The 72,089-nt window shown below is 35.7% G+C and overlaps 1 long non-coding RNA gene across 2 annotated transcripts; it reads left to right on the top strand.

Annotated features, from left to right (window-relative positions):
• Positions 1 to 11,868: 11,868 nt before the first annotated feature.
• Positions 11,869 to 66,501, top strand: LOC134740118 (uncharacterized). 2 transcript variants are annotated; one of them, XR_010127356.1, is made up of 4 exons: positions 11,873 to 11,956; positions 21,892 to 21,991; positions 47,295 to 47,365; positions 66,389 to 66,501. It is a non-coding gene; the product is annotated as an uncharacterized LOC134740118 (long non-coding RNA). The 2 variants fall into 2 exon arrangements; XR_010127355.1 differs by lacking the exon at positions 21,892 to 21,991 and having other exon boundaries at positions 11,869 to 11,956.
• The last annotated feature ends 5,588 nt before the right edge of the window (positions 66,502 to 72,089 follow it).

Genomic DNA, 72,089 nt, shown 5'->3' with positions numbered 1-72,089 from the left:
GACAATGGGTTGTAAACTATAGGATTTAAGAGAGCATAGTGGTAGGCTTGTCTGGTTTTAGGACAGGTAAAATGGGGGAATTGTAAGGAGAGTTTATAGGCTTTAAAAAGGCCATGCTGTAGCAGGCTTCCGAGGTGATTGGGCGGTGTCAGTCTTCAGCTGCTAAGGTGAGAAGATCTTGGAAGGAGTCAGTCAGAGAGTCTTGGGCCAGAGTCCCAGGGGCTCTGGGAGTGGCTGCCAGTTCCAAAGGAGTGTTGTTGTTGTTTTTTTCTACCGGGAAAAAAAGGAGAAGAAAAAAGGAAAGGAAATTGGATTAATTCCTACAGTATTAAAAAAAAAGCTTTATAGGGAAGAGGAGCCAAGATGGCCGAATAGGAACAGCTCCGGTCTACAGCTCCCAGCGTGAGCGACACAGAAGACAGGTGATTTCTGCATTTCCATCTGAGGTACCGGGTTCATCTCACTAGGGAGTGCCAGACAGTGGGCGCAAGTCAGTGGGTGCGCACACTGTGCGCGAGCCGAAGAAGGGCAAGGCATTGCCTCACTCGGGATGTGCAAGGGGTCAGGGAGTTCCCTTTCCTAGTCAAAGAAAGGGGTGACAGACTGCACCTGGAATATCAGGTCACTCCCACCCGAATACTGCGCTTTTCCGACAGGCTTAAAAAACGGCGCACCAGGAGATTATATCCCGCACCTGGCTCAGAGGGTCCTACACCCACGGAGTCTCGCTGATGGCTACCACAGCAGTCTGAGATCAAACTGCAAGGAGGCAGCGAGGCTGGGGGAGGGGCATCCGCCATTGCCCAGGCTGGCTTAGGTAAACAAAGCAGCTGGGAGCTCCAACTGGGTGGAGCCCACCACAGCTCAAAGAGGCCTGCCTGCCTCTGTAGGCTCCACCTCTGGGGGCAGGGCACAGACAAACAAAAAGACAGCAGTAACCTCTGCAGACTTAAATGCCCCTGTCTGACAGCTTTGAAGAGAGCAGTGGTTCTCCCAGCACGCAGCTGGAGATCTGAGAACGGGCAGACTGCCTCCTCAACTGGGTCCCTGACCCCTGACCCCCAAGCAGCCTAACTGGGAGGCACCCCCCAGCAGGGGCAGACTGACACCTCACACGGCCAGGTACTCCAACAGACCTGCAGCTGAGCGTCCTGTCTGTTAGAAGGAAAACTAACAAACAGAAAGGATATCCACACCAAAAACCCATGTGTACATCACCATCATCAAGGACCAAAAGTAGATAAAATGACAAAGATGGGGAAAAAACAGAGCAGAAAAACTGGAAACTCTAAAAAGCAGAGCGCCTCTCCTCCTCCAAAGGAACGCAGTTCCTCACCAGTAACGGAACAAAGCTGGACGGAGAATGACTTTGACGAGTTGAGAGAAGAAGGCTTCAGACGATCAAATTACTCCGAGCTACGGGAGGATATTCAAACCAAAGGCAAAGAAGTTGAAAACTTTGAAAAAAATTTAGAAGAATGTATAACTAGAATAACCAATACAGAGAAGTGCTTAAAGAAGCTGATGGAGCTGAAAACCAAGGCTCGAGAACTACGTGAAGAATGCAGAAGCCTCAGGAGCCGATGCGATCAACTGGAAGAAAGGGTATCAGTGATGGAAGATGAAATGAATGAAATGAAGCGAGAAGGGAAGTTTAGAGAAAAAAGAATAAAAAGAAATGAGCAAAGCCTCCAAGAAATATGGGACTATGTGAAAAGACCAAATCTACGTCTGATTGGTGTACCTGAAAGTGACGGGGAGAATGGAACCAAGTTGGAAAACACTCTGCAGGATATTATCTAGGAGAACTTCCCCAATCTAGCAAGGCAGGCCAACATTCAGATTCAGGAAATACAGAGAATGCCACAAAGATACTCCTCGAGAAGAGCAACTCTAAGACACATAATTGTCAGATTCACCAAAGTTGAAATGAAGGAAAAAATGTTAAGGGCAGCCAGAGAGAAAGGTCGGGTTACCCTCAAAGGGAAGCCCGTCAGACTAACAGCGGATCTCTCGGCAGAAACCCTACAAGCCAGAAGAGAGTGGGGGCCAATATTCAACATTCTTAAAGAAAAGAATTTTCAACCCAGAATTTCATATCCAGCCAAACTAAGCTTCATAAGTGAAGGAGAAATAAAATACTTTACAGACAAGCAAATGCTGAGAGATTTTGTCACCACCAGGCCTGCCCTAAAAGAGCTCCTGAAGGAAGTGCTAAACATGGAAAGGCACAACCGGTACCAGCCACTGCAAAATCATGCCAAAATGTAAAGACCATGGAGACTAGGAAGAGACTGCATCAACTAACGAGCAAAATAACCAGCTAACATCATAATGACAGGATCAAATTCACACATAACAATATTAATTTTAAATGTAAATGGACTAAATGCTCCAATTAAAAGACACAGACTGGCAAATTGGATAAAGACTCAAGACCCATCAGTGTGCTGTATTCAGAAAGCCCATCTCACATGCAGAGACACACATAGGCTCAAAATAAAAGGATGGAGGAAGATCTACCAAGCAAATGGAAAGCAAAAAAAAGGCAGGGGTTGCAATCCTAGTCTCTGATAAAACAGACTTTAAACCAACAAAGATCAAAAGAGACAAAGAAGGCCATTACATAATGGTAAAGGGATCAATTCAACAAGAAGAGCTAACTATCCTAAATATATATGCACCCAATACAGGAGCACCCAGATTCATAAAGCAAGTACTGAGTGACCTACAAAGAGACTTAGACTCCCACACATTAATAATGGGAGACTTTAACACCTCACTGTCAACATTAGACAGATCAACGAGACAAAAAGTCAACAAGGATACCCAGGAATTGAACTCAGCTCTGCACCAAGTGGACCTAATAGACATCTGCAGAACTCTCCACCCCAAATCAACAGAATATACATTTATTTCAGCACCACACCACACCTATTCCAAAATTGACCACATACTTGGAAGTAAAGCTCTCCTCAATAAATGTAAAAGAACAGAAATTATAACCAACTATCTCTTAGATCACAGTGCAATCAAGCTAGAACTCAGGATTAAGAATCTCACTCAAAACCGCTCAACTACATAGAAACTGAACAACCTGCTCCTGAATGACTACTGGGTACATAACGAAATGAAGGCAGAAATAAAGATGTTCTTTGAGACCAACGAGAACCAAGACACAACATACCAGAATCTCTGGGATGCATTCAAAGCAGTGTGTAGAGGGAAATTTATAGCATTAATGCTCACAAGAGAAAGCAGGAAAGATCCAAAATTGACACCCTCACATCACAATTAAAAGAACCAGAAAAGCAAGAGCAAACACATTGAAAAGCTAGCAGAAGGCAAGAAATAACTAAAATCAGAGCAGAACTGAAGGAAATAGAGACACAAAAAACCCTTCAAAAAATTAATGAATCCAGGAACTGGTTTTTTGGAAGGAACAACAAAATTGATAGATGGCAAGAAGACTAATAAAGAAAAAAAGAGAGAAGAATCAAATAGATGCAATAAAAAATGATAAAGGGGATATCACCACCGATCCCACAGAAATACAAACTACCATCAGAGAATACTACAAACACCTCTACGCAAATAAACTAGAAAATCTAGAAGAAATGGATAAATTCCTCGACACATACACTCTCCCAAGACTAAACCAGGAAGAAGTTGAATCTCTGAATAGACCAATAACAGGAGCTGAAATTGTGGCAATAATCAATAGCTTACCAACCAAAAAAAGTCCAGGACCAGATGGATTCACAGCCGAATTCTACCAGAGGTACAAGGAGGAACTGGTACCATTCCTTCTGAAACTATTCCAATCAATAGAAAAAGAGGAAATCCTCCCTAACTCATTTTATGAAGCCAGCATCATCCTGATACCAAAGCCGGGTAGAGACACAACCAAAAAAAGAGAATTTTAGACCAATATCCTTGATGAACATTGATGCAAAAATCCTCAGTAAAATACTGGCAAACAGAATCCAGCAGCACATCAAAAAGCTTATCCACCATGATCAAGTGGGCTTCATCCGTGGGATGCAAGGCTGGTTCAATATACGCAAATCAGTAAATGTAATCCAGCATATAAACATAACCAAAGACAAAAACCACATGATTATCTCAGTAGATGCAGAAAAGGCCTTTGACAAAATTCAAAAACGCTTCATGCTAAAAACTCTCAATAAATTAGGTATGATGGGATGTATCTCAAAATAATAAGAGCTATCTATGACAAACCCACAGCCAATATCATACTGAATGGGCAAAAACTGGAAGCATTCCCTTTGAAAACTGCCACAAGACAGGGATGCCCTCTCTCACCACTCCTATTCAACATAGTGTTGGAAGTTCTGGCCAGGGCAATCAGGCAGGAGAAGGAAATAATGGGTATTCAGTTAGGAAAAGAGGAAGTCAAATTGTCCCTGTTTGCAGACGACTTGATTGTATATCTAGAAAACCCCATTGTCTCAGCCCAAAATCTCCTTAAGCTGATAAGCAACTTCAGCAAAGTCTCAGGATACAAAATCAATGTACAAAAATCACAAGCATTCTTATACACCAACAACAGACAAACAGAGAGCCAAATCATGAGTGAACTCCCATTCACAATTGCTACAAAGAGAATAAAATACCTAGGAATCCAACTTACAAGGGCCGTGAAGGACCTCTTCAAGGAGAACTACAAACCACTGCTCAAGGAAATAAAAGAGGATACAAACAAATGGAAGATCATTCCATGCTCATGGGTAGGAAGAATCAATATCATGAAAATGGCCATACTGCCCAAAGTAATTTACAGATTCAATGCCATCCCCATCAAGCTACCAATGACTTTCTTCACAGAATTGGAAAAAACTAGTTTAAAGTTCATGTGGAACCAAAAAAGAGCCCGCATTGCCAAGTCAATCCTAAGCCAAAAGAATAAAGCTGGAGGCATCACACTACCTGACTTCAAACTATACTACAAGGCTACAATAATCAAAACAGCATGGTACTGGTACCAAAACAGAGATATAGACCAATGGAACAGAACAGAGCCCTCAGAAATAACGCCGCATATCTACAACTATCTGATCTTTGACAAACCTGAGAAAAACAAGAAATGGGGAAAGGATTCCCTATTTAATAAATGGTGCTTGGAAAACTGGCTAGCCATATGTAGAAAGCTGAAACTGGATCCTTTCCTTACACCTTATACAAAAATCAATTCAAGATGGATTAAAGACTTAAATGTTAGACCTAAAACCATAAAAACCCTAGAAGAAAACCTAGGCATTACCATTCAGGACATAGGCATGGGCAAGTTCTTCTTGTCTAAAACACCAAAAGCAATGGCAACAAAAGCCAAAATTGACAAATGGGATCCAATTAAACTAAAGAGCTTCTGCACAGCAAAAGAAACTACCATCAGAGTGAACAGGCAACCTACAAAATGGGAGAAAATTTTCACAACCTACTCATCTGACAAAGGGCTAATATCCAGAATCTACAATGAACTCCAACAAATTTACAAGAAAAAAACAAACGACCCCATCAAAAACTGGGCGAAGGACATGAACAGACACTTCTCAAAAGAAGACATTTACGCACCCAAAAAACACATGAAAAAATGCTCACCATCACTGGCCGTCAGAGAAATGCAAATCAAAACCACAATGAGATACCATCTCACACCAGTTAGAATGGCAATCATTAAAAAGTCAGGAAACAACAGGTGCTGGAGAGGATGTGGAGAAATAGGAACACTTTTACACTGTTGGTGGGACTGTAAACTAGTTCAACCATTGTGGAAGTCAGTGTGGCGATTCCTCAGGGATCTAGCACTAGAAATACCATTTGACCCAGCCATCCCATTACTGGGTATATACCCAAAGGAGTATAAATCATGCTGCTATAAAGACACATGCACACGTATGTTTATTGCGGCATTATTCACAATAGCAAAGACTTGGAACCAAACCAAATGTCCAACAGTGATAGACTGGATTAAGAAAATGTGGCACATATACACCATGGAATACTATGCAGCCATAGAAAATAATGAGTTCATGTCCTTTGTAGGGACATGGATGAAATTGGAAATCATCATTCTCGGTAAACTATCGCAAGAACAAAAAACCAAACACCGCATATTCTCACTCATAGGTGGGAATTGAACAATGAGAACACATGGACACAGGAAGGGGAACATCACACTTCAGGGACTGTTGTGGGGTGGGGGGACGGGGGAGGGATAGCATTGGGAGATATACCTAATGCTAGATGACGAGTTAGTGGGTGCAGCGCACTAGCATGGCACATGTATACATATGTAACTAACCTGCACATTGCGCACATGTACCCTAAAATCTAAAGTATAATAATAATAATAATAATAATAATAATAAAACTTTATACACTGTAAAAAAAAGAGAGCATAGTGGTTACATTAACTACTATGTGGACTATAATACTGTCAACAAAGTAAGGATATTTTCTTCCCAATAGAGTGTTATGTACTTAAAATAGTTGTAAAATGTCTATCTATTAGTGGACTAGAGAAACAAGCAGAATAATGAGTATATTTTGCTACATTCTAATACAGAAGTAAAAGATAGGGCCATTTTTACCCGCTTGCAGCAATAAGCAGATATGCCTTAACTTCACTCTATGTCAATAAAATTATAAACTAGAGCTTAAAAGTAAACAAAGACACTTTGGGATTGGGCTAGTTTTTATGTGAGTAGTTAGGAAGATCATTGTTTTATAATCCTACTAAACTTGTATATGCAGATTATTTTAGGTTACCATTTTCTATTGATATCTTGGCTTGCTTTTCACATCAAAGGTATATTGTGATGTGATAAACTAAATAATGTTTCATCTATTCCAGAGTCTCAATGGGATAAAATGGTTAAATTTTTATTTTTCTTAAGAATGACCATAGAAATAATAATTTAATTCTTACTCTTTGCCCTCGTTTTTAAAATCACTGTAATTAGAAGACATAAAAATTTAGAATCCCACTGACGTGACTTATGCCATGGCACTTGAAAGGCCAAGTGGCTAGTTTAAAGGCAAAAGTAAACATGAAGTTTCAAATAATCATTATTTCAAATAACTTTTTTACATATTATATTATGATTAGTTTAGTAGATAAAGTTATTACCTTTTAATATTTTATAGCTCAATGGGCATAACAGACACATATTATAGAAAGTCTACTGATCAAAGCCTGACCAGTAGAATGGCTCTTGGTTTTTAAGAACTGAACTTTGTAGAACAAAATACATTTTGAACTTTTTCTTTACATCTTAACATGAGCTTGTCATTTATAAATAGTTTTAGTTGAGGGTTTGGGGTTGACATACATCATTTCAAATAATGAGATATAGATTCCTGCTGTTTATTAGGATATATCTGTAATTAAATCCTGTATTGGGAACTACTCTCCAGCCTCTATCAGTGGAGAAATTGCCTCCTAGAAATAGGTGGGGTTTTCCCGTAACTTTTAATTATCATGAGTCGGTAAAACTATCGCATTATATAAATTTAAGAAACTGTTTTTTTTCAGATATTATGAAAAAGTTTTAAAATTAGATGAATCATTTTTGATATTATTGTTGTTGTTCCCTTGAGATTCAAAGTTTTACCATGTGTTTTCTAGATGTATGCATTCTAATTTGAATTAAAAAAATCACATAATTAAGTTATTAGATAAGGCAGAGGTTCCTGAAATTAAATAGTTAATTGAATTTGAGGGGAAAAAAAGAATAGCAGAAGCCCCTGAGTATCCTGCATTTCCGAATTAGTGACATAGGACCAAAACAAATTCCATGGCAACACTCGTGTGTGGTAAATGCAATATAGATAAACCTATTTATGGATCCACTGGGAACACATCATAAAATGATGATCACTTAAAATTGGAATAATAAAATAAATCTCTGTTCCCTTTGGCAATGATTTCTACTAATAGCAGTTTACCCATGTGGCAATTTCCTGATTCAGCATTTACATATAAATAAACCCTGAGACTCTTACGGCAGTAATGACTTCTTTTTTTTTTTTTTCTGCGTTGATTTCTTTTGAGGCTATTGAAAAAAAAAAAAGCTTCTTTGCCATTGCCATCTTTCCTCCTCAACTAATTCCATTGAAACTTTAATATACATTTTTGTTCATTTTTGTTCACTTCCTTGCCCAGGCTGGAGTGCAGTGCCATGATCACAGCTCACTGCAGCCTCGACCTCCTGGGCTCAACTGATCCTCCCATCTCAGCCTCCCAAGTAACTGGGACCACAGGCTCGTGTCACTATGCCTGACTGGTACTTTTTGTAGAGACAGGGTTTTGCCATGTTGCCTGGGCTGGTCTTGAACTCCAGGCTTAAGCGATTTTCTTGCCTTGGCCTCCCAAAATGCTGGGATTACAGGTGTGAGCCACTGCGCCGGCCAATATAAATTTTTGAACAGACAAAATGGAAGCTACTTTCTAATTAGCTGAACAGGAATCAGAAACATAACTCTATTGTTTAGCAAAATGGGCAAGGGAATTGAAATATATCTCATTACAATAGCCAAAAAAAGGTAGCTAAACTCAGAACAGGTAATATTGTTATTAGAAAGCATGCAGTGGCTTTAGCCCCTTAAATAACATATAATAAACCCAGAGAAATTTCAGAAGAAAGTAAAGCATCTTACATTTTGGAGAGGATAAGAAACAGTGTAAAGTAATGATCTTCAGGAGAATAAAGTTTAGGAGTACACAAAAAAACTGAACTTTTTGTGTTTTTCTTAAGAAAAAAATGAGATTTTATAGCTATTTTTATAGTTTTAGGCAATAAGGATGCATAACAAGAGAAAATGACTTAAATTTTAAAATTAATTTAACTAAAGTTTCCAAGAGTGTGCATCGTTAGGCAAGATTCATTCATATGAATAGTTATCCATATATTATCTTTCACTGGATATGTTTCAATCTTGTTTTAGTTCTTGCCATGGTCATTTCTTAGACTATGCTTATTTCCTTCTAGTAATGCTTTTAAGTAATATATAAATAACAACGATTGTAAAATTTATTTTCTGTTAGTTTTTCTTAGCTTCCTCTTATGATCTTAGCTTGCTTTCCCCTACTTTTCATCATCTGGATTTCTATGAAGACTAAATCTTAAAACAAACACATCATTAAACAACTCGATGAAGGTAACTAATAAAATCTAAAATATTTAGTGCAATACTTTAATAATGCAGCTAAATCATTAGTCAATATTTCAAGTCACAATGGCATTATTTATTAAACATCTTGTTTAAAGACCAAAATAACATGCATGTAGGATTCAGTGTTTAATATGTATGAAAATAAATGTCAATATAGCAGTGATTATGTGGCTGTACTCAGTTATTTATTGAATTGATCAGTTTAGCAGAAGACCACACAACAGCAAAAGTGCAGTAATATTTTTTCATTCCTTCCCCTTTGGATATATTGGAGGTTCTAGCAGGATGTTCAGTCATAGCTGCACTATTTTAATGCCATGCCTGTATGCGTGTTTTTTACTTTCTTCTTAAAATAGTTTGGAACGTTTCTCAGCATTATGAAATGTCATCCAACACATCTACAAAGTGTGACAAACATCTGTGATTCCTCATGTCTCATACGTGCTAAGACTATATTTCCTATTTGGAGAAAGTGGTTCTCTGTGAAGCACTGGGATATTATAACATTACTGCTACATTATTTAAAATGGTTCATTATTCTTGCTTTGTTCGTGAGGGAACTGGAAACTTCAGTAATTAGACAAATACACCACTGATATTATCCTAGAACTGCATGTAAATGGCAGCCTGTTAATTTCATAAGGTGCTGAGGGGTATTCAGTTACTGATTGATGATAAAGACATTAAAGTTAGGTGAACTCAGATGCACGTAATAGCCTCCTCATGGCCTAATTTGGTTCTGATGTGGTATAGTGAAACACATTCATCTAATCTATTTAAAATATGTTAGCTGAAGTGCAGGGAAAGTAAAAAAAAAAAAGGAATGTACTTTTAGTGGCATACTTAACAATCTTACTCTAGTAAAATATATGTTTAATGTGAAATGACAGGCAATTAGGATAAAAACTGATTCTTGAACTAGATGTGAATGACCCAAGTTATAAAATACCTCAATTCACATCTCCTTTCTGGATTCCCTCCAAAACACTGAGAAGTGGCTGACCCATCATTTTGAACAGACATGTACATTACTCTTTAACTGAGGAGACGAAAATGTAAAACAAACCAAAGACAATACCTAAAAATATGAAATACTGAAAAGCTAAAATATTGGTTATTATAGCAAGTTTGTTAGTGAGAAATCAATTCACCACCAAAATAATAATCAGTTCCATAAATCTTTGTATAGACTGAGAAAATTTTCCTTTGACGCTATTGACTGATTTTTAAAACTGTAATCTGCATGGCCTCTAGACAAAAGAGTATTGAAGAAATCCTTAAATTATATCAACCATGATTTTTCATTGCTGCCAAACTGGCAGTCATTGATAGCTTCTCTAATTTCAAGCCTGTCAAACTCATTAAACAGCAACATGGCTGAATGCTTTTCCAAAGATCATACCACAATCTGTTTAAATTATAACCTATGATCTTTCTAAAAAATTTAGAACTTGAATATTAAATAAGATGAAAGCAGTTTACCTCTGATACACATAGTTTCTCTGCAACCATTTTGAGTTATGTGACAATTTCATAAATATTAGCCATGGAAATTAATATTTACACATGCAAATACTCACTATATTCACTAATGTTTTATTTATTTTTTATTTTTTGAGACACAGTCTCATTCTGTCACCCAGACTGGAGTACAGTGGTGCGATCATTGCTCACTGCAGCCTCAACTTGACAGGCTGAAGCAGTCCTCCCTCCTCAGCCTCCTGAGTAGCTGGGACTATAGGCATAGGACATCATACCTGGCTAATTTTAAAATTTTTTTGTAGAGACAGGTTCCCTCCATTTTCTCAGGGTGGTCTTGAACTCCTGTGCTCAAGCGATCTCTTGCCTTAGCCTCCAAAGATTTAAATTTTAACCACGAATGAGTGTGTGTATGTGTGTATATATATATATTCATACACACACACATATATATGCACAATATACTATATATACTGTGTGTATATGTGTGTATGTATACATAATTGTTTATATAATTCTAACATTTTTTCATATATTCCATTAAATTTTTATTAACTTGTAAAGTATGCTTGCAAATATCTCCTTAATAACAAAGTCATGTCTAACTGACTGGAAATTTGGCTACAAAAAGCAAACTTGAAGTCTCTAGCAAAGATTATTAGTTTTACCTAAATGGATTTTTTTAGCTTTATCAATATCGACTTTCCAAATTTACTACAATATCTATAGTAGCCTTTACAATGGGTGCTTAGACTTCAAATAAAAATAAAGAACCCTATTATATATGGGAATTTTTACATGAACATAGGCAATTCTGGCACAAAAGTACTTTGATCACTACTGAGCCATTACAACAAATATAAAAATTAATACCAGAAATTCTGCTATTGCCGTGGCTTTATTTCAGGGCTAGTAAAAGGCTTATCAAATGGAGTATTTCTTATGTTCTAAGATATCCATCATTTCCCACATTTTAACATCTGTGAAATGAGGCTTGATACAGTTAGGCTTTGTATCCCCACCCAAATCTCATCTTGAATTGTAATCCGCAGGTGTTGAGGGAGAGTCCTGGTGGGAGGTGATTGAATCATGAGGGCGGTTTTCCCCATGCTGTTCTCATAATAGTGAGTGAGTTCTCGTGAGATCTGATGGTTTTATAAGCGTCTGGCATTTCCTCTGCTTGCACTTCTCTCTCTCACTTGACGTCACCTAAGATGTGTCTGCTTCCCCTTCTGCCGTGATTGTACATTTCCTGAGGCCTTCCCAGCCATGTGGAATGGTGAGTCAATTAAACCTCTTTCCTTTATAAATTACCCAGTCTTGGGCAGTTCTTTATAGTAGTGTGAAAACAGACTAATACAAGGCTACATCTTCCAATTGACGGAGTATCCTTGATTAATTGGCAATAGATGTTTTTGTTTTGTTTTTAAGTGGCACATAAAAAATGTTGAAAATAGGCTGGCGCAGTGGCTCATTTCTGTAATCCCAGCACTTTGGGAGGCTGAGGCGGGCAGATAGCCTGAGGTCAGGAGTTCAAGACCAGCCTGGCCAACCATGGTCAACATGGTGAAACCCCACCTCTACTAAAAGTGCAAAAATTAGCTGGGCTCAATGGCACGCACCTGTGATCCCAGCTACTCAGGAGGCTGAGGCAAGAGAATTGCTTGAACCTGGGAGGCAGAGGTTGCAGTGAGCCGAGATTGCACCACTGCACTCCAGCCTGGGCGACAGAGTGATTCTCCATCTTAAAAAAATTTGTTTGAAAATATTCCCCCCTCTCTATAATTTCACTTTCTCTAGTATTAGTTACTCTCAGTCAACTGATGTCTGAAAAATAAGCTATTTAGAGAGAGAGAGACCACATTCATATAACTTTTATTATAGTGTTTATTATAATTGTTCTGTTTTTTACTAGTCATACTTGCTACTCTCTTACTGTGCCTAATTTTTGTAAATTTAACTTTATCAAAGGTATGTCGGTATAAGGAAAACTCTATATAAAATGTTGGGTATTATCTGTGGTTTCAGGCATCCATTGGGAGTCTTGGAATGTATCCTCTTTGGATACGGGGAAACTACTTTATCTTAAATTGACTGTCTCATACTCTGAGAAATAGTTGTGCATTACTAAGGGCAAAGTAAGTTCAGAATATGATGTAAGAAAACAAAGAGGGAACTTATAAAATTACCTCTATGTAGTTTGTTAATTTGCCTAGAGTTGGTGTTCCATATTCAAATGCTTCTGAGTCAGGTATGAATAAGCGTTGGTCCCTGACTAAAGTAAATGTATTTGCATTCTTGATGTTAGATTACCAACCAATAGGTTACAGCTGAAGTTTAAATTTGGGCTTTTTTTTTTTCTCCTTGTGTGTTTTAAAAATATGTATTCAGAAAATAATCATTAGCAAAATGTATTTAGGAATCAGCTTATGATTGTTAATTTAAAGATTTTAAAAAGTTCCAAAATTGAACTATTTTGTTTTAAAATATAGGTAGAGCACTAAATGTAAAACAAAAGAGCAATCTTCAAATTATGTATATGTATAAACGTAAAACATATATATACATATGTATGTATAAACATAAACACATATAATTTTTTCCCTAGATGTTAAGAAAGTAAAAATTGGCTCAAGATAGTCTTGCTGAGATTTGACACATAAAATTAGTCTTCTAAATCTATACCCTGACTTGAGCAAGTTTTTAAAGGCACAACTTTCAGTGAATGAGTGAATAGGTTTCCACATCTTGACAAAGTAAATCTCCATTTCATTTCATTTCATTTTTTATCAGAAAACAAGCAGGGGAAAGAACTTAAAAGAAAGTTTTTTGTTGATTGGAAATCTTTGTGAGCTAAGGCTATTTGTGTCCATAACACTAGTGGGTGTAGGACAGCCTAGACAACTAAGTGTATGTGTGAGAGGGTTAAGAGGCTAGCAACATTGAGGCAGAAAATGGTAAAGAACAGCAAAAATGACATTTAAAATTGAAAAATTACCCCAGTATGGTCCTTTAACCAAATGAATGAAATAAGGGAGAGAATAATTCTTCCATATTATGCAATTGCATATTCCATGTGAATCCCATGTAAATTATAAGAAAGCCTTAGCTCTCAGGTCCTGTTGAGGTTTTCTTATTGTTAACACATATTTGATCTGGAATTAAAATGTTCATGTGTTTGCATGCTCTTCCATCTGTATTTTGTCTACATGAGAGGATTCTAGAGAGTAGATACTACATTTATCTAAGTTAATTTTATTTCATGCTGCAATGCATTGTTATCACACATTGATAATATTAATGAGAATGCTGTTAATCCAATGAGAAATCCAAAATGAAAGACATAATCAGGTAAAGTATTTGTGGTTTCAGTTTTTCCTAATATGTTTACAGTGTTTCATTTTCTCAGTCTATTGTGATAGGCAACAGCATATTTTTACAGTGTAATTTTAAATCCTTTTGCAAAGCAGTTCTTCCCTGGTTGCTTTTTCTGCCTCTGTTCCACTCTCCACTTGCTTTTCCAATATGTGTGTATTTTTTTAATAGACGATTTTATTTTTTAGAGCATTTAGGTTCGCAGCAAATTTGAGTAGAAGGTATAGAGATTTCCCATATATCACCTGCCACCACTCACACATAGCTCCCCTCATTATCAGCATCCTTGACCAGAGTGGTATTTTTGTCACAATTGAGAAATCTGTATTGATACATCATTATCACCCAGAGTTCATAGCTTGTACTAGAGTTCACTTTAGGATTATACATTCTATGGGTTTGGACAAATGTAAAATGTCATTCATTCATCATTATAGTACTATACATAATAATTTCAATGCCCTAAAATCCTCTGTGCTCCCTCTAACACATGTCAAACTCTGATTTTTTTTAACTGTTCTCATAGTTTTGCTTTTTCCAGAATGTTATAGTGTTTGAATCATACAATAAGTAGCCTTTTCTGATTGGCATCTTTCACTTAGTAACCTGCATTTAAGTTATTCCATGTCTTTTCATAGCTTGATAGGTTATTTCTTTATAGCGCAGAGTAAAATTTAATTGTTTGAATGTGCCAGAGTTTATTTATCCATTCACCCTCTGAAGGATATCTTGGTTGCTTCCAAGATTTGACAATTATAAATAAAGCTGCTATAAAAACTCCTGTACAGATTTTTGTGTGGACATAGATTTTTACTCCTTTGGGTAAATATTAAGAAGTGCAATTGCTAGATTTTATGGTAAGAATGTTGAGTTTTGTTAGGAACCACAAAAGAGTCTTCCAAAGAGACTGTACCATTCCGCATTCCTATCAGCAATGAATGAGAGTTCTGACTGCTTTACATCCTCACCAGAATTTGTTATTGTCAACAAATTTGGTGTTGTTTTGGATTTTGGCCATTGTAGTGGGTGTGTAGGGTTTTTTTTAATGTGCGTATTTGCCGTCTGTACCTCTTTGGTGTGATATCTGTTAAGGTCTTTGGCCCATTTATTTTTATTTTTATTTTATTTCAATAGTTTTTGGGGAACACGTGGTTTTTGGTTACATGGATAAGTTTTTTTAATGAGATGTTGGTACACTTGTCACCCCAGCAGTGTTCACTGTACCCAATATGTAGTCTTTTATCCTTCACCCGTCTCCCACCCTTTACCCCAAGTCCTCAAAGTCCATTGTATCACTCTTATGCCTTTTCGTCCTCAGCTTAGCTCCTACTTTAAAGTGAGAATGTAAGATACTTGGTTTTCAATTGTAGAGTTACTTCACTTAGAATAATGGTCTCCAACTCCATCCAAGTTGCTGCAAATGCCATTATTTCATTCTGCTTTACAGCTGAGCAGTATTCTGTGGTGTATGTATATCACATTTTCTTTATCCACTCATTGGTTGATAGGCATTTAGGTTACTTCCATATTTTTGCAATTGAGAATTGTGCTATTATAAACATGCGTGTGCATGTGTCTTTTTCATATAATGACTTATTTTCCTTTGTGTAGATATCCAGTAGTGGGATTGCTGGATTGAATGGTAGTTCTACTTTTAATTCTGTAAGGAATCTCCATGCTGTTTTCCATAGTGGTTGTACTAGTTTACATTCCCACCAGCAGTGTAGAAATATTCCCTTTTCACCACATCCATGCCAACATTTTTTTTTGTTTTGTTTTTAAATTATGGTCATTCTCGTAGGAGTAGGATGATATCTCATTGTGGCTTTAACTCGCATGTCCGTGATAATTAGTGATTTTGAGCATTTTTTTCATATGTCTGTTGGCTATTTGTATATCTTCTTTTGAGAATTGTTTATTAATGTCCTTTGCCCACCTTATCATGGGATTATTTGGTTCTTTCTTGCTGATTTGTTTGAGTCCCTTGTAGATTCTGGATATTAGTCCTTTGTTGGATGCATAGTTTGTGAATATTTTCTCCTACTCTCCTACTCCTACTCCTACTGTTTACACTGCTGGTTATTTCTTTTGCTGTGCAGAAGCTTTTTAATTTAATTAGGTCCTATTTATTTATTGCTGTTTGTGTTTCATTTGCTTTTGGGTTCCTGGACATGAATTCCTTGCCAAACCAATGTCTAGAAGAGTTTTTCTGATGTTATCTCCCAGAATTTTTGTGGTTTCAGGTCTTGGATTTAAGTCTTTGATCCGTCTTTAGCTCATGGATGGGTAGAATCAATATTGTGAGAATGACCATACTGCCAAAAGCAATCTACAGATTCAATGAAATTCCCATCAAAATACTGTCAACATTCTTCACAGAACTAGAAAAAACAATCCTAAAAATTTATATGGAACCAAAAACAGAGCCCACATAGCCGAAGCAATACTAAACAAAAATAACAAATCAGGAGGCATCGCATTACCCAGCTTCAAACTGTACTTAAAAGGCTATCGTTGCCAAAACAGCATGGTACTGGTATAACAATGGACACATAGACCAATGGAACAGAATAGAGAACCCAGAAATAAAGCCAAATACTCACAGCCAACTGATCTTCAACAAAGCATACAAAAACATTAAGTGGGGAAAGGATACCCTATTCAACAAATGTTGCTGGGATAATTGGCAAGCCACATGTAGAAGAATGAAACTGGATCCTCATCTCTTACCTTATACAAAAATCAACTCAAAATGGCCCATTTTTAAATCATGTTATTTGTTTACTATATTACTAAAACAACTATTACTATACTATACTTACTATAGTTTAAACTCAACAACTATATATAGATATATAGTTTATAGTAAGTATAGTATAGTAATTGTTGTAGTAATATAGCAAATATATAGTTGCTGAGTTTAAACTATATATATAAATATAGTTATAGAGGATATATATATATATGGAGAGAGAGAGAGAGAGAAATAGAGAGAGTAATAGTCTGCTATCAGATGTGTCTTTTGCAAATATTTTCTCCCACCTTGTGGCTTATCTTCTCAGTCTCTTAACATTATCTTTTGCAGAGCAAAAGTTTTTAATTTTTTTGCAGTTCAGATTACCAATGATATATTTCATGGATGTGTCTTTTAATATTATATCTAATGAGTCATTGCAATACCCAAGGTCGTATAGGTTTTCTCATATGTTATCTTCTAGGAGTTTTTATAGTCTTGTGTTTTCCATTTAGGTCTATGTTCCACTTTGAGTTAATTCTTATGAAGAGTGTAAGATCTGTGTCTGGAGTTGGTTTTCTTTTGTAGATGGGTGTCCAGTTGTTCCAGCAGCATATGTTGAAAAGACCATCTTTGCCCCATTGTATTGACTTTGTTCCTTTGTCAGAGGATCTTGTCAAAGATCAGTTGACTAAATTTTATGGGTCTATCTGGGCTATTTTGTTCCATTGATAAATTTCTCTGTTCTTTCGTCAATACTGCACTGCCTTGATTATTGTAGCTTTATAGTAGGTCTTAAAGTCGGATGTTGTGATTCTTTTTCCTCTCTATATAAACTTTACAATCAGTTTGTCAAATTCTACTAAATAACTTGCTTGGATTTTGATTCGAATTGTATCTGTGCTATGACATCAAAATCATATTTACCGGAAACCCATCTACAGATATCTTGAGCTCCTGATTTCATTAACTTTGTGAATGTGGACATTCCTTTCCTTAAACTTCAGAATATTTTATTAAAAATGGAATTTAATAATACTTCTTCTACTTGCCTTACAGGGGCACAAAACACATATTTTATAAATTGAAAATCTTTTTATAAATGTAATGAAGTATAGCTGTTACTCCCATTATCCTGGATCATTTCTTACACATTGTAATTTGAGCTAATTCTATTACATTCCACCCATTACAGGGCAGTAATATCATATCCTCAGAGTGCTACCTATACGTAGAGAAGCAGCCTAGGATAGTCTGCCAGTTAGACATGTAATCTTCTGAAATTTAATGTATAAACTGATTAATGCTTATAAGATGTTTTCATTAGGAATATCATTATGCCTGGTGATGAAGTGCCTAGATCAGATGACAAAAAGATTCCTATAATGCAGCTGAAGTATTGTGTCAGCATCTTTGTTTCTTTGTGGAAAATCTAGGTTTCTAATTTGTGGAATGGAAAAGAGACGCATCAACCTGTCCTGCAATGAGTTTTAGGACTCTGTTTCTTACTTTGCCTTCATGGTAAGAGGGTAAAATCTATGCATAGGCCTCCACTGACTTATGGACTTTCTTTTTTGTCCTCGGTTATCACTTTTAATTGCAATCAACTTTTGTTCTAAGGCTTTGTAACTTCACAACTGCTTCGTCATGTTCTTTTCCTGGAAGTAATTCTAAAAACTTTAATCATAATAAAGGGCAACCGTAGGAAAATCTTTGAAACTTGCTTATGTAATTAAGTTATCCTTTTCTTTTTCCAAATTTTTTATTGTGGTAAAATATACAGAACACAAAATTTACTATCTTCATTATTTTTAAGAATACAGTATTTAAGTAGTTATTAAGTGGTATTACATAGTAGGATATACTTAGTACTCAGTACTAGTTAGTACTCAGTAGCATTAAGCACATTCATATTGTTGAGCAGCCAATCACCACTATCCATCTACAGAACTCTTTTTCTCATGTAAAACTGAAACACCATATCCATTAAACAATAAATCCCCATTCAGTACTCAGTACTAGTTAGTACTCAGTAGCATTAAGCACATTCATATTGTTGAGCAGCCAATCACCACTATCCATCTACAGAACTCTTTTTCTCATGTAAAACTGAAACACCATATCCATTAAACAATAAATCCCCATTCAGTCCTGCTCCACCCTCTGACAACACAACTCTATGCTCTGTCTCTATGATTCTGACTACTCCAAGTACCTCATATAGGAGGAATCTCATAGTATTTGTCTTTTAGTGACGGCTTATTTCATTTAGTGTAATGTCCTCAAGGTTCATCCATATGTAGCATATATCAGAATTTGCTTCCTTGTTTTTTTTTTTCAAGATGGAGTTTCACTCTTGTTGCCCAGGCTGTAGTGCAATGGCACGATCTCAGCTCACTGCAACCTCTGCCTCCCAGGTTCAAGCGATTCTTCTGCCTCAGCCTCCTGAGTAGCTGGGATTACCGGCGCCCACCACCATACCTGGCTAATATTTTTATATTTTTAGTAGAGACAGGGTTTCAGCATGTTGGTCAGGCTGGTCATGAGAATTTGCTTCCTTTTTAAAGATATATAATATTCCATTGAATGTATCTATCATATTTTGCTTATTCATTTATCTCTTGATGAATACTTGAATTGCTGTCATGTTTTAGCAATTGTGTATAGTGCTACTTATGAACATGGGTATAAAAATATCATCTCTTTGAGACTCTTATTTCAATTCACTGGAGTGTATAGCCAGAAGTAAAATTGATAGGTTATATGGTAATTCTATTTTTAATTTATGTTTGAAAATTACTATACATTTTCTACAGAAGCTGTTTGTACATTCCCAACACTGGTGTACAAGGGTTCTAATTTCTCCATATCCTCACCAATATTTGTTATTTTCTATATTTTGTTACAGTAACCATCCTAATAGGTGTGAGATGGTACCTCTTTGTAATCTGAATTTGCATTTTCCTAAAGATTAGTGAAGTTGAGCATCTTTTCATGTACTTACTGGCCATTTGTACATCTTCTTTGGAGAAATGTCTGTTTGGATCCTCTACCCATATTTGAAATGAGTTTTCTTTGTTGTTGAGTTTTAAGAGTTCTCTATGTATTCTAGGTATTAATCCCTTATCATTTATATCATTCACAATTATCTTCCTCTAATCTGTGGGTTGCCTTTTACTCTGTTGATAGTCTTTTGGTGCACACATTTTTAAAATTTTCAAGAAGTCTGAATTGTCTGTTTTTTCCTTTTTTTTTTGGCTGTGCCTTTAGTTCCATATTGAAGAAATCCTTAACTATATATGGGAAGGTTTATTTCTGGACTGTCTATTCTATTTCAGTGGTCTATATGTCAGTCTTTATGTCAGTAGTACACTGTTTTGATAACTTTAGCTTTGTAGTGAGTTTTGAAATGAAGCAGTGTGAGTCCTCCAACTTGTTTCTTCTTCAGGATTGTTTTGATTATGTGGGGTCTTTTGAAATTTTATATAAATTTTAGGATAGGTTTTACATTGGGATTTTGACAAGGATGGCATTGAGTTGTAGACTGCTTTCAATTTACAGCTTAACAGTGTTAAGTCTTCCCATTCCCAAATGTGGATGTTTTATCATTTATTTGCATCTTCTTTAATTTCTTCATCAATGTTTTACAGTTTTCATTGTATAAGTCAATCACCTCTTTGGTTAAGTTTATTCCTAAATACAGTCATGTGTTGCTTAATGACAGGGACATGTTCTGATGGTGATTTTGTTGTGTGAACATCAGAGTGTACTCACAAAAACCAAGATGGTATAGCTTACTACATACCTACACTATAGCTTATTGCACCTAGGCTACAAATCTGTAGAGCACGTTTTACTGTACTGAATACTGTAGACAATTGTACCACAATGGTAAGTATTTGTGAATCTAAACATATGGAAACGTGTAAAAAGTAAAGTAAAATGTGATATTAAAATCCTATGAGACCACTATTATTTATGAGGTCTGTCACTGACCAAAAGATTATGTGGTGCGTGACTGCATTTAGTTCTTTGTAATGCTATTATAAATTGAATTGTTCTTTCAATTTCCTTTTTGGGTGGTTCATTGTTAGTGTGCAGAAATGCAACTGATTTTTGTGTGTTGAATTTATATTCAGCTATTGTACTTTGCTGAATTTGTTTATTACAGTAACCCCCACTTATTTATGGTTTTCTTTCCATAGTTTTAGTTACTTAGGGTCAACTGTAGTCCAAAAATATTAAATGGAAAATTCTAGAAATGAAAAATTCACAAATTTTAAATTGCACACCTATCTGAGTAGCCTGATGAAATCTTGTGCCATCCTACTCCATCCTACCTGGAACAAGAATCCTTTTGTCCAGCATATTTACACTGTGTGTGTTACCCACTCATTAGTCACTTAGTAGCATCACGGTTATCAGACCAACAGTCACAGTATTGCAGTGCTTGTGTTCTAGTAGTCCTTATTATATTTAATAATGGTCGCTGAGGCAGGTGGATCACTTGAGGCCAAGAGTTCGAGACCAGCCTGGCCAACATGGCGAATCCCCGTCTCTACTAAAAATACAAAAATTAGCCGGGCGTGGTGGCAGGCACCTGTAGGTCCAGTTACTTGGGAGGCTGAGGCAGGAGAATTACTTGAACCCGAGAAGCAGAGGTTGCAGTGAGCTGAGATTACACCACTGCACTCCAGTCTGGGTGACAGAGTGAGACTCCACCTCAAAAAAAAAAAAAAAATGATCCCCTAGTGAAAGGGTAGTGATGTTGGCATATTGTTATATTGTTATAATTGTTCTAGTTATTATTTCTTATTACTGGTAATCTCTTACTGTGCCTAATTTATAAATTAAATTTTATCATAGGTATGTATGTATTGGAAACAATATAATATATGTGTAATTAGGTACTATCTACATTTTCAGGCATCCACTGGGGGCATTGGAATGTATCTCTCATAAATAAAGGAGCACACTACTTCTGCAGGTGTGTGTGTGTGTGTGTAAGTGTCTTTAGGGTTTTCTGTATATAACATCATTTTAATTTTGAAAAGAGATAATTCTGTTATTTATTTTTCTTGACTAATTTCTTGACTAATTTCCAGTCCTGTGTTGAATAGAAGTGGTGAAAGCAGGCACCCTTGCCTTGTTCCTGATTTTGGAAGAAAAGTTTTAAGTCTTTCACCATGGAGTATGCTGTTTACTGTAAGTTTTACATATATGCCTTTTATTACTTTCCTGGTTTGTTGAGTATTTTTATTATGTAAAAGTATTGAATTTGTCAAATGCTTTTTCTGCATCAATTGAGATGACTTGTTTGTATTTTTTCCCTTCATTGATGTAGTATATAACACTGATTAATTGTTATATTAATCCATGAACCATCCTTACATTCCAAAAATATATCTCTTGCTCATGAGATGTATAATCATTTTATGTGCTCTCAAATTTAGTTTGCAAGTATTTTTTGGACAATTTTTGCGTCAATGTTCATAAAGGATATCTGTCATTGGTACCAGGGTAATGCTGGTCTTATAGAATGAGTTACGGAGTATTTCCTTCTCGTTAATATTTTTGGAAATGTTTTAGATGAATTGTTATTAGTTCTTTAAATGTTTTCTAAAATTCACTGGTAAAGAGTCAGGTCTAAGGCTTTTCTTTGTTAGGAGATTTTTGAATATGGATTCAATCTCCTTATCAGTTATCTGTTCTTCAGATTCTCTATTTCTTCATGGTTAAGTATTGGTATGTTTTTCTAGGAATTTGTTCATTTCATCTAGATTATCCAATCTGTTGGCATATAATTGTTCATAGTACTCTCATACAATCCTTTTTATTTCTGTAGAATCAGTAGTAATGCTTCGAGTTTCTGATATTAGTAATTTTAGTCTTCTCTCATTTTTCTTAGTCTAGCTAAAGGTTTGTCCATTTTATTGATCTTTTCAAGGAACAAACTTTTGTTTTCCTAGATTTATATCTGTTACATTTAATTATTTATCTCTGCTCTAATCTTTACTATTTACTTTCTTCTGCTAGTTTTGAGTTTAGGTTTTTTTTCTAGTTACTTAAGTTAAAAGTTAGGTTATTGACTTGATATTTTTCCTTGTGTTTTAATATGATCATTCATATTTATAAATAATTTCATTAGCACTGTTTTTGCTGTGTCTCATAAGTTTTAATATATTGTGTTTTCATTTTAACTTCTCTAAGTATTTTCCAATTTCACTTGTGATTTCTCCTTTTATCCTAGGTTGTTTAAGAGTATGTTGTTTAATTTTCAGAAATTTGTAAATTTTTCATTTTTCCTTCTGTTGTTGATTTATACCACTGTGGTGAAGAAGATACATTGTATGATATCTACTATTTACTGATTTTACTGATTGAGCACTAATTTGTGACCTAACATATGATCTATCCTGGAAAATCTCTCATGTGCATTTCAGAAGATGTGTATTCTGTGGCTGTTAGATCTAGTTGTTTTATTGTGTTGTTCAAGCCCTCTATATCCTTAATTATTTTCTATTTAGTTGTTCCACCCATTTCTGAGAGTGAAGTATTGATGTCTCTAAATATTATTATAGAACTGTTCACTTTTTGCTTCATATATTTTGATGGTCTTATTAAGCATGTAAATGTTTATACCTTCTTGCTGTATTGAACCTTTTTTTAAATATATAATGTCTTTCTGTGTCTCTTGCAAACTTTTTTATTTAAAGTCTATTTTGTATGATATTAGTATAGCTACCCTTGCACTCTTCTGGTTACTATTTGCATGAAATATCCTTTTGCATTTTTTCACTTTTAACCTTTTTGTGTCTTTGGATCTAAAGTAAATGTCTTGTAGACACTATGTAGTTGGATATTTAAAAAAATTTATTCTTACAATCTTTATTTTTTGATGGGGCAGGACAGTTTAATCCATTAACATTTAAAGTATTACTATTATGGAGTGACTTCTGTCATTTTGCTATTTGTTTTCCACATGCCTGATATCTGCTCTCCCACCTAATTTCCTGCATTACTCTCTTCTTTTATGTTCAGTTGATTTTTATAGTGAAAGTTTTAAATTCCTTTCTCATTTCCTATTATTTAGCTATTTTCTTTATAGTTTTCTTGGGGATTGCATTTAACATTCTAAAGTCTTAAGTCTAAGTTAAATGTAAACCAGCTTAACATCAATAATATACAAAAATTTTGCTCCATTAACAGTCCCACCCTTACTACTTTCAGTTGGTGATGTCACAAAATTACATCTTTATACATTGTGTGTCTACAAACATAAACTCATTTAAAAAATATATTAGTCTCTTATGTTACATAGAAAATAAAATGCAGAGTTATAAACCAAAGGCACAATAATACTAGCATTTAGACTAATAATTTTTGAAGTATCTTAGTTTGTTAAATCATGTAGAAAACAAAAAGTGAGTTACACGTCATTTTTGCAGTGATTATAGATATTTTTAAATTTTTTTTTAATTATACTTTTAAGTTCTATGGTACATGTGCACAACGTGTAGGTTTGATACATAGGTAAACATGTGCCATGTTGGTTTGCTGCACCCATCAACTCATCATTTACATTAGGTTTTTCTCCTAATGCTATCCCTCCCCCAACCTCCCACCTTCCCAACAGGCCCCTGTGTGTGATGTTCCCTGCCCTGTGTCCAAGAGATCTCATTGTTCAGTTCCCACCTATGAGTGAGAACATGTGGTGTTTCGTTTTCTGTCTTTGTGATAGTTTGCTGAGAATGATGGTTTCCAGTTTCATCCATGTCCCTGCAAATGACATGAACTCATCCTTTTTTATGGTTGCATAGTATTCCACAGTGTATATGTGGCACATTTTCTTAATCCAGTCTATCATTGATGGACATTTGGGTTGTTTCCAAGTCTTTGCTATTGTGAACAGTGCTGCAATAAACATATGTGTGCATGTGTCTTTATAGTAGCATGATTTATAATCCTTTGGGTATATACCCAGTAATGGGATCGCTGGGTCAAATGGTATTTCTAGTTCTTGATCCTTGAGGAATCGCCACACTGTCTTCCACAATGGTTGAACTAATTTACACTCCCACCAACAGGGTAAAAGTGTTCCTATTTCTCCACATCCTCTCCAGCATATGTTGTTTCCTGACTTTTTAATGATTGCCATTCTAACTGGCGTGAGATGGTATCTCATTGTTGTTTTAATTTGCATTTTTCTGCTGACCAGTGAGGATGAGCATTTTTTCATGTGACTGTTGGCTGCATATATGTGTTATTTTGAGAAGCGTCTGTTCATATCCCTTGCCCACTTTTTGATGCGGTTGTTTTTTTCTTGTAAATTTGTTTGAGTTCTTTGTAGATTCTGGATATTAGCCCTTTGTCAGATGGGTAGATTGCAAAAATTTTCTCCCATTCTGTAGGTTGCCTGTTCACTCTGATGGTAGTTTCTTTTGCTGTGCAGAAGCTCTTTAGTTTAATTGGATCCCGTTTGTCTATTTTGGCTTTTGTTGGCATTGCTTTTGGTGTTTTAGTCATGAAGTCCTTGCCCATGCCTATGTCCTGAATGGTAATGCCTAGGTTTTCTTCTAGGGTTTTTATGGTTTTAGGTCTAACATTTAAGTCTTTAATCCATCTTGAATTAATTTTTGTATAAGTTGTAAGGAAGGGATCCAGTTTCAACTTTCTATATATGGCTAGCCAGTTTTCCCGGCACCATTTATTAAATAGGTAATCCTTTCTCCATTTCTTATTTTTGTCAAGTTTGTCAAGATCAGATGGTTGTAGATGTGTCGTGTTATTTCTGAGGGCTCTGTTCTGTTCCATTGGTCTATATATCTATTTTGGTACCAGTACCATGCTGTTTTGATTATGGCAGACTTGTAGTATAGCTTGAAGTCAGGTAGTGTGATGCCTCCAGCTTTGTTCTTTTTGCTTAGCATTGTCTTGGCAACGCGGGCTCTTTTTGGATTCCATATGAACTTTAAAGTAGTTTTTCCCAATTCTGTGAAGAAAGTCATTGGTAGCTTGATGGGGATGGCATTGAGTCTATAAATTACTTTGGGCAGTATGGCCATTTTCACAGTCCTGATTCTTCCTATCCATGAGCATGGAATATTCTTCCATTTGTTTGTGTCCTCTTTTATTTCCTTGAGCAGTGGTTTGTAGTTCTTCTTGAAGAGGTCTTTCTCATCTCTTGTAAGTTGGATTCCTAGGTATTTTATTCTCTTTGTAGCAATTGTGAATGGGAGTTCACTCATGATTTGGCTCTCTGTTTGTCTGTTAATGATGCATAGGAATGCTTGTGATTTTTGCACATTGATTTTGTATCCTGAGACTTTGCTCAAGTTACTTATCAGCTTAAGGAGATTTTGGGCTGAGACAATGGGGTTTTCTAAATATACAATCAAGTCGTCTGCAAACAGGGACAATTTGACTTCTTCATTTCCTAATTGAATACTCTTTCTTTCTTTCTCTTGCCTGATTGCTCTGGCCAGAACTTCCAACACTATGTTGAATAGGAGTGGTGAGACAGGTCATCCTTGTCTTGTGCCAGTTTTCAAAGGGAATGCTTCCAGTGTTTGTCCATTCAGTATGATATTGGCTGTGGGTTTGTCATAAATAGCTCTTATTATTTTGAGATACGTTCCATCAATACCTAGTTTATTGAGAATTTTTAGCATGAAGGGCTGTTGAATTTTGTCGAAGGCCTTTTCTGCATCTGTTGAGATAATCATGTGGTTTTTGTCATTGGTTGTGTTTATGTGATGGATTATGTTTATTGATTTGCATATGTTGAACCAGCCTTGCCTCCCAGGGATGAAGCTGACTTGATCATGGTGGATAAGCTTTTTGATGTGCTGCTGGATTAGGTTTGCCAGTATTTTATTGAGGATTTTCACATCAATGTTCATCAAGGATATTGGTCTAAAATTCTCTTTTTTTGTTGTGTCTCTGCCAGGCTTTGGTATCAGGATGATGCTGGCCTCATAAAACGAGTTAGGGAGGATTCCCTCTTTTTCTATTGATTGGAATAGTTTCAGAAGGAATGGTACCAGCTTTTCTTTGTACCACTGTTAGAATTTGGCTGTCAATCCATCTGGTCCTGGATATTTTTAGTTGGTAGGCTATTAATTATTGCATCAATTTCAGCTCCTGTTATTGGTCTATTCAGAGATTCAACATCTTCCTGGTTTAGTCTTGGGAGGGTGTATGTGTCCAGGAATTTATCCATTTCTTCTAGATTTTCTAGTTTATTTGCGTAGAGGTGTTCATAGTATTCTCTGATGGTAGTTTGTATTTCTGTGGAATCGGTGGTGATATCGCCTTTATCAGTTTTTATTGCATCTGTTTGAGTTTTCTCTCTTTTCTTCTTCATTAATCTTGCTAGCAGTCTATCACTTTTGTTGATGTTTTCAAAAAAAAACAGCTCCTGGAGTCATTGATTTTTTGAAGGGGTTTTTGTGTCTCTCTTTCAGTTCTGCTCTCATCTTACTTATTTGTTGCCTTCTGCTAGCTTTTGATATTTGTTTGCTCTTACTTCCCTAGTTCTTTTAATTGTGATGTTAAGGTGTCGGTTTTAGATCTTTCCTGCTTTCTTTTGTGGGCATTTAGTGCTATAAATTTCCCTCTACACACTGCTTTAAATGTGTCCCAGAGATTCTGATACGTTGTGTCTTTGTTCTCATTGGTTTCAAAGAACATCTTTATTTCTGCCTTCATTTCATTATTTACCCAGTAGTTATTCAGGAGCAGGTTGTTCAGTTGCCATGTAATTGTGTGGTTTTGAGTGAGTTTCTTAATCCTGAGTTCTAATTTGATTGCACTGTGGCCTGAGAGACAGTTTGATGTGATTTCTGTTCTTTTAAGAGTGCTTTACTTCCAATTATGTGGTCAATTTTAGAATAAGTGCGATGTGGTGCTGAGAGGAGTATATATTCTGTTGATTTGGTGGGGATAGTTCTGTAAATGTCTATTAGGTCTCCTTGTTGCAGAGCTGAGTTCAGATCCTGGATCTCCTTGTTAACCTTCTGTCTTGTTGATCTGTCTAATATTGACAGTGGGGAGTTAAAGTCTCCTATTATTATTGTGTGGGAGTCTAGGTCTCTTTGTAGGTCTCTAATGACTTGCTTTATGAATCTGGGTGCTCCTGTATTGGGTGCATATATATTTAGGATAATTACCTCTGCTTGTTGAATTGATCCCTTTACCTTTATGTAATAGCCTTCTTTGTCTCTTTTGATCTTTGTTGGTTTAAAGTCTGTTTTATCAGAGACTAAGATTGCAACCCCTACTTTTTTTTGCTTTCCATTTGCCTGGTAGATCTTCCTCTATCCCTTTATTTTGAGCCTATGTGCGTCTTTGCACGTGAGGTCGGTCTCCTGAATATAGCCCACTGATGGGTCTTGACTCTTTGTCCTATTTGCCAGCCTGTGTCTCTTAATTGGGGGCATTTATCCCATTTACATTTAAGGTTAATATTATTATGTGTGAATTTGATCCTGTCATTATGATGTTCGGTGGTTATTTTGCCCGTTAATTGATGCAGTTTCTTCATAGCATTGATGGTCTTTACAATTTGGCCTGTTTTTCCAGTGGCTGGTACCGGTTGTTTCTTTCCATGTTTTGTGCTTCCTTCAGGAGCTCTTGTAAGGCAGGCCTGGTGGTGACAAAATCTCTCAGCATTTGCTTGTCTGTAAAGGATTTTATTTCTCCTTCACTTATGAAGCTTAGTTTGGCTGGATATGAAATTCTGGGTTGGAAGCCCTTTTCTTTAAGCATGTTGAATATTGGCCCCCACTCTCTTCTGGCTTGTATGGTTTCTGCCAAGAGATCTGCTATTAGTCTGATGGGCTTCCCTTTGCGGGTAACTTGACTTTCTCTCTGGCTGCCCTTAACACTTTTTCCTTCATTTCAACCTTGGTGAATCTGACAATTATGTTTCTCGGGGTTGCTCTTCTCGAGGAGTATCTTTGTTGTGTTCTCTGTATTTCCTGAATTTGAATGTTGGCCTACCTTACTAGGTTGGGGAAGTTCTCCTGGGTAATATCCTGAAGAGTGTTTTCCAACTTGATTCCATTCTCCCCATCACTTTCAGGTACACCAGTCAAACATAGATTTGGTCTTTTCACATTGACCCATATTTCTTGGAGGCTTTGTTCGTTTCTTTTTACTCTTTTTTCTCTCACCTTGTCTTCTTGCTTTATTTCATTAATTTGATCTTCAGTCACTGATGCCCTTTCTTCCACTTGATCAAATCGGCTATTGAAGCTTGTGCATGTGTCACAAAGTTCTCCTGCCATAGTTTTCAGCTCCATCAGTCATTTAAGGTCTTCTTTACACTGTTTATTCTAGTTAGCCATTCATCTAATCTTTTGTCAACATTTTTAGCTTCCTTGCAATGGGTTTGAACATCCTTCTTTAGCTCAGAGAAGTTTGTTATTACCAACTTTCTGAAGCCTACTTCTGTCAGCTCATCACGGTCATTCTCCGTCCAGCTTTGTTCCATTGCTGGCGAGAAGCTGCAATCCTTTGGAGGAGAAGAGGTGCTCTGATATTTAGAATTTTCAACTTTTCTGCTCTGGTTTCTTCCCATCTTTGTGGTTTTATCTACCTTTGGTCTTTGATGTTGGTGACCTACAGATGGGGTTTTGGTGTAGATGATTTTTGTTGATGTTGATGCTATTCCTTTCTGTTTGTTAGTTTTCCTTCTAACAGTTAGGTCGCTCAGCTGCAGATCTGTTGGAGTTTGCTGGAGTTCCACTCCAGACTCTGTTTTCCTTGGTATTACCAGCGGAGGGTGCAGAACAGCGAATATTGCAGAACAGCAAATATTGCAGCCTGATCCTTCCTCTGGAAACTTTGTCCCAGAGGGCAGCTGCCTATATTATGAGGTGTTTGCATTTTTGAAATCCTTTGGAGAATATTTTTAAAAATCAAAAGTAATCTTGATTGACTTATTTTTCATCTAGGAAATGGAAATATACATCCAATCTTAGACTGAAGCAACCAAATGTAGTCACTTTGGTGCCTGCCCTTGTAACTTTATATTCATGTATTTTTATGTGATAATATAATCCATAGGCATGTGAACTAGGATATATAACCGTTTTTCTTATAAATGTTACAGGATATTAAGAGCAACTACACAATGAAGAAAAAAGGAAAGAACAAGGGATTTTTCCCCCTCTACTAGATCCAGTGAAAAAAAATGTAGTATAGGACTTTGCTTCTATTTCCTTAAACAAATAAAATTGTTTGAGGCTATCAATGAGACATAATGAGACAGACTGGTTGATACTAAATTGACCATTTTTTTGGAAGCTCTTTCATATCATAAACTACCTATCTAGTCTGAAAGCAACATATCTCTGAGCTGTCAGACAGGGATGTTTAAGTCTGCAAAAGTTGTCTGCTGCCTTTTGTTCATCTATGCCTTGCCCACAGAGGTGGAGTCTAGAGGCAGTAGGCCTTGTTGAGCTGTGAAGTTTTACTTATTTTTAAAAAGTTCAAATTCTTTTTATAAAAGAACTATGTTTATATCTTTTAAAAATGGAATACTGCTGAGGAAGAAATAAGTGTAAGGGTTTGTCTGTGTTTGTCCATATATGAACCACGTGAGATTGAGACCGAGGTGGAGAAAAAGAACTTTAAAGATTAGACCTAGGGTAGGGTTGTGAGGACATGAGAGAAAAAGACTATAAGTAGAAGCTGAGGCTGCTTTTTCTAACATCAAAATGGATAACGTCTTTTCTCCTACCCCACAATCCCATCCATTCCAAGAAAAGGAAAATAAACAAAGAATTAAATGTCATTTTTCTAGAGGAAACACATACCAATAAAAAATAAGTTGGCAACACTCTTTTGGAGCCATGCTCTCTTACAAAGGTATATTTGCCCTGTGTGTAATATATTTGTCCTTCAATTAAAAATTATTCAATTTAAATTTTAAAAAATAAGCAAAAAGTGTGTTTCTCTGTCATTTTTGTCCCTTTCTCATTGTTTATTTCATCCCATGCATTCTCAACCAAAGTTTAATATGGGGTATTGAAAACATAGATGGTTACTTTAACTTGCTTAAACTCATGCATCGCAAGAACTCAAGGTACATGCATTCTATGAGAAACACATTAAGTCTATACCTTAGTAGAGTTCTATAATTCTAAGATTTTTAAAAATGATTATTTTTATTTTTAAAGAAAATCTCTTCAAGCACATATGCACTTTGATATGGTTTGACTGTGTCCCCACTCAAGTCTCATCTTGAATTCTCATGTGTTGTGGGAGGAACCTGGTGGGAGGTAATTGAAACATGGGGGGCAGGTCTTTCCTGTGCTGTCTTGTGATACTGAATAAGTCTCATGATATCTGATGGTTTTAAAAACTGGAGTTTCCCTGCACAAGCTCTCTTTTTGCCTGCTGCCATCCATGTTAGATGTGACTTGCTCCTCCTTGCCTTCCACCATGATTTTGAGGCTTCCCCCATCATGTGGAACTGTAAGTCCATTAAACTTCTTTCTTTTGTAAATTGCCCAGTCTCAGGTATGTCTTTATCAGCTGCGTGAAAAAGGAATAATACAGTAAATCAGTACCAGGAGTGGGGTGTTACTGAAAAGATACCCAAAAATGTGTAAGCAACTTTGGAACTGGGTAGTAGGCAGAGGTTGGAACAGTTTGGAGGGCTCAGAAGAAGACAGGAAAATGTGGGAAAGTTTGGAACTTCCAGAGACTTGTTGAATGGCTTTGACAAAAATGCTGATAATGATATGAACAATAAGGTTCAAGCTGAGGTGGTCTCAGATGGAGATGAGAAACTTCTTTGGAACTGGAGCAAAGGTGACTCTTATTATGTTTTAGCAAAGAGATTGGTGGCATTTTGCCACTGCAGTAGAGATATGTGGAATTTTGAAATAGAGAGAGATGATTTAGGATATCTGGCAGAGGAAATTTCTAAGCAGCAAAGCATTTAAGAGGTGACTTGGGTACTGTTAAAGGCATTCAGTTTTAAAAGGGAAACAGAGCAGAAAAGTTCAAAAAACTTGCAGCCTGACAATGCAATAGGAAAGAAAATCCCATTTTCTGAGGATAAATTCAAGCTCACTGCAGAAACTTGCATAAGTAATCAGGAGCCAAATGTTAATCCCTAAGACAATGAAAAAAATGTCTCCAGGGCACATCAGAGGTCTTCGTGGCAGCCCCTCTAATCACAGGCCTGGAGGCCTAGGAGGAAATAATGGTTTTGTTGGCTGGGCCCAGGGTCCCCATGCTATGTGCAGTCTAAGGACTTGGTGCCTTGCGTCCCAGCCACTCCAGCTGTGACTAAAAGGGGCCCAGGTACAGGGGTCCGTGGCTTCAAAGCCTTGGCACGTCTCCGTGGTGTTGAGCCTGCAGGTGAACAGAAGTCAAGAATTGAGGTTTGGGAATCTCCACCTAAATTTCAGAGGATGTGTGGAAATGCCTGGATATCCAGGCAGAATTTTGCTGCAGGGGCTCTTATGGAGAACCTCTGCTAGGGCAGTGTGAAAGGGAAATGTGTGATTGGAGCCCCCACATAGAGTCCCTAATGGGGCACTGCCTAGTGAATCTGTGAGAAGAGGGATACCATCCTTCGCACCCCAGAATGGTAGATCCACTGACAGCTTGTACCATGCTCCTAGAAAAGCCACAAACACTCAACACTGTCCCATGAAAGCAGCTAGGAGGGAGGCTGTACCCTGCAAAGCCACAGAGGCAGATCTGTCCAAGACCATGGGAACCCACCTCTTAAATCAGCGTGACCTGGATGTGGCACATGGAGTCAAAGGGGATCATTTCAGAGCTTTAAGATTTGACTGCATTGCTGAATTTTGGACTTGCATGAGGCCTGTAGCCCCTTTGTTTTGGCCAATTTCTCTGATTTAGAATGGCTGTATTTACCCCAATGTCTGTACTCCCATTGTATCTAGGAAGTAACTAACTCACTTTTGATTTTACAGGCTCATAGGCTGAAGGATCTTGCTTTGTCTTGGATGAGACTTTGGACTGTGGAATTTTGAGTTAATGCTGTAATGAGTTAAGACTTTGGGAGACTGTTGGGAAGACATGATTTGGTTTGAAATGAGAGGACATGAGATTTGCGAGGGGCCGGGGTGGAATGGTATGGTTTGGCTGTGTCTGAACCCAAATCTCATCTTGAATTCCCACATGTTGTGGGAGGGACCTGGTGTGAGGTAATTGAATCATGGGGGAAGGTCTTTTCTGTGCTGTTATCATGATAGTGAATAAGTCTCATGAGATCTGATGGTATTAAAAATGGAGTTTCTCTGCACAAGCTCTCTTTCTGCCTGCTGCTTTCCATGTAAGATGTGACTTACTCCTCCTTACCTTCCACCATAATCATGAGGCCTCCCCAGTCATGTAGAATGTAAGTCCATTAAACTTCTTTCTTTTGTAAATTGCCTAGTCTTGGGTATGCTCTTATCAGCAGCATGAAAATGGAGTAATGCACACTTATATGACTAAGAGATCAAGATTTAATATTTTGACTTAACATGTTCACCAAAATTTTGTTTACAATATTTTCTGCTTTAATTGGATATTCAGTTCAATGAAGCATGGTATATAATATGGAAAAGTTTATCTGCTATACTTGTAATCTAAAACTCTTTTCTTCCTCTTTTATAACTGTTGAATTAACTTCAAAGCTGTATTTCTGAAGTTGCAAATCACATTGACTGACCATGTATGATCTTTCATTACACTGCCAATTACCATCTTTTTCTATTTTTAAGTTTAAAATTGACACTCAATCTTCAGAGATTCCTATTACTTTAGATAATGATTTAATTGTAATATTAAAGCATATATAGATTAAATGCTATGAATAAACCATTTCTCTGGTTAAAATTTTCTCGTATCTTTTGCTGTAACATCTTGGAAGCAATCCATACAGCAATTCTGCACCTAAACCATGACAGCAGTGAAAAGAAAAATATATTATACTTTATTTATTTTTACGTAACATTGGAAAGATTTATTTCCTCATTGGTAATAGCTTTATTTTATTAAAATGGCTTTTCAGTGAATTATTTAATGTATATGTTTTATTCTAATTTAAAAAATTAGAAAATCTATCAGAAATGTCTGTAATAAAGACAAATCAGTTGGTTGTAAAGACATTGACTTATTTCTGAGTTCTCCGTTCTGTTTTGTTGGTCTATGTGTTTTTATACCAGTATCATGCTGTTTTGGTTACTATATCCTTGGAACATATTTTGAAGTCAGAAAGTGTGATGTCTCCAGTTTTTTTCCTTTTGCTAAGGAATTCTTTGGCTATTCAAGCTCTGTTTTGGTTCCATATGAATATTAGGATTTTTTTTTCCTAATTCTGTGATGAATGTCATTGGTATTTTGATAGGGATTGCATTGAATATGTAGATTGCTTTGGGTAGTATGGTCATGCTAATGATATTAATTCTTCTGATTTATGAGCTTAGGATGTCTTTCCATTTGTTTGTGTTCTTTTTTGTTTATTTCATCAGTGTTTTGTAATTTTCCTTGTTGAGGACTTTCACCTTTGTGGTTGAATTTACTCCTATGTCTCCTTTTTGGAGCTATTGCAAATGAGATTGCCTTCTTGATTTCTTTCTCAGCTAGTTCATTATTGGTGCATATAAACACTATGGATATTTTCTGGCTGAGCAGGGTGGCTCATGCCTGTAATCCCAGTAATTTGGGAGGCCGAGGCATGCGGATCATGAGGTCAGGATATCGAGAACATCCTGGCTAAAATGGTGAAAACCCGTCTCTACTAAAAAAAAAAAAATGCAAAAAATTAGCCGGGTGTGGTGGCCGGCACCTGTAGTCCCAGCTGCTCAGGAGGCTGAGGCAGGAGAACGGTGTGAACCCGGGAGGCAGAGCTTGCAGTGAGCCGAGATCGTGCCACTGCACTCCAGCTTGGGTGACAGAGCGAGACTCCGTCTCAAAAACAAAAACAAAAAAACAAAAAACACTATGGATATTTCTAGGTTGATTTTGTATCCTGCAACCCTACCAAATTTATTCATCAGGTCTGAGAGATTTTGGTGGAGTCTTTAGGTTTTTCTAGGTATAAGATCCTGTCATCTGCAAAAGGAACAATCTGATATCCTTTTTTTCTGATTTGGGTGCCTTTTATTTCTTTCTCTTGCCTGATTGCTCTAGCTATGACACGTAATACTATGTCGAATAGGAGTGGTAAAAATGGGCATCCTTGTTTTATTCCACTTCTTAGAGGGAAGTCTCTCAGCTTTTCCCCATTCAATTTGTGGGACTGTTATACACGGCCTTAATTATGTTGAAGTATGTTCTTTCTGTATCTACGTTGTTGAAAGTTTTTATCATAAAGGGACATTGAATTTTATTAAATGCTTTTTCTGCAATTTATTGAGATGATCATATGGTTTTTGTCTTTCATTCTGTTGATATGATGTATCAAATTTATTATCATATGTTGAACTGTCCTTGCATCCCTGGGATAAATCCCAGGAGATCATGGTATATTATCTCTTTGATTTGTTGTTGGATTTGTTTTCCTAGTATTTTGTTGAGAATTTTTGTGTCTATATTTATCAGGGATATTGGCCTGTAGTTTTCTGTTTCTGTTGCATCTTTGTCTGGTTTTAGTATCAGGGTAATTCTAGGCAGATAAAATGAGTTAGGAAGAATTCCTTTTAAATTTTTTTTGGAATAGTTTGAAAAGAATTGGTATTAGTTCTACATTGTAAGTTTGGTAGAATTTGGCAAGTGAAGCCATCTGGTTCTGGGCTTTGATTTTTTGGAGACTTAATTATGGATTCAATGGTATGACTTTTTATAGGTCTGCTCAGGTTTTCTGTTTATTTCTTATTTAATCTTGGTAGGTTGTATGTGTCCAGGAATTTATTATTTTCTCTAGGTTTTCCAGTTTGTCAGTGTATAGTTGTTCATAATTGTCTCTGATGATATTTTATATTTCTGTGGTATCAGTGTTATGTCTCTTTCATTTCAGATTTTATTAAATAGGGTCTTCTCTCTTCTTGGTGAGTCCTGCTAGTGGTGTATTGCTTTTATTTTTTCAAAAAATCAATGTTTCATTTCACTAATCTTTGTATTTTTTAAAGTCACTATTGCATTTAATTCTGCTCTGATTTTTATTATTTCTTTCCTTCTACTAATTTTGAGCTTGTTTTTTTCTTGCTTTTCTAGTTTCTTGAGGTGTATGATTAGATTGTTTATTTGAAATCTTTCTACTTTTTGCATATAGTTGTTTACTGCTATAAACTTTCCTCTTAGTACTGCTTTTGATGTATCCCATAGGTTTTGCTGTGTCATGTTTTGATTTTCAAGTATTTCCAGATTTTTTAAATTCTTCTTTCATTTCTTCCTTGACCCAATGGTCACTCAGGAGCATGTTGTTTAATTTCCATTTATTTGTACAGCTTCCCAAGTTTCTTTTGTTATTGTTTTCCAGTTTTATTCCATTGTAGTCTGAGAAGATACTTAATAGATTTCAATATTTTAAAATGTCAGGAATTGTTTGGTGTCCTAATGTAGTCATTCTGGAGAATGTTCCATGTGTTGATTAGAAAAATGTATATTCTGTAGCTGTTAGAGGAAATGCTTTCTAATTGTCTATTAGGTCCATTTGATATAAAATGCAGTTAAAAGCCCATGTTTCTGTGTTAATTTTATGTCTAAATGATCTGTCTAATGCTGAAATTTGGCTTGTTGAGCTTCCCAAGTATTTTTGTATTGGAGTCCATCTCTTCCTTTAGATCTAATAACATTTGCTTTCTATATGTGGATGTTCCATTGTTGGGTGAATATATGTTAGAATTATTATATACTTCTCCTGTACTGATCTCTTTATCATTATATAGTAACTTTCTTTCCTCTTTTTACTGTTTCTGACTTAAAGTCTGTTTTATCTGTTACAAGTATAGCTACTTCTGCTTGCTTTTATTTTCTGTTTGCATGGAATATCTTTTTTCACATCTTGACTTCCAGTTTATACGTCTTTACTGATGAGATGAATTTCTTGTTGGTAGCATATAGTTGTTCATTTTGGTTCAATCCATTCAACCAGTCCATATCTTTTAAGTGGAAAATTTAATCCATTTACATTTAAGTTTATTATTGATATATGAGAGCTTATTCCTGTTGTTTTGTTAATTCATTTTTGTATGTTTTAGATATCCTTTGTTCCTTTATTTTTCTGTTTTTGTTTATAATTGTAGTTTTGTGATTCTCTGTGGTGGTAGCATTTGAGTTCTTTCTTTTCCTTATTTGTGTGTTTGTTCTACCAATGAGTATCATACTTCCACGCATTTTCTTGGTGGTAGATTTTTGTTCTTCCACTTCCAGGTTTAGGACTCTCTTAAGCATTTCTTGTATGGCCAGTGTAGAGATAATGAATTCCCTCGGCTTTTGCTTGTCTGAGAAAGACTTTATTTCTCCTTAATTTATGAAGGATGACTTCATAAATTTATGAATGGTGTAGTACCCTTGAAGGGTGGTTTTTGTTGTTTTTGTTTTTGTTTTTCCCCTTTTAGCACTTTGAATATATCTTCCAATTCCTCCCTGACTTGTAAGTTTTCTGCTGAGAAATCTATTGTTAATCTGATGAAGATTCCCTTATAAATGTCTAGCTGTTTTCTCTTGCTGTTTTTAGAATTCTCTCTTTGTCTTTGACTTTTAACAGCTTGACTATAATATCCCTTGAAGAAGACCTTTTGAATTGAATATTTTTGGGGATCTCTGATCTTCCTGTATCCAGATGCTAGACTGGTAAGGTTTTTGGCTATTATTTCACTAAATATGTTTTCTATCCCTTTGGTTTTCACTTTGCCTTTTGGGACATGGAAAATTAAAATATTTGGTCACTTTATTGTGTCCCATATGCTATGTAGACTTTGTTCATTCTTATTTATTTTATTTTTTAAAACTTTTGTTTGACTAAATTGTGTCACCTATTTGCATTTATGAAATTCTTCTGCTTGATTTAATATATTGTGGAATATTTTGAGTGCATTTTTTATTTCATTCCATAAATCCTTCATTTACAGAATTTCTGTTTGAATCTTTCTCATGAATTCTATCTACCTGATGAATTTCTCATTCATATCCTGAATTGGTGTTCTGACTTCTTTGTATTGTTTGCTTTTGTGCTTTTGCATCCCACTGAGATTTTTAAAAAATCATTATTTTGAATTCTTTTCTTGAGACTTTATAAAGTTCTGTTTCACTGGAATCTGTTGCTGGAGAATTATTGTGTTCCTTTGGAAATGTAATATTTTCTTGTTTTTTCATTTCTTGTGTCCTTACATTGATATCTGTGCATCTGGTATAATAGTCACTTCTTCCATTTTTAAAAAAAAAATGTTTTAATATGAGAGGACTTTTTCTTGAAGATGTATCTATGGTGTTGGCTGGGTAGGGCACTTTGGCTTTGAGTCTGATTACGTACAGTAGTGTAATCTGTGTACAATTTCTTTGGCTATAAACAGTGTCAGTCATATCTGTGATTTCCTCAGGGGCTTAGGGTATGTTGGTTGGTGGAGGTTGTGGTGAGATTTTGCTGGCAATGAAGATGCCAGGTGGCCCAGTCCTCAAGCCCCAGTGGTGTTAGTGTAAGCTGAACATGACTGTCCTTGGGCCCCAGAGTGTTGTATACTGGCATCAGTGTTAGTGAGTCCAGGCAAGCCTATTCTTGGGCTTCTAGGATTCTTGCTCAGGTGCCATTAGTGGTAGCAGTGAGCCAGTTAAGAGAGTGTGTTCTTGAGTCCCTGGCAAGCAGGTGTGGCTTGGGCAATGGCAATGGCAGTGGCAGGGCAACCTTCTGGCTCCCAAGTGGTATGCACTGGTGTTGTTAGTGGTTGCAATGGGCTGGTCAGGTCAGTCACTAGGCCAGCAGATGGTGTGTGCTGCTTAGTGCCAGTTGTGGTGGTAGTGGTAGGTTGGGTGGGCCTGACCTCAGGTACCCAGGAGGAGTTCTTAGGTGCCAATGGTAGTGGATGGGGCTGGGTGATACCCATATCCCTGATGGCATTCTTGGACACTGGGAGGGGCAGAGCTGGACTGGGCAGACCTGTCTTCAGGGTCACTGGTGGTGTGTGCAGGCACTGGCTATGGTAGTCAGGGGCAGGGTGATCCCAGGATGCAGGTGGAATATTTGAGTGGAGATAGCAGCAGCTGCATTGCAGACTTATCACTGGGGAGGGCAGGGTTACATTTAGTGGCGGCAGCCATAAGTAGGTGGCTGGAGAGCATGTACTTTGGCCTCAAGTGGCAGCTGTTGGCAATATAACCTATCCTCAGAGGGCTTATAGCTGTTAAGTGGTTCTGATACTGGGGGCAGCAAGGTCACTGCCAGTGGTTTGCACTTGGGCCCTTGTTGTGGCAGCCATCAATGCTAGTGACTGTGAACTGGTAAGTCTTTTCTTAGGGCATGTGAAAATGTGTAGCTGTTCTGCTGGGGCCAGTGGGGTTGCTGCCAGTGCTCATACTTTGGCCCTGGCAGCAGCAGCCAGGTGTGGCAGTGGCGTGGATGGGGATGTCAGTGGAGCTCCAGAAATGTGGGGATGCAAGGGCTGTTTGGCCCCAGAGTAGAATGGAGTTTGGTGGAGGTTTGGTTCTCATAATGGCACCATGCTGTAGCTGCTTAGGACTTGCAGGGTATATGGAACCCAGCCTGAGCTTTCTTTCTAAAGCAATTCTATTGTGTGGTCTCCAGGCAGCTTCTTATGTTAGTCTCAGGGTCCTTGAGTGTTGGCTAGGAGTGAAGGAGTTCATTGTGGGAATGTGGACTGCTGAAGGTCTCTTATATATTCTTTTTTCTGCATTGGGGAGCCTCTCCGTGTTCCTAGTGGATCCAGGCCAGCAGGCTGCCTTGCTTTCCCCCACTTCCTTGCTTTAGGTGTTTCCTGTCACTTCTCTGTTGAATGCCAGTGTTTTCTCTTAGATGATCTTTTCAAAGTGTGATTATTTACTCTCTATTTTTGTTTGTCTTTGTGGAGGATTCTTCTAGTCAGCCATCTTGAAGCCTCTCCAATTTTCTGATTTTAGATTCAGTTGAGGTGCAGTACTTCTAAATATCATATTTAGGATGGCCTTTGCTTATTTAATTGTAGAAAATTTATTTTATGTAAGGCTTTTCTATTATTTCTTGAGTTTTAGGACAACATCTAAATAATGTCTAATATTCAATAGTTAATATCTAATACAAACATATCCTTTTTGAGGACCACATAACAAATATTATATACAAAAGGAATTATGGAGAATATAATAGTTACTCTATAAAGGAATTAAAAAGGAGTGTGTTTTAAGTAATATAGCTATGAAAGTATAGAACAGTTGGCTAGCTGCATGGAGGAAATGAAATGACAAGAACAGGAAAAGATGCTGCCAGGAAGTGGACAATTGTGTCATATTCAACAGAATAATATGACCTTTGGTTGCCCTTCATTCTAATCTAGAGTCCAAAAGATCAAGTTATTTTCAAGAGGAAATACATTTTGATAAAAATTAATGAAGACTTTAGACAATGACGTACTCATTTTTTAAAAATTGAATTATCTATATTTTTATTTATCTAATTGTTTTACTTCCCTGATGTGAAACCATATTTAGAAAATATATGTCCCATTGCACTGGTAATCTCTCCAGTGCGTTACTATCTCTGGGATTGATCAGTCCTGCAGTCATGAGCATGTAAATCTTGAACAATCGTTGCTGACAACCTCTTCCTGCAAGTCTACATGATTTTCAAATGGAAATAACTTAAACATAAACATTCACTTTTTTTAGAATGTTGAAAATATAAACTTCTTTATTAACTGAAATGGAAATATATTCATTGTCTAAATGGATCAGAGAAAAAGATTATTTTTAACGTTTTTTGTTTGCTTTGAATTCTTTTTGTTAAATAATCTGTTGGATACCATTAAATCGTGATCTCTGTGATAGATTTTTTTTTGAAAACTAACATTGGTTATCATTTATTAATTCATTCAACAACTTTTTAAAAAATCACTTGATGTGGACTGATTATACACAGATCAATCATCCATTGTCATGATTTTATTTGAATCTAGACCCCACAAGTTCAGACAAACATAGAAACAAATAATTATGAAATAGTATGAACAGTTCCGGAGAACATATGCGTAGCATGGAAGGTACTAATTGAGCCCAGGAAGCAGTTACTCCATCTGCCCCTGGATAATTGAAAAGAGCTTCACAGAGGAGTAGAAACTGAAGCTGAGACTGAAATAATACACATTTTCCAGATGTGCATTTAGTGAAGTGAGTTCTAGTCCTTTAGATTTATTTTCAAACTGAAGGTGTCCTTTGGATTTTCTCTTGTCATTTTACTAGTACAGACAGCACAATTGACTCCCTGAGGGGTGAAGTCGAATAAAATCTCTTACAGAAGGTAAAGGAAGAGGGTCTATGGGTATGTGTAATGAAGACTTCCAGTTGATCAGATTCTTTTCAGTGTTTTAACTACAGTTTCAGATTTCCCTGTGTTAGAACACAGATGAAGATTTTTTTCATCATCTCAGTTCTGTTTTAAATATAACGATAGACAAGTTAGTGATGTTACACTGTTTCTGTCATGCGCCTTCTCCTATTTCTATTTGAGATATGTACTTAGTAAATGTAGAAGTAATTTATTTTAATAGAAACTCTGAATGTACTAAAAGTGAGATTTATTGAGCAAGTAGTTCAGGCATCAAGTGTTCAACCAATTATTTGAGCCACCTGCCATTAATTTGATGGACAATATTGGGACATGAGGGTAATAGAGAAAACGTTAGTGTTCTCCTGAAAATATGATGGTGTCACCACCGTCTACAGTGGAAGAGGGAAAAATTCAGTTTATAGTCTAGGGAAGAAAAGCTTTCTAATATTAGGCTTCAAAATTTAATTTTCTTTTCTTCAGATCATAGAGAAAATCAGGATCTCCTAGGAAAATTGGAGATCAGAAATTGAAGACAGAAAGGTCAGATCAGAGATACAGGGAGACAGAATTTTGTCAACCAGAGCCACTTCTCTGTACACTGTAATGAAGAAAACCAAAGCTGACTGTAGGTATAAGTCGCTTCTTAAAGACATATCAGTGTAAACAAAAACAGTGGCAAAACTAGGAAGACTGAAGGAGAAGGGTAGGAAGCTATAGTTAAAAACATTCTGTTGATTTTCCTAAATTCTTATATTGGAAAGATATTATGGTCTGTAAGTCTATAATTACTTCTTAAGTATCTTCTGTGCATTTTTAAATGATTAGTAACACCATAAATGTATTCCTATTTTTCTTCAAATTCTCCGTTAAATTTTCAACAAAATATCCAAAATTAGTATTTAATCATAACAGGTACTGAAAAATGTGCACAAATCACAAATGAAGAGTTCAATGAATTTTCACAAAATGAACATACCTTTGTAACTTGCATCCAGGTCAAGAAATAGAGCATTAATAGTACCTTGGAAACCTCCGTCATATGCCTTTCAAATCACTACCCGCTTTCCCAAGATTAACTGTTATAATGATTCTAACATCATAGATTAGTTTTGCATGTATGTGAATTTGAGATAAATCAAATCATATAGTATATATGCTTTTGCATCTGACTTTTTTTGCTTAATGCTATGTTTGTGAGATTCATCCATGTTTTGATATGTATGTTTGCATTGTCTTTTTAGCTTCATTAACTTCCAGAAAATATGCCTTATCCCTTTTAGAACTGAATTGCAGTAAAAAATAGGAGCCTCTCTTTCCTCGCATTTTATAAAGTCATCAGTTTAAAAATAAAAATAAAAAGAGATAAGTAAAGACTTGAGATGTCAGACTGTCTTGAAGATAAAATACTACTATTAATTATAATAGGTTCATTAATATTTAAAAAGGACTGTGTTTACCTGTTTTTGTACTTTTAATACATTAAGCTTTTTATACATATCAATTTTCTCTTTTTTTTAGGAATTCTTATATGTGAGACAGTCATCACTTAAGCAAATCTTTCACTAATTATTTTATCTCAGCTTTAACTAACAATAGCTGTTATGCTCTGAAAGAGTAAAACATTAGGTAGTTTTAATCTCTCGGACATTTTTGAGAATTAAATCTGTAATTTAATCTGGATCAGTTTTGAGTTTAATATCCTGGACAGGTTTGAGACCCATTATAAACTTGCATGAGTTTTGGTATCCTTAGCCCAGGAAAAGAATCACTCTTACTGCAACTGGGCAAAATGGTAAGCTCTGTACCAAATTGATGAAAAGCTTACCAAGTCCTCAAGAAGGCAATAAAATTTCTCAACGCTAATGGTTTAAAGGTCATCAAAGCACTTAAATGCTCAGAAATAGTAGTTCTCACTATCTCCAAATCCACTGGAATTTGATAGCTCACATAAATAAAACTGATGAACAATATTCTTTGTCACTGTAGGCTCTATTGGGCCATAGAATAGAAAATGATGGAAATTTGCTTAAAAGAATGTGAGGATACTTCTCAGAGACCAAATCCCAAATCTAATAAATAGTGTTTGGAAGTAATTATTGATGGTATTGGAAGTAGTGTTAGTATTTAAAATGGTAAGTTGCATATGATATTTATGACATTATCAAAATGTGATAAATTTGTTTTTGCAAGGCGAAGTCATAAACACTAAGAAAAATATGAATATCGATTTCATTATAGAAATTCAGATTGCCTAATTATTAAATACAGAGCATTCTTTTTCTTTTGTGATAATGTTAAAAGAGGAAAATCCTAAAGTTACAATAAACTTAGTAAATCCTAAATAATGGTGTGGAGAAACTAGTGTATATCCATATTTGTACTGCTTTTGCTAGGTGCAAATTGTATTGGCAGTGTTTCAAATTAGAGATGGAGAGGAAAACTTATTTTCTTTAGGTCACTTACACAGATTTTGAGCATAGTCACATTTTGCAATAGAATCTAAGTATTAAAATCCGTGTCAGTCTTAAATAAATTTTTACAGATCGGAGGCATGAAGTTAGAGTGGTGGAAGAGAGTTGTGGTGGGTGAATGTTTACTATGATAGCATTTTACTGATCCTATAAATATCCCATCAAGAGATGAGATATTGTTAATGCAGTATGATTTCTAAGCATCCTTCCTCAATGACATAGTTTAAACTATACAGAACCTTATAAACAAAAATAATTATATTAAAGGAAATTCTTTTCTGAACTTTAAATATTGGAGATAAATACTTATAAAATTAAGTAGAGATTAGAGAGTGTTTCAGTTAGGAAAGTGACAAGAAGCATTATAATTGGCTTTAAACGAATAAAATATAAATACAAGAGGCTATTCAAGAGACTACTTTAATTCCTGAATCTATAGCCAATTAAAGAAAGAAAAAGATATAAACACAACGTTGAGGTTTGCCTAAGTAGTGATTGATAACTTTCCAAATTTACTCAAGAAGTATTTGTAAAATGAGTTTATTAAATGTAGTTAAATCTAAGCTGAATTATACATATTTACTTGTCTATTTCATTTATTGATTCATTTATTCTTTCAAAAAATTGTATACTCACTATATGCTAGACACTGCTCTCGGTACTGAAGAAGCTCTTTTTCTACTTTAAAAATAACTAAACAAGAGAGAATAAATGTAAAATATAATTTTATGTAGTTGTTATAATATCTGTAATCTTAAAAAGTGGGAATGGACAGGGTGATATTATCTGTGTATGTGCTTATCCCAGCCTCAACTCTAGGGGCAGTTAGTTGCTGAAGCTGAAAAATTACACTCCAGGAATTGTCAGAAAGGCAGAAAGACCAACTGTACAGGCAATTACTAACAGGGGTTTGTTAATGGCACCTTCATAAACACTTCACATTTGGTAATGACCATGATGGATTCTTACTTATGGGCTCTTATGAATGAAATTGGATAGTCAAAATGTATGGACTGGCTAAAATATTTTAGAGACACACATACATTGATATATTTTGGATATAGCCTTGTGATATACATTTCCAAGAATCATGGATATATAAGGAATCTTTAAGAAAGATTAAATTACTTACTGACTTTATGCTGTCTTCTCCCTATTACTATGAATTTTGTAGCTACTGAAACTTAGCAGAAGAGAACCTCAAAGTTCTTCTTTATCCATTGCTATTTCCCTATTGTTCTCCACTCCCAAAGAATAACTGTGATTTGGTAAGACTTAAAGTCGTTATTGGCTACTCTGCTAATGATTGCAGGTTGCTGAGGGAGTTTCAACATTATAAATGGTCCTTACGGGGTTTCTCATTTTTACTGAGTAAATTCTGCTGAAGGAGAACTGTCCATTCGTTTCTCTTTATCTTACTGGCCTTTGGGAAGTCGAGGTCAGGCAGCCTGGAGGAACTCCTGTCTAGGCACTGGGGAAATGTTAGTCCTGTATTTAGTGCTTCCCTTTGCTTTAGTACTTTCCCTCAGGTGGCTGCTCTTAGATGTCCGCAGAGATCTAAGACTTTGGTTTCACATTTAGGATTTGGTGTAAAAACAAAGACAGAGTCATTTGCTCTGCTTTGAGTCTTGGCCTTTCAGGCCTACTTATAAGGAAAGAGGTTCTACAGGGGATTTGACTTTTTGAAACCAATACCCTTGGTAGTTAATAAAGAGTATTTTGCCTTATTACTTGTTAGTATATAATCTCTGACACACTGAGGTGAGGAATCACTTGAGCAAGGGATTCAGATATTTCTGTTTCCTTTGAGTAATTTTATTTTAAACAATTATCACCCTTTAATTGTAGCCCCATATGCTCAAGAGTAATTACTAGAAATAAAAAATTATTTCCTCCTCTACAGAAATGTGTAGTTTAGTTGTGTTACTAACTAAATAAACAGGCTGGGTACAGTAGCTCACACCTGTAATCCCAGTGCTTTGGGAGACCGAGGTGGGAGGAATGGTTGAGGCCAGGAGTTTGAGACCAGCCTGGGCAACATAGCAAGACTAGCCTCTACAAATAATAAGACAAAAGCCATGTGTGATGGCTTGCTCCTGTGGTCCTAAGCTCCTTGGGAGGCTGAGGTGGGAGGATTGCTTGAGCCAGGAGGTCAAGGGCTGCAGTGAGCTTAAGATCATGGCACTGTACTCCACAAGGGACAGAGTGAGACCCTGTTTTAAAAAAAAATAGAAAGAAAAAAAAAGACAGATGCTGAGACACTTATGAACAAATGTGAGACAATAAATTAAATGTGTGTACGTGTGTGTGTGTGTGTATACTAAGTATGGGGTGTATACAGTAGCACTTGCCACATGGTAAGCTTTTAACAAATATTTGTGTGATAAAAGCATGAATTCATAATCAATGTGTTACAAGATATTCTCTTAAAATACCAAAATATAATTAAAAACAAAGAAGAATCCCAAAGTGTAAAGTAATTGATCAAAAATATTTGCTGTTACTGTCCCCAGAATCAACGAGCATAAGGATAATGCAAAAGGAGACAACGTATTAATTCATCTCTAAACATTTTTCTTGTTTTCTAGGTTTTGAGTATCTGTTTTATCAATCTTGTGTGTGTGTCACTGTTTTCTAATCAATTATCTTACCATGCTAGTGGCTGAAGCACAATTGAAATCAAATATTTTTTTAGTACTTAAATGTTAAAATATTTCCCCTATTTGGGTTCCCTCTTAATTATGAAGGCATTTGTAATTTCTTCTCTCCAGATTTAGGATTAGTCGAAGCGTGAATGACAGGAGATATTTTCTTTTTTTTTTTTTTTTTTTTTTTTTTTTTAGTTTTTCTTTTTTATTTTTTTTCTTTATTTTTTATTATTATTATTATTATTATTATTATTATTATACTTTAGGCTCTATGGTACATGTGCGCAACGTGCAGGTAAGTTACATATGTATACATGTGCCATGCTGGTGCGGCATAGGTGAGAATTGAACCATCTCCCAAAGTAGAAAATCATGAAGTAATTAATGCATTGAAATTAACATTGTTTTAGAGTGCTTCAGTTATAAATGAACAAATAAAAGACATAACCTTGCAAGCTAAAAAATTTTTTACAGGAAAAGATCCTTAATGTTTCACTATTTAAATTTAAGACATACTAGTATATTCATTACAAAAATTATCGAAAGGCCATTTAGCTATTTATGGATAACAACCTTTATTGAAAATATCTCCTGCACGAGTTGGTGCAGGATTTTCTACTTTGGGAGATGGTTTAAAGATCAACGATTAGTAGGTGGGGTATGGTGGTATGCACTTGTAGTCCCAGTTACTTGAAAGGCTGAAGTGGGAGGATTGCTTGAGCACAGGATTTTGAATCCAGCCTGGGTAACATAGTGAGACACCCGTCTCTAAAAAAATGTTTTTAAACACCCAAACCAGCAATTATTAATGTTTATTTACTGTGTATATCCAACTATGTAAATTAAGAGGGAAATCTAAATGAATGATCTTAAAATTTATTTTTTTAACACAGCATTGAAGAAAAATTAACAAACATTGAACATTCTCTATATTACAGGCACCCCTGCTAGAATCTAGGAATTCAGAAAGAAAAGGACTGTCCTCTGTGCTTCAGGAATATTCACACAAGTGAGTTAAATATTTTTCTAGATTTAGAAAAATTATGTTAAAATAAACTTGAATTATATTTGTTTGGTTTTGTGGGGACCAAAGGCCAAAAGCTTGTTTTGAAAACACACTTAAAACGGATGAATGATTTTTTTATCAACTTACAGAAGTTCTGTTTGCTATGTTGAAATGAGTAGCACTTTTTTTGTCTCAGAGAATTTCTTTGTTTCAAAATTCTCACATGTTCTTTTATAAGCTGTCCTTTACTGAAACTAAAGAAAACAAAAGAATAAAAAAGAAGCCTTACATGAAACTATTGTACAGCATTGTGCAAATAGAGAACTTATTACAGTAGATTATTTAGACACAGCTCAGGCCCTATTATGTGTAATTTGAAACATTACGTAACTATAATAGGCATATCTCAAATGTTTATAAGTAAAAATTACTATGTGGGATGATGATGAATAAATAGAAATGTAATCAAACCGTGATCTTTGCTTTGGAAATGTTTTTTTCTTGACAATGTCATGTACTCAGATTTTAGAGTCTAACTCAAATTGCATTTTTATTTCTGGCTAACATCCCTTACAGCCCTGTAGCAATTACAGAGTAGATCATCCAGAGTAAAAGCAAAAAGGAGAGATGAAGTTAAAGGGCTTCCTGCTACATTTACTTGGCATGAAATTTCATATCAACACTCAGAGGTAGATGTGGGCACTAATCACTTCATCTTAGGGACTTTTCCTCAGCTCCTCAGAAACTGAATGTGTTAAGCATATAGCACAACCAGAACAGCTCCATGCAGGCTCACTTGTTCATTCGTTAATAATTTATTTATTACCAATATGTAATAAACACCCTTTTCTTATTGGTCAGACCACTTCCAGGATAATTTATATGATTGTGTGAGCATTGCCTTTATTTGTGGTTTCTGGGGGAACCTTATCAAATTATCCCATTCTACTTAATTTCCTTATTGGTGATCCGTATGAAAGTGTGTCCTATCTTGACCTTGGAATTTTCCCTCTCAGATTTTAAATATACAAATGGGCAATGAATTCTGTTTTTCAGAGGAGACACAATAAAGTACATTTATATTCTCCATATTGCAGGATATTATTTTGGTATATGCTGAGCCAGATTATCTCAAGGCCTATGTTATCAATAGGTGGGTATCTTTATTCTCTGAAGGCCTTGTTTTAAAGAGGTACCTTAAAGCTGTTTTGATTTTCAGTACGAAGGGTCAATTGAATATTGCCCAAATTAAATGTAAAAAAGAAGAGAAGGAGACAAGCATTATTTGACTATCTGCTACTATTAGTTCATTAGTTCAATTCTCAAGACAACTTTTTAAAAATGTTATGTGTTATTTAATACTTTTGAGGTGAGGTCTTGCTATGCTGTTCAAGCTGGTCTTGAACTCCTATAAACAATTTTTTGAAGTATAAACAATTATCCTCATTTTATTGATAAGGAAATTAAAAATTAGGTCATCTATAGGTCAGATTATAACTAACATTGCCATGGAGATAGCATTCAAATCCAGTACCCTATCATGTTATATCTTTTGCCCTGAGTTAAATATCAATTGGAAAATGCATTGGATATCTAGAATTTCTCCTTGCTTATTGGATTTTTTTTTTTCACAGAAAAACAACTTCTGAGACTACATATCACAGTGATTTTAAAATGACTTAATTACATTGTCTAGTTGCAATCACAGAGAATTGGCTGGTGGTGCTTTCTGCCTTTAAATAATCATGTCTATTAATATTGCTGAGTGGGTTTTTCTCTTTCTGTAAACTAGGTTTAGGAATAAAATCTGATTGATTTTCAAACCAAACCATGGTTTTCATTGGAAAGGTACTACCCTACCTACTACCAAAGGTACTACGCTACCTACCCTTTGGTAATAGGTATAGTACCTTACCAATGAACCCATACCATCTGTTGTATCCCATACTTCAGAATGACTGTATTTGGATGTACAGTCTTTAAAGAGGTAATTAAGTTAAAATAAGGTCATTAAGGTGAGCCCAAATCCAATATGACTGGTGTCCTTATAAGAGGAAAACATTAGGACAGAGACACATTTAGAGGGAAGACCATGTGAAGACATAGTGGGAAGGTCGCCATTTGGAAGTCAGGGAGAGAGGCTCAGAAGAAACCTACCCTGCCAATTCCTTGATTTCTGACATCTAGCCTCCAGAATTTTAAGAAAATAAATTCCTGTTGTTTAAGCCACACTGTCTGTGGTACTTTGTTATCTTTATTAGGGGAGCCCTACCAAATTAATATACCATTTTATTTGATACTGTAGGAACTGAGATTTTCTGGCTCACATTTTCAAGTAGTCCTGCTTGGGAATCATTTATGAGATTTAGAAATCATCTATATTAAGATGTGGAAAGAGAAATATAATTAGTCATCCAACATATTAAATTAATTTCAGTAGTTGTATTTGTAATGGGGTATTAAATAAACACCCTGAATGTGATACGAATATTTAGGGTCTCTCTATCATTAGGTTGCATGGATGATAACCAATCTGTGTATTATGTTGTTGTTGTTGTTGTTTTTTTGAGATGGAGTCTCACTCTGTTGCCCAGGCTGGAGTGCAGTGGCAGGGTCTGAGCTCACTGCAACCTCTGCCTCCTGGGTTTAAGCGATTCTTCTGCCTCAGCTTCCTGAGTAGCTGGGACTACAGGTGTGTGCCACCATGCCCAGCTAAGTTTTCTAGTTTTAGTAGTGACAGGGTTTCACCATATTGGCCAGGCTGGTCTGGAACTCCTGACCTCGTGATCCACGTTCCTTGGCCTCCCAAAGTGCTGGGATTACAGGCGTGAGCCACTGCACTTGGCCCTGTGTACTATATTGTTAACAGCATAAAGTAATAATTAATGATAAGCCTGACATTATTTGACTATTGTTTGTCAAATATCTATAAGATTTTATTTGAAGATAGTGAAAAAGATGCTTTCACTCTAAGATACCTCACCACCTGGCCCGCCAACATGTTTAACATCACTGGGCTTATCACTTCTTTGCTACAGACTACTAAAGAGTTTTGTTAATATGCAAATTTTTCATCTAAGTAAAGCAACAAATTAGGTTTGAATTATTCATTAATATTGTTATACAAATTAGTTTAATAGATGATATAGCAAATTACTTAGCCTGTCCTTGCAGCCAGTGGACATGTATTTTTTTTTAATTTTATTTTTATTGACAAGTAATAATTGTATATATTTAGGAGGTACCATGTAATACTGTAATACATGTATACATCATGGACTATGTAAATTATTTTAATTAGTATATTAATCACCTCCCATATTTACCATTTCTTTGTAGTGAGAACATTTAAAATCCCCTCTTTCAACAATTTTGAAATATACAGTTTATTATAATTAACTATAGTCACTGTGCTGTGCAACTGATCACCAGAATGCATTCCTACTCTCTAACTGAAACTTTATACCCTTTGACCAGCATTTCCCTTACCCTGCCCACCCCTCACAACCACCATTCTACTATCTCTACTTTTATGAGTTCAAATTTTTAGATTCCACATATATGTGAGATTATGTGATATTTGTCTTTCTCTTTCTGGTTTATTTCACTTATCATAACATCCTCTAGATTCATCCATATTGTCAGAAATGACAGAATTTTATTCTTTCAAAAGGTTAAGTAGTATTCAATTATGTATATTTAAAACACATTTTAAAAAATTCACTCATCTTTCAACGGGCACTTAAGTTTGTTTCCAAATCTTGGCTATTGTAAATAATGTTGCAATTAACATGGGACTGCAGATATCTCTTCCACATACTGATTTCAAAGAAGAAATACAAAAGGCCAACAGGTATATGAAAAAATAGTCAATATCTCTAATCATCAGGGAATTACAAGTTAAAACCACAAGATACCACTTCTCAACTATTAGAATGGCTACCATAAAAAAAGGTGAAAGTTCACAACTGTTGGTGAGAGTGTGGAGAAAAGGGAACACTTGTACACTCTTGGTGGGGATGTAAAATAATACAGCCATTATTAAAAAAAAAAAAAAATCAACCAGGAAGGAGGTTTCCTGGATAGCTAAAATAGAATGATCATGTGATCCAGCAATTCCACTTCTGAACATGTATATTTTAATAGAGAATAGTTGAAGGCTGAGATAGGCACAGCATACTGTGGGAGGGTACAGGCAGAAGGAAGAGGAATGTTAAAAGAAGAAATAGGTAGGCAAAGGGAGAAACAGGCCACAAGCAAAGAAAGTGTATTTGCTTTAAGCTGGAACTGACAGCACATAAAAGTATGACAGGAAGTGTAGGTAAGTTCACCATTTATAAATCAAAAGTAAGCATGGAGAAGTGCTGTATATGGACTAGACATCTCTCATGTGGGCACAGAGTAGGCAGTTGATTTGCAACACCAAGCCTCATATGATTGGTACCATACTTCATTAATTAAAACAGTTCCAGAAGGAAAAGTAAGGTACGTACATATCCCAATTTGCTTGGGGCATTCTTTATTTTCTCCCTTTGTCCCCTTGTAAGTATAGGTTAACCATATGACACCAAGAGTATTTGATCATTTTAGCCTATAATTACAGCAATTTTTATGTAGTTTAATCTAATATTAATAGTATCTCCTTTTGCTCTTGAGTGTCTGAGTTTGATAAAAAGTTATATGTATATACAGTTACCTTAATAAAATAGCTGTGGTATTATTGTTTTTCCCAGGATGTCTGGTAATAATTTTCCTTATTTCTTTTTAACTGGTGACTTTAATTAGGTATATTTAGAAATGTTTTCCTTGCTGAAACATACACATACAGAATTGTATTGCGAGTAGGTAATAAGAATGAGACAGATTATTCTCCCATAAAATATGAGTTTTAAGACCAGTAACAAGAAAATATTTTTAATTGATACATTTAAAATATTTGTGGTTTATAAATAATTTTTAATTATTATCTTTGCAGAGGGTTAAAATGGAAATATCTTAAATGTAAAGATAAATTTTACTATGTCTATAGGGCAAATCAATCATATTTCTTGCATAAAGGAGGCACTCTCTCTCTTACTACATGATAGAGCTGCTTCAAACTAGATTCTAGTAGGTATTGGAACCTCTCCTTGGACCACAACACAGGCAATATATAATTAACTGTCAGATTTCTAGCAGCCGAAACCAGTTATGTAGCAATGCAGACATATACTACCTCTCATAAAGAGAATGGAAAAGTGCCTAATAAAATAAATAAAATACTTTTTACAATCATGATAAATAACCATTACTGCTTCATGGTGTTTTTTATTTTAGTTATTCACTCTTTATGACTGAAAATAATCAATAATCTAAACTCCGGAGACTGAAATTGAATTACTAAGTCCCAATAAATACTGAATCTATCTTTCACTTCTAGTGTTGTTATTTCTGTAACTAAGTGATTATTTTTTACATTTGTCTCTGTTTGTCCTTTATTTATCATCAAATATGTTAACAAAGCCTGGGAAATGCTTTTGAGTTAAGGTGAATGTCAACATTTCTCTGCTTAACTGGTATTAATTGGTTTTCCAAGGGCACTTTTGCCTTACTTTTTCCACTAATCATTGTACTGCTGAAAGGCAAAGAATAGTGAGAAGATGTATTGCCAATTCTCTGCTGCAAGAGAAATTAATATACTTAAAAATGTAAAAATATAGACCTCTGCAAAGAAATTGCTCAACTACAGCAATCCCGTTGCGTGTGCGTGTGTGTGTGTGTGTATGTGTGTGTGTGTGTGTGTGGTGGAGGGAATTTAGTTGTACATTTTTGAAGCACCAGCCAAGCTTACTTTTTATTAGAGGGTAGATTGAAAAATCCCTTGGGGCTAGCTATTCTTTTTAAATTTGAGAGTCACTGGACTAATTAAATTTATTTGGTTGAACTTTGTTTTTTTTGACTTATGATATGAAATTATTATTTGTAAACATGCCTGTAAATCCTAATTGCAGAAATTAATGCCCTCATCATTTCTCAGCTACCCACATAAAATTGATATCATACCCACACACCCACATCCATCTACCCACCCCAACACACTGAAAGTTAAATATTAGACCTTGGATTGGACTGTATTCTGTATGGTCAGGATTAGACTTTGAGTGACAGAGTTGGGTAATAAAAAGTTATTTGTGTTTCCACAGGCAGATGACATTATTTCTTTCTAAAGCAAAGCTACAATTAGGACCCATCCTTAAGCTATGAAGTCACAAGGTAATATAAAGTCCACAGGGAATTGAACTCTACTACATTTCACAACTATTATTAAGGACAGAATATAACATGAGGAGAAGCAAAACTCGTAATGTAATTTTAAAATGTATGACTTCTAGTTTTATACGGGAAAAAAAGGCTAAACTACTATAGTATAAGAGGTTGTTAATACGAAAGAAGGGAAACAAATATAGTTGAAATGTGGGGACAGATTTGAGTGCTCAGTCTCTCATTTAGATTTTCACAAACAATTCTCACACCTTTTAATGTCTTTTCCATCATCAAAATACAGATACCCACACTGCACTCAGGTTGCAGTGGGCCCTCAAAGCCCATCTTACATTGCTCCTAATGTCTTTTTTGGGGGGGTCTTTAATTATTAATTGATCCATTAATTTATTATATACTTTACTGAGTGTCCTATTTGTTATGGGCAAGTGCCAAGAGATGCAGACAAGAAAAAGATATTGTAATCCCTCCACGCTAGGAACCCATAGTCTGATAGTGGATACCACCATGTAACCAAATAATTGGAAACACATGAAATAGAGATATATAGGCAGTATAATGTGAGGGCACAATTGTTTGGGAGTTAGTGTGTGTTAATGAAGAATACAGACTTGATAGGGAACAAAACCAAATGGGAGTTCAAACTTCCCTACCTTCTCTAGCTTTTGAATTTTGTCCGGTCCTCAAACCTGTTTGATTCTCCATTTCCTACTTGTAAAATTGGTGCTTGTCCTGCCATATTGTTCTAAGGATTAGAGCAAATACATGCAAAGCACCAGGAATTTAACAGATTCAAGAAATAAATGCTATCTGGTTCATATTAGGGTGAGACCTGGTCTGCTGTATCAGCAAGCAGTTTTGAATTTTTCTTGTATTTGTTAGAAATTTTTTAAATATTTCTAAGCAGCAGAATGACAGGGTCAGAAGGACACTTCAGAAAGATTAGTCTGGCAACAGCGAACAAGAGAGATGGGAGGGGGAAGAACCTGGAGATCAGAGACAAGTTAAGAGACTATTGAAATAGTTCAGGCATGAAATTAAAAGGACCTGCACATAGAGGATAGAAGGCATCCCAGGTGACTAGATTGATAAAATGAAAAGGATTCTGCAAGGGAGATGAATGGCACTTCTTTTTCAGAAGAATGGGCACTGGTATCCTTCAGGGAGAGGAGAACTAGCATTATCGTACCCCTAACAGTTGCTCACTATAAATTTGACATTTTGAACACTTTAAGACACTTAAATATTCCAAAAATGAAGTATACACTGTTTCTTCATTTTTTAGACAAGAAAGCATTAGAAAGCTTAATTGGCTTGCCCAAGGCTGTACAGGTAGAAAGTGCTTGAGTAAGATTTAAACCCTGGCCTTCTGTTGCTGGAATATATGAGCCACCCATTGTTATATTAACTTGTCTTCAGAAGCAGTAGCGACTTCCCAATGTTAGGAAGTGACGGTAATAAAGTCAGTAATAGAAATAAAGCAGGAAAAAGGTATTGGGGATGGAAAAGGCAACAGCTGACATTCTCCCTCACCAACCCACTGTAATACTAGCAGAAAACATACAGCTCAGCTGGTGTCAGGCTCTGTCCCTTGCTTTCCCGCACTGGGCTCCTCACCACCACCTTATGCACACTCTGGCCCATGTTCTCAGTTCATCGTCACTATTTGAAGAATATGGTTAAGGGGCATACGTAGCATATTCTGCAGAGTTGAAAATTAATCAAGATTCCTTCGATTTTCATTCACTTCTAGATTCTAAGATGCTTATTTATTTATATTGAGGAGTTGGACTCATGCACTAGTTTGCCTCAATATCATTGTCTTTTCTTTTGCACAATGCTTTGTGCATAATATTTGCTTTTTTTTTATTCCATAGATCTTAAATAATACTTGGGTTAAAGTGTGAACACCTCAAAACTTTGACAAGCAGTTGAGTCTAAACAAAAACTGAACCAATCCTGTTTTTGTCTGTAATACACAGGTCTATCATCCATCATCTGGATTACCTCTCTGAATTACTTGCGAACTCACCCTGCTCTTTAAGAAAGATTTAGTGAAGCAGTTAGAGATGTGGAATACAGAGCATTTGAGGAAAGTCCGTGTTTATAAATAACAAATAGGAGAACTAGTAGACCATAATGAGAAGATGGGAAAGAAAAGGTTACATATTAAATTGAAAAATATCTAACATTTAAGGCAGCAACAGTAAAGCCTGCTTCTCCATAGAATATTTGTCATAGACACAACACAATCTCACTTTTTGCTTGACATTTATATAATTCGTTGGACTGCTGTAAAAAAAGTCACCTAAATAGTGAACCTGGATATTTTATCAAGTCATGGAATAAATAGAATGAAACATTGCCCTCACTTCCGCATAATGCTTCACCAGTTGGCTTTCTTAACAAAACTGTGTTTTTTGTTTGTTTGTTTTGTTTTAAAGGGGAGCCTAAATTAACAGCTACTATGTTAAAAAATGACATTTTGACTGACTGGAGTGATAAGAAGTCATTTGTTTAGCTGTTTGTTATGCTTTTAGATAGGACCACACCTACACCCTCCTAGATACGTGGAAATGTATCCTAGATGTATTGACTATAAGGAATTGCATTTTATAGCCTTCCTATATTAACAGGACTTCTCAAGGGGGCAGTGAGAAGAAATTATTATAGCCTTTCTAAATCTCTCCCTATAACTTAGATTCACTTCTTTCATGTTCTTCTGGTCATTATTTTGATGTAATAACTTTCACCTACTTAGACAGGTGACCTTTACTATAATATATTATGGGTTATATTTTAGTATAGTTAAAAGCTCACAGGCCAGGAAAAATGCCAGTGTGCATAGGCTTCAACGATATGGGAGAAATACATATTTTTGAACTATTGTTAAACTATTTTCTATTTCTTTCGGCATCTGCTAAAACAGTTTCAGTTTCATTTCGCAAGTACTATATCATATTCTTTACAACAAAGCAATTTTTTCTTGTTCTTTGACTTTACACGGTACGTGAGATAAGCTTATTCTCCCATAGTAACTCTGGTCCTAGCACAAGGAGAAGTTTTTAAGGGGACTTTTACCAACAACCGTTTGTTGTTTATTTCTGAGCCATCCCTGAGTACTTATGTGGGAAATCAGCATTAGCAGGTAAAGATGAATAAGAAGACTGATAGGTGGTCAATTTTGTAATGTTCAGAAGCAATTCTCAAGAACTTTCTTAATAAAATCAGATACATTCTTATAGAGGAGCAAACTTGAAGACTGACTGTAAATCTCCAGAAGGAGAAAGAAATACCTGGAAATTCTCACAGTCTAAATGCAGACCCAAGAATATGACAGATACATCATAGTAGCTGTATACCGCTATATAATTTGGAATGCCTTGACATTTTCATTTTTTTCACATTCATATTTTATGGCAGTATATGAGGTTCTTGGTTTTTCAGATTAGTACCCTGAGCTCTGGTCTTGCCTCATACAGTATATCCTCATCACTGCTACCTCACCCATGCTAGTACATTCATTTAACTAAGATAGCAACAATTCAAACAAGTGATTAGCAATATAGCTTAGCAAATAATGTCAGTTCTCTATAAATTATTATAATGTCATTGAAACACTGGTTTTGAAGACTGTTTTATCAATAGTAAGACATGTTCATTGCATGCATGTTGTTAGTGGGGTGGGGCTTAAGAACAAGTGGTTGGAGTTACACTGTAACTACTATTTAACTATTTAAACATAGCAGATATGAGACAATTGAGTTAAAGATAAATCCCCAGATGATAATGAAAATTGCCTCAAGGTGGTAGGGTAATTAAAAACTATTTATTTACTCTCTTTTTTTTTTTCATATGTACTGTAACATGGCCATGTTGCTTTTATAATTTTATAATGTAAATTATCTTAAAAAGAATTACTTCTCAGTCACCTACCCACGTGAGGAGAATACAGAGGAGAAGGCAATTAATTCTGCCAGAATAAATCAGATTGAAAATGAGCCTCTGAGTGAGTTATTCAATCATGGAAAGAACATGAGAAGAAAAGAGAGAAACAAGAGGGGAAATGCCAAGACTGGAAGTGCAGGTGCCCAGGGCAGAGTCAGCTGTGGTACCTGAGGCAGTGTTGAGTGGTGTCAAGGACTCAGCTGAGCTGGGAGAAAGAGCTAGGTTGCCAGATCTCAGGTTAGCTGATTGAAGCCAAAAAGGAAAGAAATGGTGAAGCTTTTAATGACTTACTGCCATGGTACAAGCAAGAGTAGATATTGGAGGAAGTCCCGACTCCTCCTGTTCCACTTTCCCCCAAGGTGTTGCACATGGGCGAGAGCTCAGGTATCACGGCAGTTGTCTCATTGTTGAGAGAGCCCAGTGAAAAAGGGCCAGAGGTATTATGGGCCCCACTGGGACAAAATGTCTTCAAGGTCTCTCTTTCCCACCTATCTCATAAGGAGGCCTTGGCAGAGGTACCTAAAGATGACTTCTGCTCAGGCCTCAGATAAAGACATCTAGAAATGAAACACATGGGCCAGGAATGCAAATACGCAGAGCAGGATGGGCCAGAGGGGCCTGAGTCTTTGATTGCAACTTTCCTTGGAAACTGTAGTGCCCTGGCTGTATACCATATCTGATGTGGGGAGGATACCTTTTCCTCATGAAGCCTGCCAGGTATTGACTTTTTAATAATATGTGGTTAGGACTGAAAAATAAAACACTTTCCAGGAGTTGAACTCCTTAAGTTGAGCTCACACCCTGAAGACTATCATTGGAATCTGGGTTCTCTGAGATTTTTAATCAGGAAAGTGATACAAAAAAGTATGTTTTAGAAAGATAACTGGTGTGCATTGTGGAGAACAGACGGGAGAGAGTTAAGGGCAGGCACAGTAACACTGCTTCTGTGTTCAGATGTGGGCACGATGAACTCATTTCCAAAAACATAAAGTAGTGTGTAAAGAAACTAAGAGAAAATGAATGACTTGCTGATGAGAATTAAAATGTCTCTTTCTTGTGCTTCTCTGAACTAATTTACATTCATTTTAAAGTTTTGCTTATAATCACTGATATGCGATTAGTACAGTTAAATCTTTGCAGCTGTCTATAAAGTATTTTACTCATTAAGGAAAGTGTAGATGAAGTTGAATTTATACTATCTTAATTATGAATCATGTTATTCATTTTCAAAACTAGGTTTCATGGACTAATTTTATAAAAAAAGAAACACATGAAAAATTGCCTAAAGGTTTTCTTGACTAAGTTTGCATTTCTCAAGACATTTCTCAAGAGCAAGCTCAATAATTTGAAAGCCATCTGTTCTATAGACTAAAATAATACAGTCAAAGCAAGGAATTGAGAAAAAAACTGGTATTCTTCCCATAGAGAAGAGAAAAATGAAAAAGTGAAATCCCACCGGAAATGTTGAGAACCCTTACTTATGACAAAGAATCCAATTGGAGAGACACTTACAACGCACATGTCTACAACCACAGACATTAATCAATGTATCATTTCCAGGTTGTGTTTAATATAAGAAGTAACTTGCACTCTCTTTGACCTAATATGTTTATTTCACCAATGTCAAGAAACATTGAGTTTAAAATACACTGGTTAACAAAAACTTTTATCGCATGCATCAAATAATTTTGAAAACCATATGTAAGATTAAAGGACACCTTTATCTGAAAACTTTATAATTTTTTTCCTATTGTTAATAAGAAATTACCTTTTAGAATAATAAAATAGACCTGAAACAATGAAAACCTTTAAGAAAAATAATGATCATATGTTATTAAAAGAATGGGTGGCTTTCAAGAATAAAGTCCAAAAGATTGTCAGGGAAACAGAGACTTCTTAGAAGATTCAAACATCTTTCATCACCCTGAGTTTGCTTGCACAATGAGCCATTAATCAGTACTGCAGCTAAGAAAGTCCAGTTATTTAAGAGAATGCTTCTTCATTCAGTGAAAGAAGATTCTAAATGCAGCTGTAAGACCAATAACAAAATTCTTTGTGTATCAAAAGGGCTGCACAGACACACTAAATGTTTTGCTCTTCAAAAAAAAGTTGCCTAAAATGAGACATTCTCTTTTCAGTAAACATCTGTGTGGACACAGAAAATTCATTCATTAATTTAACAAGCTATTTACTCAGTTGCTCTTATGTGCCAGGCAGTGTTCTAGGCCTCACAAATATAGTGATGAGCTAGATAAACCTACTTGGAGCCTGTACTATCATGTAGGGATAGAGATTAATCTCTGAAAAATAAGTATATAAATGTAATAAGTTCCAAATTAATAAGTGTAAGGAAGAAATTAGATAGTGTGGAAGGAAAATAAAATAAAATCTCAGGACCCCAAACTCACTATGCAGAAGGGAAAAGTTAAGCCTGGAAACTGAGTCATGCAAGAAACTGCCTTTCCTTTTGTTACTAAACAGTCAGCTGCAAGATAGATGGGCACATATCTTTCAGGGGCCTCCCTTACCCTAACAATGAAAATTAACAGTTTATCTTCACAAGTACAGGACAAAAACAAGACTGGAAATTATCCTTTTGCCCCCACTGAGACAAATGCAGATTGACTGAGTAAGAGATGAATGCGTAATTGACTGTTCTCCTACCACCGCCTTTCACATGTAACATATGGATTCAATGATTGCTAATGAAAGCATGACAGGAATGTGATCACTTATCTCACTACCTTCCCTCCTTTTCTTCCCTTTTCCCCTCCTGGCCTGCTTTTTTCCCCATTTAAACACTGAAGCCCTCAAAATCCTTTCTGGAAAAAGTATGGGACGCAGATCCTGTACCTGAACTCAGGTCCAGCTGCTCACTGATCAAAAAGCTGAATACACAAGAGATGAGGTATGGTAGAAGGAAAGCAGCTTTATTCAAATGCCAGAAGTTGAAGAGATGGTTAGGCTTATGCATCCAAAAACCATCTCAAATGACTGAGGGGGTTTAAAAAGGGAAATTTGGTATGGGAAACATGAGGGAGTGGTGCAGGGTGCAGGTCTGCATGTTTTGTTTTGAGAGCTATCTTGAGTTATTGTCCAACTGGAGTGCAGGCTGGTGCCATCTTGGTTGTGGCCAGGTTGTAGATTAATGATCTTGAGGTAATCTCCAGGTTGGGGAGAGTTCTGCAGCTTGGTATCCATGGCTGATTTATCTCAAGATTAGCCTCTGACTTTTTTTTTTTTTGAGACGGAGTCTTGCTCTGTCACCCAGGCTGGAATGCAATGGCACAATCTCGGCTCACCGCAACCTCCACCTCCCGGGTTCAGGCAATTCTCCTGCCTCAGCCTTCCAAGTAGCTGGGACTACAGGCACATGCCACCAGGCCCAGCTAATTTTTTGTATTTTTAATAGAGACAGGGTTTCACCGTGTTGGCCAGGATGGTCTTAATCTCCTGACCTCGTGATCCACCCGCCTTGGCCTCCCAAAGTGCTGGGATTACAGGCATGAGCCACCGCGCCTGGCCCTTAGCCTCTGAAAATTTTAAGTAAGCATCCAGTTAGATAAGCATGCATGGTGTAAGGGAGTGTCTGGTAAGAAAGTGAAGGAAACAGAGTATTTCAAAGTACATTTCAAGATTATATTCTAAGACTAGAAAAAAAGGGTTAAAATGCATTTTCAAATTAAAATACTTGATTACAACCCTACTATGACTTGCGTCTCCTTTTCCAGGTATATTCTCAACCTTCACAAAAAGCAAAACAAAACAACAAAACAAAATCAAAAACAAAAACCTCTAAGTTGATTGAGATCTCTTTCAGATACTGTTTTTAGTTTACAATAGAGATAGGGTGTTGCTGAATGGAAGGGTGGAAGAGGCTGCTTTGTATAGGTTGGCCCAGAAAGATTTCTGAAGAGATGATGAATTCTAAAGATATTTTAAAAATTGAATGGGCACAGGAAATTTCACTATAAAATGTGGCTCTCTGATATAATGAGAACTTTGAATTAAAAATCCTTAGAGATCAACATGAGCTGGAAGAGACTCTTCATCTGTCTACATAAAGGTAGGACTGACCCACCAAGGAGAACAATTGTCCTTGTTCCCCTCCCTGTTATCTTATTACCCTTTACTGGAAAGAAGACCAAGAATGTAACCATACCAGAATGGGCCTGATAGGGTTTGGCTGTGTTCCCACCCAAATCTCATCTTGAATTGTAGCTCCTACAATTCCAGCATGTCATGGGAGGGACCCAGTGGGAGGTAATTGAATCATGGGCATGGGTCTTTCCCATGCTGTTCTCATGGTAGTGAATTAGTCTCACAAGATCTGATGGTTTTATAAAGAGGAGTTCCTCTGCACAAGCTTGCTCTTCCCTGCTGCAAGGAAGATGTAAGATGTGACTTGCTCCTCCTTGCCTTCCGCCATGATTGTGAGGCCTCCCCAGCCACATGGAACTGTGAGTCCATTAAACCTCTTTTTCCTTATAAATTACCCAATCTCCAGTATGTTTTTATTAGCAGTATGAAAACAGACTACTGCAGGGCCCTATTTTTACAAAATGTGGACTGTCTCCAAGGATCATTTAAATTCCAAAGAGAACTATTTATAAGTTAATTTCTGTTCCCCAATCCAGTCATTCTCCCTAGTAATCATTTATTTCCCCCCAATAGAATTCCTCTTCTCCTGGTCCTATAACCTGTTTTGCCAGGATCCAAGCCCTCAGTCTTTCTGTGACCTCAATATGGTATATAAGCTTTTGGATGCTATTGGGATATGGAGCAATCACTGTGATTCTCCTTGTGCACACAGTTAAATAAATTTGTATGTCTTTTCTTATTAATCTGCCTCATTGTGAGCTGATATTTCAGCAAAACTTCAGATGGCCAAGGGCCTTGCCCCCCACAAAAAGACTTCAGAATTAAAAAAGAAATATTTGTTGACTAGATTTTAGGGGTGAGGAAGAATTAGAGTGACACGTAGGTTTCTGGCTTAAGTAATTGGGTAGAGGGTTGAGTAATATATTAGAAAATATATGAAGCAAAGTAGATTTAAAAGAAAAAGTTATTAAGTTGGATTATGGACACAGAATTTGAAAAGTCCTATACCTAACATTTGCCAAGCCTGTAGCAAGAGTATAAATGGAAACTCACATGCTACATTTCTAAATATCTAAAAGTCAGATGTTAAGCTAAAAAAAAAAAAAAAAACCTGTTTAAAAAGTCCTATAATGCTATCTTAAAAAATATGTCTTATTCAGAGAAAATTTCTATTTCTTGTCTTTTTAATCTTTTTCCTTTCCTGGGCTATACTTTTGTACTTGTTGGTTACTGTCACAACGTTGAATGGTACTTGCTGAATTGTGTAAATGATTGAAAATAAAATATAATTCTCTTCAAAGTGTGTGCAATTTGAATGTACCTTCATAAAAAATGTAAATTAGCATGATTTAATGGAAGAAATATTAAAAATATACATTTTTAAAGTTAATTTTCCAAAACAATCAAAATAATTAAAATTACATATAAAGTACATTAAATATACAATTTTGAAATAAAATTACAAAATAAAGTTTTAAGAAATGTAATTAGATATTATTAGACATTTTTACAAAAACCAAACTTTTGCCTTTATATGACACTATATTCATCTAATTGTCAGTAAAAGTTGGTGTCATGTTTCATGCAAATTGTTTTTATCTACATATTGATAATTCCTTAAGTGTTTTAAATACTATGCTAATTCCTCAGAACCTTCAGAAAGATATTTCAAAAAAGAAAAAAGATACTTGGTAATACTGGGATATGCTACTCTTTTAGATATTCTGAGGTGGGATTTTACAAGAAAATTACATCTTTTTTTTTTTTCTTATCTAACTGCTTTTATAGCTGAAATCCTTTTTGTCTGAAGCAGTGTCTGTCTCTCACTCTAACAGAAGAATGTTCCTACACAGTTGTCTTTTGTTTTGAAGATACAGGACAGGATAAGAGGAGATGAAATTACCTGGGAACTTTACAGTGTTAGGAGTACAGATGTTTAAGGTTATAGGTTGTGCTATACAGCACTAAGCAGCCAATCCCAAATGACAGAGGCACTCTTGTGTTTTTTGGTACTCTGTGTGTGTGTGTGTGTGTGTGTGTGTGTGTGTGTGTGTGTGAGAGAGAGAGAGAGAGAGAGAAAGAGAGAAAGAAGAGGGAGTAGGAAAGATGTGGGATGTTTTAAAGTGCAAGACCCAGGAAAACGGCTTTTCTGGTCTGGATGTAAATACTGTATTAAATTTTAAATATCTATGGAATATCTGGCTAGAAGTTTCTGGAAGGAATTAGCCCTTAGAGATCTAGATTAAGAACACATATTTAGGAGCCACCAATGTATAGGCAGCAACTGAGGGGTTATGTAAAAATAAAATCACTGAGAACTTATAGAATAAGAATAGAAGGACAGAAGGGTATGAAGAAACATAAGGGAACACCAAAATTTTAGAGGGCCAGAGAAGTAAGAAAAGACAAAAGAGTAATGAAAGACTTAATAGAGAGATATCAGCAAAATCTACAGAAATGTTGATGAGGATGAGAGCTGCAAGAAGACAACAATTAGAATGCATCTGTTACTTAAATCTTATATCTATGAGTTAACCCTTTTGGTACTAGGGTACAAAATTTTAAATAACTTTAGGCCTGGGGAAGTCTGTTGTAAGAGTCAGGCAAGAAAGAATAAATTATTAATCAAAAAGATTTCTGCACCCATTAACTCGTCATTTAGCATTAGGTATATCTCCTAATGCTATCCCTCCCCCCCTCCCCCCACCCCACAACAGTCCCCGGTGTGTGATGTTCCCCTTCCTGTGTCCATGTGTTCTCATTGTTCAATTCCCACCCATGAGTGAGAACATGCGGTGTTTGGTTTTTTGTCCTTGCGATAGTTTGCTGAGAATGATTGTTTCCGGCTTCATCCATGTCCCTACAAAGGACATGAACTCATCATTTTTATGGCTGCATAGTATTCCATGGTGTATATGTGCCACATTTTCTTAATCCAGTCTATCATTGTTGGACATTTGGGTTGGTTCCAAGTCTTTGCTATTGTGAATAGTGCCGCAATAAACATACGTGTGCATGTGTCTTTATAGCAGCATAATTTATAGTCCTTTGGGTATATACCCAGTAATGGGATGGCTGGGTCAAATGGTATTTATAGTTCTAGATCCCTGATGTATACATATGTAACAAACCTGCACGTTGTGCACATGTACCCTAAAACTTAAAGTATAATAATAATAATAATAATAAAAAAAGAAAACCTAAAATGTAGTGTAATTCTATATCATTCAGAAGAGCGATTTAATATAATAGAAATCTATACTTGTAACAAAAAAAGATTTCTGATGAATGTGTCAAGATAAGTGGAAGAAGATAAAAACATCCTTATGTTTTCCTTATTTGAATCAAAAAATCTAGTAACATAAAGAAACAATTAGACCTGATGACATCATATATAACCACGTTATAGCAATCTAGTGCATCCCAAGAGGAGAAGCACTTATTCCCATTTAAGTGAAAACAAGATGACAGTGTTAACTTGCAGCCAGTTAGGCAAACTCATGCTATCAAAATATTGTTAACTGGAGAATGACAAGGTTTATACATTTGGAAAGGAGAGCTTTAGTTCTTATAAAGTGTTGCAGCCTGCTGTGTGGCCATTCAGACCAGGCTGGGAATAGCATAGCCTCCGGCCAGAAGATGAAAACAGATACTTTGAGGGAACAGCAAAGGGAACAGGAATTTATGCTGAGTGGGGTAGCCAAACATGCATGTTTGATAAGCCACAAGAGTGTTGTGGGAAGCCAGGGACCCCGAACGGAGGGACCGGCTGGAGCCAAGGCAGAAGAACATAAATTGTGAAGACTTCATGGACATTTATCAGTTCCCAAAATTAATACTTTTATAATTGCTTATGCCTGTCTTTACTGCAATCTCTGAACATAAATTGTGAAGATTTCATGGACATTTATCACTTCCCCAATCAATAATCTTATAATTTCTTTTGCCTGTCTTTGCTTTAATCTCTTAATCATGTTATCTTCGTAAGCTGAAAATGTATGTCACCTTAGGACCACTATTGTACAAATGGATTGTAAAACGTGTGTTTGAACAATATGAAATCAGTGCACCCTGAAAAACAACAGAATAACAGTGATTTTCAGGGAACAAGGGAAGATAACCATAAGGTCTGACTGCCTGCCGGGTCGGGCAGAATAGAGCCATATTTTTCTTCTCTCAGGAAGCCTATAGACGGATGTGCAAGTAGGAGAAATATCACTGAATTCTTTTCCCAGCAAGAAATGACCATGGGGAAGGAATGCATTCCTGGGGGTGGGTCTACAGACGCCACTCTGGGAGTGTCTGTCTTATGCGGTTGAGATAAGGACTGAAATACACCCTGGTCTCCTGCAGTACCCTCAGGCTTACTAGGATTGGGAAATTCCAGCCTGGTAAATTCTAGTCAGACCGGTTGTCTGCTCTTGAACCCTGTTTCCTGTTAAGATGTTTATCAAGACAATGCGTGCACAGTGGGACATAGACCCTCATCAGTAATTCTAATTTTGCCTTCGCCTTGTGATCTTTATTGCCCTTTGAAGCATGTGATCCTTGTGACCTACTCCCTGTTTGTACACTCCCTTCCATTTTAAAATCCATAATAAAAACTTGCTGGTTTTGTGGCTTGGGGTCATTATCATGGTCCTACCAATGTGATGATACCCCCAGAGGCCCAGCTGTAAAATTTTTCTCTTTGTACTCTTTCTCTTTATTTCTCAGACTGGCCAACACTTACGGAAAATAGAACCTACGTTGAAATATTGGGGGCTGGTTTCCTCTATACAAGAGGAGTCATGAATGTTTATGAAAGGAAAAATCGCACATGCGCAGGTGAGCTTTGTGTTTCTTTGTGTGTTGCATGTGCATAAAATGATGTCATTAGGATGATCCCAGGGTGGAGTGTTTGGCTCTCTGATGTCAAAAGGTGAGACAGAGGACATGAAAATCCTCACTGTGTATCCTCTATAGACTGGCCAGAACCACTCCGTGGTAGGTAGTCTCTTATCAGGAAGGAATGCCAGATGGTTGTTGTACTGAAACCACAAAAGGAAGAGGCAGTTAGGAGGTTGGTTGAAATCAGTGGTGGAGTCTTTTGAAAGGGTGATTTCTGTTTAGCCCTTAGGGAAGAAGACCTAATGGTGACTATTGAGAGAGTATAAGCAGGTCTGTTTGACCTGCCATCCTGTCAAGTCCAGCAGCTCAGCTTCCAAGGTTTCTCTGGGGTTCCCTTGGCCAATGGACTGTCTGCTTAGTCAGCTGGGGGGGCTTAGAATTTTATTTTTATTTCTCAATAAAAACCAAAAGATCACTTTCATCTAAATCACTTAGATTATTACGTTCTCCGTTACCTATTCTCAATGAAAGTGCCATTATGTCTATTAACCCCACATTATTTACCAAAAAAGTTATAATTACTGTGTGACTAAATAACAAAATAGATTGTTAGTTTCATAACTCTAAGTTATATTAAACCACATCATTTTTGATTCAGATTCAATTTTAAACTGGTCAGGTATAAAGACACAACCTGAAAAATTAAAGCGTGTTGTGTTTTTTTGCAGAATTGGTTGGAAGTTGCTGCGATAGCAAATACATTCTTAAGACTCAGAAGTTCAAAACTCCAATTCTTTTTAATAGAGCTCAGAGCAAAATTAATGTTGCAAATGACATTCAAATTTTTATTCTTATCATTAAAATATTATAAAAATTAATGTTATTCAAAAGATACATATATTGTATATATATTTTATATATATATATTATATATATGCAATATTAACATTGGATTCCTAACCTTAAGTAAATTTTATCAATTTCTATCTGGCAAAATTAGACATATTCTTTAATTCTTGTTTTTTTAATTCTAGAAGTAATTCACTTTGCTATGCCTCAATTTTCCATACAAAAAATTTACAATCTTTACTTGGATAGAGTTATTTTGAGAAGGAAACTAATGATCCATCTTATATAAAATTTTCGGAATCAAAGTTTAATCTTCAAGAATACAGTTTCTAATGGCTGGTAAATGTAATTATCTTGAGTATGGTTGAATTTTGTCATTGCAACATTGGCCACTTGTATAAGAACAAAAATGGAATGACCAGACCCTCCAAAGTCCCTATATATACAAAATTGGTAAAAAAAAAATCCACACTCCTTTGGCAGGAGACTTTCCCACAAAATGACATTTTCTGTTCATGTTTCAGCTGAAAATAGAGAAAAAAGAATTATCTTAGTAGTTTTATAAAAGGGTTTTTTTTCTAATACTATCACAGAAATCAAATGTGAATTAAAAAAACAAAAATAAAATCCATGTTCATATCTTGCTGCACTTGAAGTTTTCAACATTTATCTCTTAACCATCATTTCCACTTTTATTTCTTAAACATGCCTGTAAGTTTTCATCATTAAGTTTATTTCTGATAGCAGCAAGTGCTGATTGCTCACCTTGTCAACTTCAGTTTTAATAATGTGTTTAAAATATGTAAGATTCCACTTGAAATATATTAGTCTTTCAATAAATAATAGTTTTAGTTATCAATAGTCCCATCTGTTAGGAATCCCTCTCTCCTTATTCCCACCCCCTGGCAACTTTTGTTTATGTAAACATTTGTTTATGTATTCAGAGTATGTTAATTAAATAGAACATATGTTTAATACACAAATTGGAGAAAAATTAACTCATGAGTATATAAATGATCCCCAAAGGATTGAAAGTACCTTTGCAATATCAGAATCTTTATGGAGAAGTCAATGATAGAAGTCTAAATCTTTAATCCACATTTGTTTGCTCAGTTACTCATTCATTCAACAAACAGAAAACCTACATCTTCTATGATCTCAAGCAGGTATACAATACTAAAGGTGAAATTGTTTGAAGGATGGGGAATACTTGCCAAAGGCATCTTTGTCTCAAATTCGGATAATGCAAACATAGTTGGCTGTGGAGGTGTCTAAGAATCAGACACATATAATCTTTATTTTTTTAATGAAAATACAGGAGTCAAAGTAGAATTTCAGTCTTGTCTATATCCAAAAAGGAATGTGCTTTTATCAGTGAAATTTTAACATTTTAAAACACTTGATCTCTCCAAATAATTAGACTTGTAATAACAAAGAAACCATATGTCTCTTTATTGTAAGACAAAACAAAATTACAGAAAGACTGGCTTATTCTAATTTAATTAAATTTTCATGTTAATATTGGCCTAAATCGTTATTTTTCTAGGACAATTCATGAGTTCTCTATTTCAACTTATTTAATTTCACCAAGAAGGTCGTGTCACAAGCCCTTAAAATTATTTCGACTGAAATGTTTCTTCTTTGACTGTATTTTAGATGAAATATTTATTAGAAAATTGAGAATTTATTTTTTAGTTTACATTAAGTAAAAGACTGTATAATGGAAATGTAACACTTTGTATAAAATAAAATGGATATATAAAGAATTTGAACCTATAAAAGTGATAGTATAGTTATTAAAGCATATCATAATTTCAACAAAGATAATGAGAATAGGCCTGGAGGTGGCAGTTGTTGACAGGTGTCTACAAATTTTGTAAGCCAAAATGTTTATAAAGCAATTCCATTATTAGGTATACCCAAAGACAATGAAATCACTATGTTGAAGAAATATCTTCACTCCCATGTTTATACATTACATCATGCTATACAGGGTAAATATATACAATTTGTATTTGTCAATTAAAATTAATGAGTTATTTGTTTTTGTAAAAAAGCTTGTTGCCAAATGGCATCTGAATTAGCATATGAAGTGAGAGGAAAGCTAAATGCAAAACACTAAGGGGCATGTAAGTTCACCTCTGTAGATTCACTCTAAACTTCAGAAATTGAAGTTCAGAAGAAACTCTGAAGATCTGAATTGAGAGTGAAGATCAGAATTTGGGAGTAAATTAGTGATAGCTACATAGTAAATTTAGTAAGCAAACAAAAATAGTTAGACAATAAACTCCATCCAGTAAAAAAAGTAAAAGAAATAAAATATAGTCATTTGGTTTATTTTAAAAATTATAACTGGTTGATATCCATGTGGATGCTGATTACAGATTCAACTCAAAATTGTAATATAGTTCTATTGCGAGGATAGAAGGAAGGGAGTATGTTTGACTTTGTTTAGGCTTAGTGATAAAGAATGAAATATAAATAAACAGCAGTCAAAACGAGTTATTTTAAAATATAAAAGTAGACTTCTAGTAGGAATGTGACTGAGTAAATCAACAACAGTCTCTCTTCCTCCTCCTGGAAGTTATTCAAAACCAAAAATTATCACAACTCTATAGTCAGCAAAATGAGGAGACACTATAATCCTCAAGCTTTGTATTAGAGGTAAAGGCTGCCAACAGAGCTGAAATTAGGCAGAAGCTGTGCAGTAGGAAATGGAGCTGAGAAGCTATAGAGAGAAATCACAGCATTGAGAGGGACCGGAAACAGTGCATCCCAGAAGCACTACTAGCACAAAGAAAGCATGTGGGAAACGAAGGACTCTCTGGGAGGTACAAAATCTATACTCTGTTTTCTAACATAAAGATGAAAACTGGGGTGAACCTGAGCTGGCACCAGATGTTTCTCAGGAAACACAATTTTGAGAGCTTGAGGATGTGAGTATAATAAAATCATCCTGTCAAACTATTGTTTGGCAAATGTAAGGAAAAGAAAAATAAATTAAATGAAGAAACAGGAAGAAGCATTGGGAGAACAGATATTGTATGAACCCCAAGAAGGAATATAAGGTACTTGGACAAATAAAATAGTATGTGGAAAGTATTACAATTTTTATGAAGAAAATAATAGCTAAAAACAAATTCACCAGATTTATAATCCCACTTTTTCAGAATGGATTGGTTCTGGTAGAGATAGCTCTGTTTTTTTGGATCATCAATTGTTTATTTTACAACATGAACCAAGTCTCCTCATCTAAACCATAAGGTTTTTGAGGACATGAATTGTTTTTCATAAATCACCCTAGTGGTCTGATACAGAATTATGCATGTAAGTATGTATATGTGTGTACATATATGTATATATATATGCATTGTGTACATATGTATGCATATACACACGTGTGTGCATATAGTCATATACACATACAGAGACACACACAGGTATATATAAATGGAAATATATCAGGGAAGCCTCATATTCACAAATTGAGTTCATAGACCAAAAGATAAATCAGAATCCTGAATTAATAGTTGTTTTTTCCCTTTAAGCAGTTTAAAGATGGTATTCCACTGTCTTTAGCCTCCATAGTTTTTGATACAGTTAGTATGCGGTTGTGTGTTTTTGAGCCAATAAAATAAGCTCCTTGGTTTCATGTTTCTCCTTTGCCGACAGGAAGGCTGGTAAAATAGCGTACTTGTCAAAGTGCTAAGGTCTTAATAAATGTAAATTTAAAATGATTCACAGATTGTTTTTAAGTTTTTAGAAGAATAATGCAAGAAATGTTAGTATTAACAATAGTGACTATAATAGTTATTCCTCATATGTAACATTATTCTCAGGCCGCTTTCAGTATTTTCTCTTTAGCTTGCACTTTACACAGTTTGACTGCAGTGTACCTGAACATGGGGTTCTTCATCACATCTTTCTGTAAATTCTGTGAATTTATGTCATTCATCAAATTTGATAAGTTCTTATATATTTTAAAAAGTATTGTTCTACTATATTCTCTCTTCTCCTTCTGGAAGATCAATTATATATAGTGTAGATATTTTGATAGGCTGATTTAAAAAAATTGTTTGTTCTTCCTGGTTTTCAGATTCGATCATTTATATGGATCTATCTTCATTTTCACTGTCTCTTTTCTCAGTCATCTCCATTCTACTATTGAGCTTGTCCAGTGAATTTTTTTGTCTTAAATGTTATATATGTTAGTTCTAAGATTTTCATTGGGTTTTAAAAATTTCTACCTCTCTGCTCTGATTTTTATATTTTTATTTTTTTTTTGTCTTTGAATATATTTATAATAGCTGCTTTAAATCCTTATGTGCTCATTTCAATGTCTGGGTTATCATGAGGTTGATCCTCATTTATTGTCTCTTCTTTCGAGAATTGAACATGTATTTTTGTTTCTCCATATATCAGGTAATTTTGCATTATCGCAATCTGGGGACTGCTTACTCTGTTTTATTATTGTAAAGAGTGTTGTTGCTGTTGTGGCTGTGGTAATTATTGTCTCTTAACAAGTTACTTGGGCTCAAATGCAAACGTTGTCTGTGGCAGATTGTGTTTCAGTGCAATCTCTGGTTACTTAATATGTAGTTGGAGAAAGCTCAATGTTAATCATTAACTTGTATCAAAAGTTAAAACACTGAAAGCAATCCAGGAAAATTAGCTTTCTTAACGAGTTTATTTATAAAGGATTAGTGTATTTTAGCCACATTTTGATTTTGAAAAAATA

The sequence above is a fragment of the Pongo pygmaeus genome, chromosome 7 (assembly GCF_028885625.2).
Source record: "Pongo pygmaeus isolate AG05252 chromosome 7, NHGRI_mPonPyg2-v2.0_pri, whole genome shotgun sequence".
NCBI classification, from domain to species: domain Eukaryota; kingdom Metazoa; phylum Chordata; class Mammalia; order Primates; family Hominidae; genus Pongo; species Pongo pygmaeus.
The sequence above is the reverse complement of the archived record's forward strand: the minus strand, read 5'-3'. Positions and strand labels throughout refer to the sequence as shown.